The 55,695-nt window shown below is 35.9% G+C and overlaps 4 protein-coding genes across 5 annotated transcripts; all 4 read left to right on the top strand.

The window, feature by feature from the left end:
* The first annotated feature begins 7,500 nt into the window (after nucleotides 1–7,500).
* LOC137721700 (uncharacterized) lies at nucleotides 7,501–11,012 on the top strand. Its single transcript, XM_068460726.2, has 2 exons — nucleotides 7,501–10,219; nucleotides 10,418–11,012. The coding sequence occupies exons 1-2, from the start codon at nucleotides 7,504–7,506 to the stop codon at nucleotides 10,825–10,827; spliced, it is 3,126 nt and encodes a 1,041-aa protein (XP_068316827.1). The 5' UTR covers nucleotides 7,501–7,503; the 3' UTR covers nucleotides 10,828–11,012.
* Nucleotides 11,013–12,524: 1,512 nt separating this feature from the next.
* On the top strand, nucleotides 12,525–14,396 carry LOC137723421 (PHD finger-like domain-containing protein 5A). Its single transcript, XM_068462614.2, has 2 exons — nucleotides 12,525–12,657; nucleotides 13,733–14,396. The coding sequence occupies exon 2, from the start codon at nucleotides 13,737–13,739 to the stop codon at nucleotides 14,067–14,069; it is 333 nt and encodes a 110-aa protein (XP_068318715.1). The 5' UTR covers nucleotides 12,525–12,657; nucleotides 13,733–13,736; the 3' UTR covers nucleotides 14,070–14,396.
* Nucleotides 14,397–28,549: 14,153 nt separating this feature from the next.
* LOC137721826 (uncharacterized) lies at nucleotides 28,550–35,185 on the top strand. 2 transcript variants are annotated; one of them, XM_088692013.1, is made up of 10 exons: nucleotides 28,550–29,016; nucleotides 29,179–29,249; nucleotides 29,457–29,545; nucleotides 30,539–30,632; nucleotides 31,121–31,214; nucleotides 32,040–32,129; nucleotides 33,358–33,544; nucleotides 33,649–33,732; nucleotides 33,977–34,135; nucleotides 34,233–35,185. In XM_088692013.1, the coding sequence occupies exons 7-10, from the start codon at nucleotides 33,370–33,372 to the stop codon at nucleotides 35,183–35,185; spliced, it is 1,371 nt and encodes a 456-aa protein (XP_088548139.1). In that variant the 5' UTR covers nucleotides 28,550–29,016; nucleotides 29,179–29,249; nucleotides 29,457–29,545; nucleotides 30,539–30,632; nucleotides 31,121–31,214; nucleotides 32,040–32,129; nucleotides 33,358–33,369. The 2 variants fall into 2 exon arrangements, 1 of the variants encoding a protein (XP_088548139.1); XR_015961251.1 differs by lacking the exons at nucleotides 33,358–33,544; nucleotides 33,649–33,732; nucleotides 33,977–34,135; nucleotides 34,233–35,185 and having other exon boundaries at nucleotides 29,113–29,249; nucleotides 32,040–32,242.
* Nucleotides 35,186–35,587: 402 nt separating this feature from the next.
* LOC148697580 (uncharacterized) lies at nucleotides 35,588–38,572 on the top strand. Its single transcript, XM_088691956.1, has one exon. The coding sequence runs from the start codon at nucleotides 35,588–35,590 to the stop codon at nucleotides 38,570–38,572; it is 2,985 nt and encodes a 994-aa protein (XP_088548082.1).
* The last annotated feature ends 17,123 nt before the right edge of the window (nucleotides 38,573–55,695 follow it).

The raw sequence follows: 55,695 nt of genomic DNA, 5'->3' as shown, positions 1-55,695 counted from the left end.
AAACCCTGATCCACCCAAACTCAACTCCTCAGTGATTTGAAATTTTTGTTCACATGTGCCACCTCTAACCCCGACGATATCGGTCCCGTCATCACTAAATCAAAATCATTAATTTAGTTCTTGGATGTCAAACTTATGAAGATCCTTATATACAAAACTGTCGTTGAACTCAATCTCGCAGTAGTAGTTTTCTTACATTTATCGCGAAGAAAATCAAGTGGCAGATTGTTTGGCAAACTATGGTGTTGATCATGTTGGGGTTCATTGGTCGGATTCTTGTCCGCCTTATGCATTTGCAGCTTTTGCTCATAATCTTTTGAAGCTTCCAAATTTTCGTTTTTCTTTGAAGTTTTCTTAATTGATTTTTGTTTCTAATAATTCTTGCTTCTTTACCTTTTTTTTTTCTTCAGTATATATTCACAATAATATCTTTTTTCCATGATGGCAATGCTGGAACAGATGTATCATTATTGTTTTAATTAAAAATATATATTAATGGTAAAAAATAAAAAATAAAAAAAAAATCTCACGGTAGTTTCCAACGCCATAGCCTCCGGTTTTGAGTGGGTTTGGTAATGTGGAGGATCTGGAAGGAGACGACGATAGTTGGGGTTCTAAGTTTGTGGTGTGGAAGATCTCGAAGGAGGAGACGGATGTTCGTCGGTGCAGTGGTGGTGGGCGGTGTTGAGTGGGAGTGGCAGGACGGTTGGGCTTCTGGCTTTTCAAATTCCATTTTTGTTGTTTAGTTATTTTTTAATTATTTTTCAGAAAGTTAACAGCGTTTAAGCGTTGAGTTAGGGGTGGACAGGTGTCAAATTCCCTTTTCTTAGTTTCGCCACTTTCTTCCACTTTCCACTAGACAAAATGTAGCAGGGAAGAATTTAAGTCAACAAATCAATCCATAAATCAATCTCATAATTCCACAATGTGTCATTTGCTACACGTTATATGTTCATAAAACTCAAAGTACGTTGTAGGGAATAACTTTTCATTTTGAGGAGACTAAAAACAATAGCAAAGATTAATGTAAATAATATCATTTGTTTCAAAATAATTTTTTTTTTATCACTCTAGCCTCTAGACCCCATAAGTTGTGGATTAACATTGGTCTTGCTCTTCCATCATTCCTTAGTTATATTTACTTAAAAATGACTGAGGATTAAACATTTAAATTTTACTTTAAAATGTATTTATTTCTGCTTCCTAAATGTGGCCACTAAATTATTTGTAGCATATTTACTTCCTTAATGAGTTGGAATTTGTTTTGGAATTATTTTCATTCTTGATTGCTCTACCTTTGTTAACACATTCAAAGTTTAAATTATGTGGATCTCATGTTGCAATCCGTAATTCAATATATACCTAAAAATTCCAGATTAAATTGATTAGAAGAAAGAAGAGATCATGATCTCATTACCGACTTCACAAATTCCGGTGAGGAGTGAGGACACGACAATTTCTTGATAAGTAGGGCAAAGACTTCAAAGTCAACACGTCAACTAGTCAACCCAAAAAGAAATCACACAATTCCAATTTCCACAATGTGACATAAGCAAGGTTTTTAAATATTGGTTTCAACATATAGTTTCTCAAGCCAAAATGCTAAGGAGACTCTCTCAAGTGCGAAACTCTCCATTGACTCTCTGGTGCCTCATATTTTTAACACAATATTTTATAATGTTGGTAAGAAAATTGATATTAAACTGTGGGGTAGCAGAGAGTTCATAAAAAATACTACTTTGAAAAAGTCTCCTTAGCATTTCAAATTCTAGTCTATGAAAATGAAGGTCAATGTGGTACTTTCTTTAACAAGTCTTAAACTTGTTCTCGTTTTACTTTCAAATTTTCCTCAAAAAGGATTTTTTTTTTGTTTGTTTAGTAATTACTACTTCAACAGTCCTTTACATTATTCCCATTTTTCAAGTCATCACAAGAATTTAATTTGAGCAAAAATTACATGACAGAGCATTTATTAGATTGAAATACTGCACCCAGTCCCAAATCAAATAATTATATATATATATATATATATATATATATATATCATATGTATTAGGATGGAAAGGCACCCAAGAGCACTAAGGTATTGGCTTAGTGGGGTGTGAGTCAATGCGACCCTTGCTATGTTTTTCAAACCAAACCACAATTAACGGAGAAAAACATGAACAAGAATTTATAATCCATTTCCACTACTTCTCATGGAAATTTCCGAGTTGATGATTGCTTTATTCCAAGTCCACGGTCAACCCTCTTTTAATATGACTCGTTTAGTTCTAGACTTAGATTAGGTTGGTTAACTCATAAAACTCAAGGTATATTAAAGGAAAAGTCTTTTATCACTTAGTAATATTGTTTAGTGATATTTCTCTTACAAGAGGTCTTAGGTTCGAATCTCCAGAGTGACGAGTTCGTAGCCAATTTATTCTCCATCCTTTAGACCATCTTCAGCTATTGGATTAAACCTAAAATTCTTAACCCAGAAAATTTATGTTTTAGCCCACAAACAATTTTTATGCTCTAACCCTTCTAGATTAAATTTTTAACCCAAGATTATTAAAGAATGAATTTTAAAAAGAAATTATGTAAACTTTTTAAAGAAGGAATTTATGATAATTTTTTCCTTAAAGTAATTTTAAAAAAAATTATGTAAACTATCATAATCTAATTTTATGAACATTTGAACCTAAAAATATTTAAATTCCAATTAATATTGAAAAATTACTAAACCGACACCATGAAATTCGTGGAACACTAAAAAAGATATATGAAACACATAAAAATAATTATTTTAGCCATCAAATTTAAATTTGGACCGTTAGATATTTTTTTTACCGTTAGATTTAATCGTATTAGATCTTAACCGTTAAATTTAATAAAATTATAAATATGAAACTAAAAAAAATAAATATATATGAAACCTAAAATTTGAGTTTTTCTTCAAGGGTTGGAGTAGATCTTAGAGTGTGTGTGTGTGTGTATTTTTTTGTCAAATGATGAATTTTTTTATATTAGATATTAGATTAGCCACTAACAGGATTTGAACTCATGTTATGCAAGAACTTAATACATTTCCATCATTGTGATAAAGAGTCACTTGCTTAAAGTGTATATATATTGATGCTTTTGCTTCCTCTCCTTACTCTGCCCCCACACGTAAACCCCACCTCTCTGCATATTCTTTTGCTTCCCCTTTCCAATTAATAGTCCACAATCCACACACACCCTCCATTTCTAGCTTTTGCCTTCAAAGCCCTTTGTTCTTGCTTTTGCCTTCAAAGCCTTTTCGTCTCGTGACTGCACGGTGACTAAAGCGATTAGTCACAGAGTAGGCACCCAAAACGTCACTGTCGCGGTCAGAGGTTACGAAAACAAAAAGGTGACCACTGCTTGTTTTGTTTTTGTTTTAATTGTTTGATGTTTTTGTTTTGTATGTTTGATTTGGAAGAACTTATGAAGACAGGTTGAGTGCTCTTTCATGATATTGTTTGAACAATTTTCATGATGCCATTCAGCACGTAATCTGCCTCTCTTTCTCAAATATTAAGTTTCAACTTTATATGAATCCCTTTTTTTTTTTTTTGTAAGTATTTGAGTAAAATATAATTCATTATTTATTAAAATAAGTCCAATCTCTTGATTTTAAAATTATTTTATTATCAATAATTGTCTCTTTAATGATAAAATTTACTGTAAAAATTAAAATTATTTCTGTACATCTCTTTGATTATTTATTCTTACTTATTTATCTTTTTGTTATGCCTTCTTCTTCTTCTTCCTGCTGTAAACTCCATTTATAGATTTAATTTTTATAATCAACCTATATCACAAGTTAATTGTATTTATCTACTGTATGACATATTCTTTTTTATAATCAACCTGTATCACATATTATGTTTTGTACATTTTAGTTAAGTTTCAAATATAGCTTATAGGTATAATATACATTGATATATTTGTTACTTGACTTAGGTCGTATATTCTGTAGATCGGTTTATGTTATTATATTAGTTTTTTGTTAGAAGATATTAAGTAGATTTGTTGGAATTAGAAGATGAATGAAATTAGAAGATTTTCAATTCTCTAATATTTTAAAAAAATGTAAAAAATAGTATAAAAGAAAAAAAAAATGGAGAAAATTTAATACTGGACTTCACTAATAGCCATGTTGATTTTTTTTACCTAAATCTAAACGCCCCTACCAACATTAGTTGGAAATTTTGCAAATATTAGCACTATTAAATTAAAATTCATGCAGTTGTAACACCATATATGCAAATATATGGTTTATATAACTAGAATGGCAAGAGATTAACATGTAGAAGCTCCAGAAGATGATGCCATAGTAAAAAACTCCCAACAAAACTCAGTGAACCTTTCCTCTCTTGCAGAAAATAATATGCTCGGCTCATAATAGATTTAAGTCCAATAATGAGCTTAGTATCTGTGACAGTAGAGGCCACTATATATCAAACATAATCCTAGCCAAAACTAATGAGGAATCCCTGTCAAAATCCATATAGGAAACTGAATATGTTTCCTTGTCCAGTGGGAAATCAATTTCAATGTCATAATACAATGCTAATATAAGACTAGAATATCAACATTCACAAAGGGAATTAATTATGAATAAAATTTGATATAGAATTAAAGATATTGAGAAAAGAAAAAAGTGCAAGACCTTTGAGCTTGTTTCTAATTTCTTCACAAACATAAGAACAAAAAAAAAAAAATGAAAAAATTGAGTGCAGATAAAACCTTTTGAATTTCAATACAATTTTCTTTCATGATATTCATATTTTTCATACTTTCTGCATATCCCAAGAAAGCTTATAACTTCACTTCATTTTACTATAGTCTAAGCATGTTAAAAAAATTGGGAGGTGAAATGATTTCTTAACAAAAAAAGGTTAGATATAAAAAGAAAAGGAATAGTGCAGGCATTGGTTCAAGAGAAGCTAATGTTACCTTGAATTGACGACAAATAGTCCTTATCCTGACGTCAATCAAGGTAATATAAAAAGAAACTACACCTGTGCAATGGTCATAGATAACAAATAAAGGTAGACATAAAAAGAAAAGGAATAGTGCGTCAGACTTTTATGGACACGATATGTATCTCCTCTCAGAATTTTCAAGGGAAGTGTGTTTTATGTCTAGCATATAGATGAGTATAGTGGGTTGGGCCTTATAGCGTAGGACTTAGGGGTTTAACCACTTTCAAAGCCACTTATACGATCTCTCGAATCATTCATTGTGCATCTTGATGTCATTTTAATATCTAACCTTTTTGAAATCTAAGCTTATCATTTCGCATGATACAATAAAAAAGGTATAAACACACCAATGAAGCAACTTTTTATTCCCAAAGGTCAATTTTATAGGTTTTGCTTGCTTTTAGCAACTCAGCAACAAATAAAGAATCATTGTGAAATACAAAATATCCATTGCCAAAAACTCAGTAAAAAAACAAGGAATCAATAAACCATTAAGGAAAAACAACAAAGAAAACCATTAGGTTACTATAGTCAAGCGTTCCCATTTGCCTTGGAATGGGGGTACCACCTTAGACACATATCCAAAAGTAGTATAGTTATTTAAAACAATGACTCGGTCTTATCACTTGTAGCCATGTTTCCAATTGCTGCATTTCTTGTGTTTTATTTTATTTTTCTCTAATCCAACATAAATCACATACATAGTTCACAACAACAACAAAGTCATTTTCCATTAAGTGAGATTGGCTGTATGAATCCTAGAACGTCATTCCACTCGGTTCTGTGCCACGTCTTCCGTTAGATCCAAGTACTCTAAGTCTTTTCTTAGAGTCTTTTCCAAAATCTTCCTAGGTCTTCCTCTACCCCTTCGGCTCTAAACCCTTGTTCTGTAATCGCATCTTCTAACCAAAACATCAGTAGGGATTCGTTTCACATGTCCAAACCACCGTAACTGATTTTCTCTTATCTTGCCTTCAATTTCGACTACTCTTGCTTTACCTCCAATATCCTCATTCCTAATCTATCCTTTCTCGTGTACCTACACATCCAACAAAGCATTCTCATCTCTGCTACACCCATTTTATGTACGTGTTCATTCTTCACTGCCCAACATTCTGTGCCATAAAGCATTGCTGGCCTTATTGTCGTCCTATAAAAATTTCCCTTGAGCTTCAATGGTATACGACGGCCACACAACATGCCGGATGCACTCTTTCATTTGATCCATCCAGCTTATATTCTATGAGTAAGGTTTCCATCCAACTCTCCGTTCTTTTGCAAGATAGATCATAGGTAGTGAAGGCGGTCGCTCTTTGATACTTTCTGATCTCCAATCCTCATCCCTGACTCATTTGAGTCTCCGTTTGTACTGAACTTGCACTTCATATACTTTGTTTTGACCTACTTAGATGAAGACCTTTAGATTCCAAATCTAAAACCGGGTCTTAGAAAATCTTATTAATTTCTCAACTAACAACCTTTAGCTCCAAAGTAGTTCATTACTCTAATCTCAAAATTCCTCCACTCTTCTTTGTGAGTATAAAGACATTCAATTTTTGCCACATAAACAAAACAGGTATAATAATTTTTTTTTTTTTTTCAAACTTGAATTTGGCTTATCACTTCAGAAATTTAATCTAAGAATTCTACAAAACATACAAAAAATTATTAAATTCGAGATAAAATCACACAGAAAAAAAACCCAGAAATTTAACGAAACATTCTCCAAAACCCATAAAGTTAAGAGGAAAAAAAAAATCTACAAAATGATGAAAAATTTACTAAGACCCAATTATATTGATCATAAATTTGAAGTAGATCTTCATACCTGAGGTGCTGAGAAATCGTTTGAGACCAAGTCGACGCCAGCCTTCGCCGAAATCGTTGCAAAAACGTCGGAAAACTCATGAGTTTTAGGGATAAAATCACAACAAATGGTACATTCAAGGGATAAATCTGACCTAGGGAGTGAGATTGGGTATGGACTTCAGTTTGTGAGGTCGAAAGGATGAGAATGGTGGTTGTTTGAGGTGTTTCTGGGTTCGTGGGTAGGGGGATGTCGAGAGAAAGAGAGAAAGAGAACGACGATCAGAGGCGTGGTAACATAAACTAAGCGAGGGCCAAAATTTGAAAAACATTGCACTTATGAACAGTATTTCAATTTTAGTTTAAATTAAATTTTTTCTTCCAAGTCTAGTTAATAATCCAAATTTTCTTTAAACTTTTCCTTCTAAATGTTACTTGTGACTGACTCTTGTGTGGCCAAAAGATTAATTAAGAATTGACAAGGTTCCCCCCCCATTTGAAAAATCTCCTCCATTCCTCGTAAGATGTACGGCAGGGTGGAGCTCTATTATTCTTGCTTTGTCCTTACAGTTGCCATCTCATTTTTTTGTAAACATATTGAATCAAGCGTTTCTTCTATGCGATAGCATTTCTTTTCTTTTATGCATTTATGCAAATTCAACTTCGTTAATTAACTTGTTTTGCTCTCTGTCTTAGAACAACGATGGACCATTCATGTACCAACTGTAAGCTGGTTTTGTTCAAATTCCTGCATGCGTTCTTTCTTTTATGGATGAGCACCTGCCTCGAATCTACAGCACTTCGTAGCCTTACTCTGCTTGGAAATGAATGTGATCGCTTGGCTCTGCTAGACTTCAAGAAAAGAATAACTTCAGATCCTTTGGATGTCATGAGCTCGTGGAATCATTCCATCCATTTCTGCAGCTGGGTTGGGGTTTCTTGCCACCGTTCCACCAAAAGAGTCTTGATGTTGAACCTGGAATCTCAAAAGTTGGTAGGCTCCATTCCACCTTCCGTTGGAAATCTTACTTATCTTACTGGAATCAATTTGGGTGCCAACAACTTTCATGGGGAAATTCCTCCAGAAATGGGTCGTCTACAAAGCCTACAATATCTCAACCTTTCTTATAATTCCTTCCGTGGGGTAATTCCAACTAATTTGTCACAATGCACACAATTAAAAGTGCTTGATCTACAAGACAATCGGATTATGGGGTCCATCCCCAACCAACTTAGTTCATTGTTGAATTTAAAATGTCTGTTGCTTTATGGTAACAGTCTCATTGAAACCATCCCACCGTGGATAGGAAACTTTTCTTCTTTGCGGTTCCTTTATCTTGGGAGCAACAATTTGCAAGGAAGCATACCAAATGAGCTGGGGCATATAACAGGCTTGGTGGAATTCATAGTTGAGCTGAATAATTTGTCTGGTATGGTCCCTTCTTCAATCTATAATGTTTCTTCCATACAAATTTTCAGTGTTGCTGTCAACCAGTTGCATGGAGAGCTACCACCAAATCTCGGCACTATGCTTCCTGATCTCGCAGAATTTTACTGCAATGAGAACAAATTCACAGGAAATATTCCTATATCATTGTCAAATGCTTCTAGACTTCAGATTCTTGAATTTTCTGGAAATGGCCTATCTGGGACAGTCCCTGGTGAAAGTGTAGGAAGCTTGCAAAGCTTATTGAAGCTAACCATGGAATTCAATCAATTAGGAAATAGAAAAGTTGGTGACTTGAGTTTTCTCAGTTTCTTGGCTAATTGCACTAGTTTGGAGGTTTTGGCACTTAGCGGTAATAATTTTGGAGGAGCAATCCCGGGATCCATAGCCAACCTTTCGACCCAACTTAAGTATCTCACACTGGGGGGAAATTTTATACATGGAAGCCTCCCTAACGGCATTGGAAACCTTATAAACTTGACCGCTCTAAACTTAGAAAATAACCATTTGGACGGTAGTGTCCCGCATGAAATTGGGAAGCTAGAGAAGTTAGAGAAACTGTCTTTGGGTAGTAACGAATTTTCTGGGTCAATCCCGTCTTCCCTTGGTAACATGACTTCATTGTTAAACCTCCACATGGAGTTCAACAGGTTTGAGGGTAACATACCTCCAAGTCTAGGAAACTACCGAAACATTTTAGATCTTAACATTTCAAGTAACAACCTTACGGGCACCATACCTAAAACCCTTATGGAGCTTTCAACCCTTTCAGTTTCTTTAGACCTGTCTGACAATTATTTAACTGGTTCGCTGCCCTTTCAAGTGGGTGATTTAGTGCATCTCACAGAGCTATATGTATTAAGAAACAATTTATCAGGTGAAATCCCGAGCAACCTTGGCAGTTGTACTAGTTTGGAGCGCTTGTATTTGCAAGGTAATAAGTTTGAAGGAACAATTTCTCAATCTCTTAAAGATTTAAAAGGCTTGGAAAGACTTGATATTTCAAGCAACAACTTGTCTGGGCAGATTCCTGAGTTCATAGGCGAGCTTGGTGCTCTCAAGTATCTCAATCTTTCGTATAATGATTTTGAGGGTGAGTTGCCTAAAAAAGGTATTTTTGCAAAAACCAGTGGTGTCTTTGTTGTTGGAAATCATAGGCTTTGTGGTGGCATCCCACAATTCTATTTACCTTCATGCCACCCAAAAAAGCACCATTCATCTCGAGGACTATTTTCCCCAAAAGTAGTCATCCCTATAGCCTGTGCACTTGCAATCATAATTGCTCTATCATGCCTCTTTGGTGCTTGTTCAATGCTGAAAAAGTCAAGAGATAGACTCATAACTTCACGTTCTTATAAGGATTGGAAATCAGGTGTCTCCTACTCACAACTCTTTGAATCAACTAATGGATTCTCTGTAGATAATCTGATTGGTTCAGGAAGTTTTGGTTCTGTTTATAAAGGGATAATTCCTAGTGATGGAACAGCAGTTGCTGTTAAGGTATTCAACCTTCAACAACAAGGAGCCTCCAAGAGTTTCATAGATGAATGCAAAGTTTTAAGGAGTATAAGGCATCGTAATCTTCTCAAGATCATAACTACATGCTCAAGCATTGATAATCAGGGCCAGGACTTCAAAAGTCTAGTTTTCGAGTTCATGAAAAATGGAAGTCTAGACTCAATGTTGTATCCAAGATATGAGGAGGAATCTGTAAGTAAAAGAATGAGTTTTATGCAAAGATTGAACATTGCCATTGATGTTGCTTCTGCGTTAGATTGTCTCCACCACCATTGGGAAACAGCCATTGTTCATTGTGATCTAAAGCCGAGCAACGTACTTCTTGATAAAGATATGGTAGCCCATGTTGGGGATTTTGGTTTAGCAAGGTTCCTATACGAAACATCAAATGATCCCTCATTTAGTCAAACAATGTCATCTCAGCTAAAGGGTTCTATAGGCTACATTCCTCCAGGTATGAGTTTCTATCATTCTAATTTCCTTTTTATGTTTTTAGTAAATTATTACTAAAAACCAACTAATTAATCTCTATTTATGAAAAATACATTACTGCTTCTTGTTTTTTCTTGGTAAATAAGTAACATATAAATCCAAAGAAGATATTGTTCTAATAGTCCATTGCATTTGACATATTGTATGTATGTCCTGGTAGAGTACGGCACAGGAGGCCAAGTTTCCATACTTGGAGATGTTTACAGCTATGGGATACTATTGTTGGAAATGTTCATAGGTAAAAGACCTACCGATGACATGTTCAAAGACGGAGGCATTTACCAATTCGTAGCCATGGCTTTGCCTGGCCATGTCATGGACATTGTTGACCATTCAATTATCCTCGACCTCGAAGCAGATGGTGATGACAGCGATGACACAGTGCGAGAACAAACTCCATCTAGACGTAACAATTGTGGCCCGGTGAAAGCAAAGAAATTAAAGGAATGCTTGGTTTCAATGATGCATATAGGACTCTCTTGCTGTGCAATGTCACCGAGGGAGCGGATGCCAATGGACGATGTTGTTAGAAAAATGAGCGCAATCAGAGACTCGTACCTCAATGTTTAAAAAGACTTGAGAAGGACAAAGTATGCTGCTCAAAGGAGAAAGGACATGATCATTCATTAATTATATTTTCCACTCTCTACTCACCAAAATTTTCTTTCTATTTTTGCTTTCTTTCTCTTGCTATCGCTTTGAATTTTGTCTCGTTGATGTTTGTGGTGTGTTTACTTATATGACTTGAAGCTTTCGGATTTTAATTTGTGTGGTGCTTTTCAGAATTTTAATGATTAGCGATTTTTGTTGGATAATTTTTTTTATGTTCTTTGTTGAATGGCTAACTTCTGCAAAAAGTATGCAAAAAGTAGAAATTGCAAATGGTCTTAGTAGTGTGAGAGAGAAGGTGGATAGTAACAAAATTGCTAGTTCCATTTTACTTTAATCTCGAGATTTGTTGTTATTGGTGATCTAAAAATGTTATTTTGCCATATTTATAAGTGAAAAGATAAAACAAATTTTCACTTGTAAAAGAGAAGCAGAAAGTTGAGTGATGGTGTGAGCTGAACGTTAAGGTTTAGTGCAAAGGGTTTGGAGTGAATGGGGCATAAGTTAGGAGCATTTTTCCGTTATAGGTGAAATCCTAGGATCGATTATCCACTCCATAAAATTGCTTGTATAAAACAAAACAAAACATTAAATTTAATATGAAAATTGCTAACATTTCTTACAATATGTTTTATTAGAAAAGAACGAATTCTCAAAATTTTTATCAGTCACTTAACTTCACAGTTTGTAAATTTGCGCATAATATCTTTATTATATATGTACGTATGTATTTTAACAAGTTTTGTTTTCCGTACACGTATTAATGATTTGTTAAATTGTATGTTTTTTAAAACTCCAACGTACGATACCTATTTTTCAAGTTTAAAACATGTTATTTTCACATGTTTTTTAATAATACATATAAATTCACACATTTTACCCACATTATTGATTAAATAAATATTAAAATTTTTAAAAATGCCCAAAATTTCCAAGTTTTATTTTAGTAAGGTTATACACATGCGTATTTTTTACATTCTATACCGCTTAACTTTTGACCTTCTTTCTATTTTTACAACTTTCATTTTAGTTTTTGAGTCCGACCGAAACGTTTAGTTTTTGAGTCCTATCGAAACGTGCCAATTTACCCTCCTACCATAAAAATAAATTTTTTTTAAGACTAGTGAAAAAAGCCTCACAAACTTATTTTTATCCAAAATTATCTAATGAACTTTTTTTTAATCATAAGGACAGTTACAAATTTTATGAAGAAATGATTGTCGATAACATTAAACTTTAACTTATTTACGATACATTTACTGCAACCAAACTAAAGTCATGTATGACACTATCACCACCGCTCTCATGTTTTTGTCATTATTATTTATATTTATTCATTATGTGTTTTTATTAAATTACATAAAACCATTTTGATAAAAATGAAGTTATGAACATGAACACTTCTTAATTTTTGTTTGATTTATAAATTTGGCTGTCAAAATTAAAAAGAGTGAAAACTCAAGCTAGGCGAAAATCATCTACCCAATAATAAGTAAGAAAAAAATTGAAATTGTTGTATGAATTTTTAATTGAAACTTAAAATAGTAGGTGAGGTATAAAAGTGAAATATTTAAAGATATTCTATGAGGTTGTAATAGACCTCAAACATGAGGGGTTATTATGTAATTACCCAATTTTTAATTGAAACTTAAAAGAAAGGAAAACATTAGCCCTATTCGATTCTCTCCGTCGGCAGAGCCTTACTTCCCCAATCGCGCCAGTCCCCCCATTTGTGCTCTCATCTCTCATACAGTAGCAGCCCTTGATCTGAGTTCTCTCCAGCTATCTTCGGTAAGCATTGGTCCTTTAGCTACTCGTTCTTCTTATCTAGCTTTCGCGTATGTAGAAACTGCTGCTTACTTTTGAATTTTTTCCATCTGAAATTCAAATTTCTAGCGGAATGCGCATTCGATTACCTGTTTTAGGGTTCCTTTTCTGTGCAATTCATAAATCGTTTCATCTATTTACACAGCCTTTTTAAATCCCAAAATTTGTTTTCTGTGATTGGAATCAGGCAATATCGCTAGCGCCCAGAAGTTGAAAGAGTAATTAGAAATTAAAAAAGGAAAAAAAAAAGTTGGATTTTTGTGGGTTTTTCTGTTTTTGTACTTATGGTTCAATGAACTGCTTTTCATTGAAGATGAAATTACACATTTTCTTGAATTTACATTCTTTGTTAGTTCGTACTCTTGATGAATTGTTAAAAAAGTAAACCACTTTTATTATTTTTGTGCGTAGTAGTAAATGAGTTTGCAAATACTCGTAGCTGATCGATTTGGCGTAAGTTTCATGATTTGTGAATATAAACACCCTGCAATTTGGCATGAAAGTGTTGAAATTATGCAGATTTGCATATTGGGTTAGTCTTGAAATTTTTGAATTTGTAGTAGTGTTATCAATTGATGCAGGAACATTTAAGGGGCTCTCGAAAGCTAAGTGAGTCTGATAACTACATAGCTGGCTAGGGTTCTTGTTAATTTGGGAGTATTTCATGTTTCCTTTATGTTTTGTGTAGCCTATATTTATAGGATTAGGATTTATTAAGTAGTAGGAATAGGATTAATTTGGTAGTTCCTAGTAGAATAAGGATTTCTTAGAAACAAGGATTGGGAATTCTAGGTTGCTGTCCACTAGTCTAAATAGGCTAAGAATGTATTCAGATTTTATCAATATATTCTCAGATATCAGAGTTTCCTCTTGGGTTTCTTGCCATAGGACTCAATTATCTTCGCTCCAAGTTTCCAACTTCAATTAGATTGCTCTTTTATCTCTTCTTTCTGTTTTTTATTGTTTGGATTCTGTTTGTACTGCAATTTGGCGCTATTCTATCTGTTGGACAGCATCTTACTTTACCCTGTTGTTGCAGGAACATGGCGAAGCATCATCCTGACCTGATTATGTGCCGGAAGCAACCTGGAATAGCTATTGGAAGGTTGTGTGAGAAGTGTGACGGTAAGTGTGTAATTTGTGACTCTTATGTGCGTCCTTGCACGCTTGTTCGGGTTTGCGATGAGTGCAACTATGGATCTTTCCAGGGAAGGTGTGTTATCTGTGGAGGGGTTGGAATTTCTGATGCTTATTACTGCAAAGAGTGTACTCAGCAGGAGAAAGATAGAGATGGCTGTCCGAAAATTGTGAATCTGGGAAGTGCCAAAACGGATCTGTTCTATGAACGGAAAAAGTATGGTTTCAAGAAAAGATGATCTTAGTAGGTCAAGTTTCGATTAGCTTCCGGAAATCATTTTGTTGTGTTCATCATTGAGGCTTAGGCTATATTACAATCAGGTGTTTTTCTTAGAAAGCTTGCTTATTCGATATGTTTTGACTGTTGTATTTTCTTGTTCGATATGTTTCCAACCAACTCTAATTCTGTGGCTAGTCTAGCAGAGTAATTTATGACTTCAGTAATTCTCCCTCGTAATCTTTGTAGTTTGTCTGTGGCATCCATCTATGGATGTTTGAAGTCCTCATTGTACTTGGAGCTTTGTTAATCCAATTTTAAATATGCGATTATATGTTCATTATCTCAACTTGGCATTTCCTTTTATCTTCTACTGACATTGCCAAGGGATTCTGCTAAAGATTGCTTGTTGGTTAATGGTTCAGTATGTCAATGCCATACTCTTTCAAAATCCTTCAAAATCTCAATTGAATTCGTTCGGTGTAGTGATTTTGGCCAGATATTGTCTTGTCCGACCATTTGCTTCAGAATTCGATCCCCTTCCCATAGGTTATGGTTGTCAAAAGAAAAAAACCTCGGTATACAATGCGATCCGAAACTTATGCTCTGCAGGTGAACACCTTTGGTAGATGATCCAACCATACAGATTTCGATACCAACCATTCAGATTTCGATCAAGCTTTATACGGTTATTGATAAACCGTGTATTTCAATATGTACGTATATGTATATTACGTTTATGGTAAAATACGAATCATTCTGATGTGTACAGTAAATTGATGCACTCGTAAATTTACAAAGGAGGATAAATAATGAAGAAATAGTTGTATTGTTGGTCGTGATATCAAACATCATTGGTTTTCACGTTTTATGTAAAATAAAATAAAATAAAAAATAAAAAAATTAGAGAGACTTGTTGAGGTGATAAGGACAACCAAATTTTATGTCCCATGCTACGTAGCAGTCCCCTGTACAATCATTGGCTGATCAAAATTGCCAATTGGCAACACCAGCATCCCAAAAGATCATCACTTCCACAACTGGAACAAGTCATGAACCAATTTTAACAAAAATGTCAATTCAGCAGCAGCTTGTTGCTGAATATATCTCATGGCAGCCAAATTCTGTCATCAGTAAAAGTCGAGGAAAATTTGTCATCTTCCCTTCAACTTCACTGCAATTCACAATCACTTGGAACTGTGGTTTAGTTTGATACCTAGTAAGTGACTGATCTATTGAATGACCTAACTCAGCCTTTCATCTTAGAGTAGATTATCCCCTCTGCTTAGACGTAAACTATCGTGGTACCAAAAAATTTTTCATGCAACATAAATGCTACCTCAAATTCGTATACTGTCATGTCGAAGAGATAAGACACATAAAGATGTGTGATTGTTTCATCATAACATCATATGTGCATCTCGCTGTGGATAAGTTTCTCTCCTCTATACAAGACTTGAAGACAGAATATGGAACACCGAAAGTTCCTCTCCCTCTATACATGCCCTAAATTACAACAACCAGAACACTAGTTCCCTTTTTAGTCGAAATAGTCATGTATAAGCCGATCTACCAAACCGACCTTCGCTCATTTTTGTACTCGCCACCCACTTGCCACCAACCTCCTATGCATTATGAGTTTAAGACTTTGTCTACTCATTATTGTAATAGTTTCGAACTTTCTCGCCCTCTTTAATCATTTAAATAAAAAACTGCCCCGTTTAATCAATGTAAAACATTGCCTATTGAGACAGACACTCTCCCCCGAGGGTTTAACCCTCCCCACTCCCCAAACCCAAAACGATGACTTGGCAATAACTATGACTTGGTTTCGCACAATCCCTCCACTTTGCCGCCTTGAGACGTATTGCCCCGTCATCCGGGCAGCCCCGCCTCAAGAATCTAATTGTGTTGATAGATTCACGAGACGGAGATGGCATAAAGGTATCCTTAAATCTCAAGGAAGAAGACCTGGCCATATCTGAAAGCAACAAGGAGCTGCTTGAGTATGCATCTTTAAATCCAACTGTAATTTAGTTTAGTGTTGCTGAACCTTCTATGATCTTTCATTGTTTTGTTTCTTGCTTATGTTTTTCTTAGGTGTGTACTAAATTGGATGTTGGTTTGGTTTTCCACATGACTTTCGATACCCAATGGAGAATATGAAGAACCCAACTTTAGTTTTGTAAATTTTTTGTTCTAAATGAAGGTAACATGGGGATTTGTTCTGAATGATGTTCAAACTCAACTTTGTCCTGAATGATGTTCTGTTCTCTGGATGTCTGATATCAGTTTTTGATCTGCACACAGAGTCATTTGATTTACATCTTTTGCTAGGGTGATAATGTGCCTCTACCATTCACTTCATTTGAATCTACTGTCATCTGTAATTTTTGTCGCAGGTGCGATATTCGTATGCTGTGCTGCCCTCTTTGTGGGGGTTTGCAATTAATTTGGAGCGCCATTTTGCGTGGACCAATTTTTGGAAAGAGCTTTCCAGATCACCCAAGTTTGTGGCTTGGCCTGCGGTTGGTGATTCAGTCTGCCACTCGGCTCTGTAGAAAACGTATTTGGCCAGAATAATCCTTTCATTGATAGAATACAAAATATATACAATAGCTTTCCTTGTACAACAAGAATACATCAATGGAAAGTATCAAATACAAATCAATCATACAATTCCTTCCTATCTAATTACATTCACTTTCTAACACTCCCCCTCAAGTTGGAGAGTGAATGTCAAGAACTCCCAAATTGCACAACATTGATGAGAATTTTTCCTTGCCTAAGGCCTTTGTAATTATGTCCGCCAGTTGTTGAGAAGAACTGACATACTGAGTAGCTATAGAACCGTCTAAAATCTTGTCCCAAAAGAAATGACAATCCATCTCTATATGAAGTGTTCTCTCATGAAAGACAGGGTTGGCAGCAATGTGCAATGCTGCCTGATTATCACAGAACATAATGGCAGGCCCTGAAATGGGTATATGAAAATCTGTTAACAAATACCGTAACCAAATGAGCTTGCAACATGTCCCAGCCATGGCCCTATTCTCGGCTTCAGCACTAGAGAGCAAAACCGTTTTCTGCCTCTTAGTCCTCATGAAATCAATGAATTCCCCAAGAATACACAATACCCAGTTGTAGAACGACGAGTTATCGGACAACCGGCCCAATCCGAATAAGAAAAAGCTTTCAAAGTTTACTTACTATCTGACCAGAAATATAAGCCCTGACCTGGTGTGGACTTCAAATATTGCATAATTCGAAGTGCTGCATCCATATGTGGTTGACGCGGTTGATGCATAAAACGGCTGAGTACATGCACGGAGTATGTGATGTCCGGTCTAGTAACGGTAAGATAAATCAAGCGTCCAACCAATCTTCGATACATAGATGGGTCTTTGAGTAATTCGCCTTTATCCGAAAGTTTGCTTTCCTCCATTGGAAATCCCACGAGTTTTGCACCCAAAAGACCGCAAGCCTTGATTATTTCAAGGGCATACTTTCTTTATGAAATATACAATCCTTTTTTTGAACGAGAAACTTCAATACCCAGAAAATATTTCAAATTGCCAAGGTCCTTAATAAGAAAGCAGGTATGAAGAAACCTTTTGAGGGCATTAATGGCATCTAACTTGTTGCCTGTAATAATAATATCACCAATGTAAATCAACAAAGCTATGAAGGATGTACCGTTCTTTTGGGTGAAGAGTGAATAATCCGCTTTAGACTGAATAAAGCCAGCAGCAAGTATAGCTTCTGTAAATTTTGCAAACCATTGTCGAGAGGCTTGCTTGAGGCCATATAAGGACTTGTTGAGGCCACATACAAGGTTCTCCCCCTAGCGCCAAAGACCAGGAGGAGGAGACATGTAAATTTCTTCCTGAAGATCACCATGAAGAAATGCATTATGAAAGTCGAATTGTTGGAGAGACCACGCTTGGCCAGCGGCAATGGCAAGAAGGGAGCGGACAATGATCATTTTGGCGGTGGGAGAGAAAGTGTCATGATAATCAATCCCCTCTGCCTGGGTGAATCCTTTGGCCACTAAATGAGCTTTGTAACGCTCGATAGAACCGTAAGCATTATGCTTGATTTTGTAGACCTACTTGCAATCAATTGGACGCTTGTCGGGAGGAAGCGGAGTAAGGGTCCAGGTATTGTTGGAAAAGAGTGCATCAAGTTCTGGATCCATGGCTTTGCGCCAATTAGGGTCTTGAATAGCCTCTACAAAAGAGGAAGGTTCTACACTTCGACTAAGGTGAGCAACAGAAGAAAGATGCAATGGTGAATATCTATGATATGAAATAGAAGTACAAATGGGATAACAAGTACCTCTGGTGGAATCGGATGATGAAGGCGATGAAGATTGGAGTGGGGGCAGCATCACCTGCGAGCAAACGTAGTCCTAGAGACGGACATTGGGCTCCTTGTGGCGCTTGGAAAAACGGGTTGGTTAAGCAATGAGTTAAGGTTCAGGTATGGGTTCCGTAGTGTGGATGGGTCAAGGGGTGATGGTGTGTCGGTAGGGTGTGAAATACATGTGGAAGGTGATGTATTATGAGAAAGTGGGATGGTATTGGATGAAGTGTGTGGTGGGGGGGGGGGTGTGTGGGGAAGGGACATTATTTGGTAGTGTGGTGAAATTAGATGATGGGATGTCAGGGGTTGCTGTGGCAAATGGGAGCGGTAAAGGTGTTGAGTGATTCAAATCATGTACGTTGGGAGATGGTGCAGCGGTGGTGGATGGATCAAAAGGAAAATTGTCTTCAAGGACAATGACATCCCTGTTGGTGAAAATCTTATGTGTCTCAAGATCATAAAGTTTATAAGCTTTAGCCAGGGGTGAGAACTTGGAGGGAGGGTGGACTAAGGTGGCATAAACAAGACAACCGAATACACGCGTATGGAATAAGAGGGTGGTTTGTTGTATAGTATCTCAAATGGTGATTTTTTTGGAAAGTAATGGTGTAGGGAGACGGTTGATGAGATAGGCGGCGGTGAGAACACACTCCCAGCAAAACTTAATCGGTAAATGAGATTGAAAACGCAAATCTCGGGCAGTTTCTAGTATATGGTGATGCTTTCATTCTACAACACCATTTTGTTGTGCTGTGTAAACACAAGAGTGTTGATAAATGATCCCATTTTCAGAGAAGAAATCCGGCATGAAATAAAATTCACCCACATTATCTACTCTAATTTGTTGGATTTTGGTGTGAAATTGAGTTTCAACGTAAGCAAAAAAGGTTTTGAGGGCATTTTGTGTTTCGTGTTTGTGTTGCATTAAGAAAACCCATGTGAAACGAGAAAAATCATCAACTATAGTTAAGAAATAATGATCACCAGTAAGGGAGGCAGTCTTACAAGGACCCCAAATGTCACAATGCAAAAGACTAAAACACGTAGAAGTTGAAATGGAACTATGACTAAAATGTTGGCGAGTTTGTTTCGGCAACGGACAAACATTGCAACTATGACTCGAATCAAAATGGAAATTTAAGGTTTTATTGGCTAAATATTGCAGACGCCCAAAAGAAAGGTGCCCCAGACGGCGGTGCCAAAGATTAGCGGAAATGGTGATGTGGTGGCATGAGGGTCGGCTTTGCGGAGAGGAAGTGGAAGCCAACGCCAAAAGGTAATATAGATTGCCCTGTCGCTTAGCAACACCAATCATCACCTTCGAAATCAGGTCCTGTAAAATGCACCAAGAGGGAAAAAAAGTCACGGAACAAAGTAACCCATCTGTAACTTTTCCAACAGATAACAAATCAACTTGGAAAGAAGACACGCATATAACATCTTTCAATTGCAGTAAATCACTTAATTGAATATTGCCAATCGAAGTAATAGAAGCCTTCTCTCTGCTAGGCAGTGAGACATGCGGCAAAAAGGTATTTTTGATTGAGTTTGTCAATAAACTAGATGAGCAAGTGATGTGATCCGTTGCTCCGTTGTAGATGATCCATCGACCGGGAACAAGCGGTGACAAACCTAAAGGTTGTTGAAGGTGAAAGCTGCAGCGTGGGCTTGTGGTCCATCATTCTTAGGATTCAATACAGAAAAAATTTCTTCATATTGTTTTTCGGACAGCTTGGAGTTCTTGATGGTGGGCGTAGAATTAACGTGATTAGCAGAAGAATCTCCATGAGAGAAGTCGCTACCACCACCACTTTGTTTGGAGTTGCGAGTCTTGTTGCGATTGTGACGAGGATGATCCGGTGGGTAACCATTTTTCTTCCAACAAGTCTCGACTGTGTGATATTTAGTATCGCAGTAAGAGCAGTGAAAAAGAGGTTGACTGTTGCTGCTGTTCTGGCTTGTCGCTACTGCAATGGTGAACTGCCATGGCTGTTGGTTCAGTCAGGTTACAGCTAGTAGTGCCTAACTCCCTCTGTTTTTCTTCTTGAATGATTGAGGAATACACTTGTCGGACAGAAGGAAGCGGATTCATCAACAAGATTTGTCCACGAACAGCACTGTAAGACTCATTCAATCCCATGAGGAATTGCATAAGTCTATTGGTTTCATTTTCTGCTCCACAAGTGCAGGTTGTTGAAGAACTATAGGATGCCAACTCATCCCAAGGCCCCTTCAATTTGGTGTAACAAGCAGCCATAGATAGTTGTCATTGGTTGAGAGAGGCAATCTCTCTTTGAAGCTAAAAAATTCATGGGGCATTGCTTTAAGAAAATCTTTCCCGAAGATCTTCCCAAACTTCATAGGCTGTCTTCAAGTAAAGAATCGAATCCAAAATGTCAGATTCGATGGAGTTGATGATCCAAGCAAGAAGCATGTTATTGCATCTCTGCCATGCAGCGTGATCATCGGGTTTCTTTGTTTCAGATGGCATTTTCACCTTGCCGTTAATAAAACCAATTTTGTTCTTGGCACTCAAGGAGATTTTCATAGCTTGGCACCAAGTATTGTAGTTGTCCCTATACAATTTTTTTTTAGACGAGAATCAAACCAGGATGGTCTGAAGGATGAAGAATATAATTAAGGGTTAGCAAAATTCTCGCCATCGCCCTTCTTGGTAGTGGTGTTGTCGATGTCACCCATGGAGAGGGAAGACAACGAAAAGGAGAAAAAAGGTCAGCTGCTTCTGGTTACGGCAGAGGAGAGAGATAAGGTTTGAAACTTGCTCTTTATACAATAGCTTTCCTTGTACAACAAGAATACCTACAATCTAGGAATACATCAATGGAAAGTATCAAATACAAATCAGTCATATAATTCCTTCCTATCTAATTACATTGACTTTCTAACAGGCTCAAATGAAAGAAGAGGCCTCCTCCTGCTCCAGATTGCTGTTGCAATCTTTGGTTGCCGGCAATGGGTGTGCTTTGTTCATCCGCTGACACGCCTGAACTTATATCAAACTTGAAGTAAAAGGTAACAAAAAAGTTGCCATGTAATGTCAACAACACTTCTAAACATATGAGTGTAATATATGTATATAGAAACCAGTCTTAAATGGCACATATACTTTTCGGGATTTTCTACATCTTCAACAATGTTTCAAATCCCGCATCAACGCGCAGTGTACACTTGCTAGTTTTCCTCAAAAAATAAATTTCTTTTGTTTAGAAATTACTAATTCAACAATGTTCATCCCCTTAGTACTATGGTCTCGTAACATTCCTCGTCACTTGTAAGTGTAAGATCTTAGGTTTGATTTTCGCCAAAGATGAATTTGAACCACTTTATTTTTAGCTCGTTATGAGGCTTAGCCTACCTCCTATCCCTTAGTGTAAAATTATAGATAATATCGTGTGTTCAAAAATAAAAAAAACATTCAGCAGTGTCCTTTACACAATTCCCATTTTCTGAACAACGAATGATAAGAATTTAAACTTTTGCACATATTTTTATTTGAGCAAAAATTTACATGACAAAGCATTATTAACTTGAAATACTGCACACAGTAACGTCTCAAATCAACTATTACATATCTCATAGGTATTAGGATGGGAAAGGCACCCATAAGCACTAAGGTAGTGGCCTAGTAGGGTGTGAGTGAATGCGACCCATCGTCTCCGCTTTCTTCCACTTCGCCATGTTTTTCCACTTGCCCCTGCCGAAAGTGTTGCATATAAAACCACACTTAACCGAGAAAACACATGAACATGAATTCATAATTAATGGAGAACAAGTGACTAATTTTATTATGCATCTACTTCCACTACTTCTCATGAAAAATTCCGAGTTCGGCCACCCCTCTTTGAATCTGGCTCGCTTTGTGCCTAGACTTAGATTGGGTTGATTAACTCGTAAACTAAAGGTATATTAAAGGAAAAGTCTTTTGTTACTTGATAGGATTTTTACCACCTGCAAAAGTAAGGATAAAAACACTTTAAATACTTGCAAGAGTACAAGATAATTGTAGTATAGTCGGCTCTAGCAAAGTCGTTCTGCATAAGGATTGAATGGATAATTTATGTTAAATCAAATCCTAATTAATTACTTAAAACAAAGTTTTGGAAAAAGGTGATTTTGTGATTTCAAATAATAAAAACGAATTTTAAATTAAAAACAATTAAATAAATTGCAAAGTAAAGAAAACAAAAGAAAATAGTTTTGAAAATCTATTTAAGTACTAGGCTTCCGCCGTCACCTGAACAATCCTACATAGTTCTTCCAATTACTTATGAATTACACATGCATATTTTGAAGGTTAGGTTTTCCTAATATATATCCTACTTGGAACCTCCAACATAGAACGTATATTTAACATGCAACCCGTTTGTAGCATCCAAATCGAATGTGAACATAAACATGCAAGACTCATTAGATTTTGTGAAAACCTTTTGAAAAACCATACTGTTACGATCTTACTCGACGTCGTCTTCTTGCACAGAGAGAAGTAACAGGAAAAGGTAACAACAATATTCCATTAATTACCTTCCTTCGTTTACAATCTCACTATTTATAGAAGTTGTACTAATTTCTAACTAACCAACCCTCCTTTCACCCAATTCCCAACTAATTCCCACTAATTCTCAACTAATCTGGCCACCTCTCAGAGATTCCTAACAATACCCCCCCTGAAACCAAGCTTACATTTCACAACTCTAAAAGAAAAAAAAAATTTCAGCAAGGAATTCAAAGATGAACTATTTCTGGAAACTTCAATTTCAACTCATGATAATTCTCCCAAGTTGCATCATCCCTTGAGTGGTTCTGCCATTAGACCAATGCTTCTGTCATTGCAGTATTGCCCTTCTTCACCATTCTCCTAGCTAGGATTGCACCAGGTACATCTTGTAATATTCCAGTGTCTGTGAGAATAGGTAAAGCAACTGGGTTTGCACATTTTCTCCCAAATGCTTCTTCAAGCATTTGATCTTGTAAGCCACATTGCCCACCTTGGCTAATACCTGAAATGGCCCATAAAACCGAGGCTGCAGCTTGTGGAAAGGGTGTGCAACCAACGACTTATGTTGGTAAGGCACTAATCTGAGATAAACCTAATCTCCAACCTCGAAGACCCTCTCAGTTCTTTTCTTATCCGCCTGAACTTTCATCCTCTCTTGAGCTGCTGCCAAGTTATTCTTAAGTAAAGATAGGATGTTGTCCCTCTCCTTCAATGATTGTTCGACTGAGTCCACTTTGGTTGTGCCTGACTCATAAGCAGGTACAAGAAGAGGAACATACCCATACACTGCCTCAAATGGTGTCATTTTAATGGCTGAATGGAAGCTGGTGTTGTTACTCCACTCAACCCAAGATAGCCATAACACCCATTTTTTTGGTTGTAATGTGCAAAAACATCGCAAGTAGGTTTCCAAGAACCTATTAAGAACCTCAGTTTGCCCATCCGTTTGTGGGTGATACCCCGAACTGGAACAAAGCTCAGAACCTTGCAACTTAAAAAATTCTTTCCAAAACTTGCTCATGAACACCGGGTCTCGATCACTCACTATAGACTGTGGCATCCCATACAACTTGAATATGTTGAGCCACTGAGGAAGCTGTATAAGGATGACTCAATGCAGTAAAATGGGCATATTTCGATAATCTGTCCACCACTACCCAAATTACCGTTTTACCCTTGCAAGGGGGAAGATTTGTGATGAAATCCATAAAGATATCAAATCATACCTTTCCTGAAATTGGTAATGGCTGCAGGAGACCAGGGGGTGACAAGTTCTCATACTTTTGCTGTTGACAAATAGCACAGCTTGCCACTTTACTCTTGATGTTTTTCTTCATCTTTTCCCAACAGAACGCTCGAGAAATCCTTTTGTAAGTCTTTAGAAATCCTTCATGACCAGCTGCACAAGGACTAAGTGGACTCAAAAAAATTCGACGCTTGTACTTTAAGAACCCATTGTCAATGTGGAATCTCAACATTCCAATTGGAGCATCTACACCCTGAAATTGTAAGATTTACTGTGATTTGGCCATAATCCAGGAGTCCTTCTCAGTATGCTGTCGTAATTCATCTAACCAAAAAGAGTAAGGACAAGAAATAGCACAGATGGAACCCGTGGCCTGCAAGCTATCCACTCCAAGAGTTACCCTTGATAATGCATCTGCAGCTTGATTATCACAGCCTTTTTTATATTGTATTTCATAATCGAACCCTAGTTACTTGGTGACCCATTTATATTGAAAAGGGGTATGGGCCCTACCTTCCAAGAAGTACTTCAAAATGTGGTGACCAGTTTGAATGATGAAATGATTTCCCACCAAGTACGACTGCCATTTCTATACTGCATGTATGATTGCCAACATCTCCCTTTCTTAAGCTGAGAAAGCTTGGTTCCTCGGGCAAAAGGCTTTACTGGTAAATGTTAGTGGTCTTCCTCCTTGTTGTAACACTGCTCCAATACCGTACCCGGATGCATCACTTTCGATTACAAAGGATTTGGTAAAATCTGGTAGAGCCAAAACTTGTGGTGAAAACATTGCTTGTTTGAGATTATTAAAGGCTGCAGTAGCCTCACTTAACCATTTGAATCCATATTTCTTCGTGAGGGCAGTAAGGGGGCTCACTATTTTTCCAAACTGAGGTATAAACTTTCGATAGTAGCCTGTCAATCCAAGGAATCCCCTTAGTGCTTTGACCGATGTAGGTGTAGGCCACCAAGCTATTGCTTCCAACTTCGTGGGATTTGCAGATACACCATACTTGGACGCTATATGTCCCAAGTAGATCCTTGCCAAATGCACATTTCGACATTTTCACAAATAAGGAGTGTTGCTGCAGTGTCTCTAGAACCACTCTCAAATGCTGCAAATATGAAGACCAAGAGGTGCTATAGACCAAAATATCATCAAAGAATACTAGAATGAATTTCCTTAGGTACGGTCAGAATATGTCATTCATGAGACATTGGAATGTGGTTGGAGTGTTTGTAAGACCAAAAGGCATGACCACAAAATTCATAATGGCCATCATGTGTTCTAAAGGCTGTTTTCTCCACATCTTGAGGGTGCATTCTTATTTGGTGATAACATACCCTTAAATCTAACTTTGAGAAAAATTGTGCACCAAATAACTCATCAAGCATTTCATCAATAAGAGGAATAGGGAACTTCTCTTTGACTGTGATATTTATTAAGCCCCCTTTAATCCATGCACATCCTCCATGTCCCCTTCTTCTTTCGAACTAGGATCACAGGAGAAGAATAAGGGATGTTGTCTACCCTTATGAACCCAGCTGCTAAAAGCTCCCTCACACACTTTTCAATTTCAGTTTTCTGCACAGGACCATACCTATAGGGCCTGCTATTTGGTGGAACACTGCGCTCTACAAAAAGAATTCTGTGGTATTGACTTCGATGAGGAGGAGGAGCACTTGGTTTTAGAAATATGCCTTCAAACTTGGCTAACAATTCCTTCAATTCCAACTGCTGTTGATCTATGAGATTCTCAGAAATAAAGTTGGTAGTACGTGATTCCATGTGCTGCACCTTGGGTTCAGTTTCCAATTGATAAAGTACTACACCTACGGTGGTTTCTTGTTGTAACAATTTCTGCATTTGTAAAGCTGAGATATCCTCAAAGCTGTTACTAACATTAGCATTACTTGTGATGCAAAATGTTCTGGAATCCCTGGAAAATTGCATGGATAACTTATCAAAGTCCCAAAGAACAGGACTAAGCGTTCCCAGCCATTGGATCCCTAATACAATGTCACACACCACACACCCCACCGCCCCCCCACCCCCCCCCCCCCACCCCCCCCCCCCCCCACAAATGGAATAGCATACAAATCTGTGATGAACTAGAAGTCCAGAATCTTAATATAAGCATGAGCTAAAGTGCCTTTAGTAGCTACCTTCCCTCCATTGGCAATCTTCACATTAAACAAGTGTTTAGGATCCAATTGTTGAGCAAAAGCAATAGCTTCCAGCACATCTAGAGGCCTTAAAATCTTCACATCATGTCGCAGCTCTGGTTTCAAGCCTCCCACAAAGCATGATTTGAACAGTGCAGGATTGATGTCCCTCGTCCGATTGGCCAGTCGTCAGAATTCTATCACATAATCCCTCAAAGTCTCTTTCCGCTTCAAATTAACCAAACTTTTTGCAGAATCGTCCAACTCTGAAAGACCAAATTCTTGGCATAAGACCTGTGTGAAATCATGCCAATCTGAGTAATTTTCCAAACACCTCGCCCATTTGAACCACTGCAGTGTATCTTCTTCCATGTGAAAGGATGCCATCTTGACTTTCTTGGATTCTTCGATATTGAAAAAGTCAAAGTAGTGCTCCACCTTGTAAACCCACTCCATTCGATCATCAGACTCATTGAATCTTGGAAAATCCATCTTAAAAAATGGAGGGCGAGAGAGATGATTGAAGTTCTGCCCTGTATCTTGATAATTGGGGTCAAGGTGCAACCTTTCTTGAATCTGGGGATCGCTGTGTGTTGCCTTGGACGAATCGCCCACAATCCCACAATTTAATCGCGTTATGATCGATTGCAGCTGTAACATCATTCGGTCCTGGTTCGTCTTGAAATCCGTCTGAATCGATTGAAACTCCACATTCGATTTCTTGAATTCGTCGAACTTATCTTCCAAGCTTGATACTCTGGACTCCATAGATTTCCTCGAAGCTTGCCGCGTTATGCAACAAAGAAGGATTGAGAGAGTGGAACGACTGGCTCGATACCAATTGTTACGATCTTACTCGACGTCTTCTTCTTGCACAGAGAGAAGTAACAGGAAAGGGTAACAACAATATTCCATTAACTGCCTTCCTTCATTTACAATCTCACTATTTATAGAAGTTGTACTAATATCTAACTAACCAACCCTCCTTTCACCCAATTCCCAACTAATTCCCAACTAATCTTGCCACCTGTCAGAGATTCCTAACACATACAACGTTTAAGACGTGTCGTTCTAAGAAGTTACACATATTAACCACAAGAAGCCTTAGTTAAATTTAGGGACAACCCTCTGCCAAAATTGCTTCAAATTACTTTTCTAAATATCCTAATGGTGGCCAATCATCAAGACAATTAGATAGTATAAACACAGTGATTAATAATTCAAAACCTGCATGCATAATATCATAAGTAAATTGAAAAGAAACTACATATTCTTGCTAAGACTCAAGGCATCGCCCTAGCAAATAGAAATTAGTTACGAACAATCACAAACAAAAATATTATTAAAAACATGGATAGAAAACACCTTGTAAATAAACTCGAATTGTCAAAAACCTCTAAGTTAATGCGTCTCTTCTCCCTAATGGCTAAAAAGCCTTATTTATACTACTACAAAATAAAATCCTACCTAGAAAAGGTCTTCTAAAAATTAGGAAACATAATAGAATAAGATAATTTGAAAATAAAATGTTTCCTATTCCAACTAAAATTCAGACTTCTCAAAAAATCAGAATTTTGACCGACCAAATCAACTATGATTTAGTCCCAAAAGATCTCTTTTTAAATCTTGATATGTCCCCAACAAATCCTCAGAAGGAATCTTCCTCAACATATGCCATCTTGACCTTTAAAATACCCAAAATGTCCAAAAACGTCAATATGGGAAAGCTGCATGCTGGGCCTTCTTTTCTTCGTCACGGTCAAACTGCTTGGTAGAAAAATCTGGAATTTTGATACAATCATCTTGAAAGACTCATGAACATCCTCCAATAAGAATCACTCCAAAATTCATCTGTTTGATAACTTTATGCTCAAGAGGAAGTCAAATGTCCTACATTGAAAATACAATTCAAAGTATCAAAACTTCACCAAAATAACCAATAAAATATAACTAAGATTAGGGTAAAATATATAGTATAATATCGACTCATCATTACTTAGTAAATATTGTTTAGAAATATTTCTCTTACAAGAGGTCTTATGTTTGAATCTCATGAGTGACTTAGCTAGTAAAAAAATATGCCGCGCTCATTTGAAAAATTTATGGTGAACCACTAAAAAGGTACATTAGGCTCACTAACATAGAATTTAACTAATTACAAGCTTTGAGAATTCAATGTGGTCTATCATCTATATATATAAAGTGAGAGCCCCAGTTTGGTGAAGCTTTCTAAACTCCTAAAATACCCTTACTTAATGACAGTGCGCAAATCAAGGATTTGATACCAAAAGAGGGACAAAAAGGTAAAAACATTAACTATTTGAAACCTAATGGAAAGTGAAAAGGAAGAGACAGTTGCCAGTTCAGTTATTAGTCGTACTCCAACTTCCCACGATCGAAACCAAAGAACAGTTTGACGATTCCCACGACGAAACCAAAGAGCAGTTCAACGATTCCCATGATCTGAGTTTAGTTGAAGGTTCAACAACAACTGCCCACATACCACCGCTATATACAGATGAATTTCGAAAAGATCCCAATTTTCGAAACCAGACTTTGGGACGTCGTCTTGGAGCCCATACTCTTCACACCTTCGATCCCGGACGCCCACTTTCAAGAGCCCAATCTCCTGGCTGTTGCTCATCTTCCCTTCTCTCTTCCGATCGCCATATTTAAGTAAGTTTTCCATTTTGTACAAATCTCTAACCCCAACTTTCCTTTCCATTTAGCTTTCGATTTCAACCTTTGATTCAAGATTTTTTCCAATTGCAGTTTTTTTATTTGGTCCCATCATCTGCACACTTTTTTTTTTTTCCATCTTTCCTTATGTGTCCTTAGTAGCTTCCATCACTCTTGCTCTCTCAAAGATTGCATTGAGGCAGAACACGTACTCACTCAAAGACAATCTGGTAAGCATTTTCTTTTTATGTGATACAGTCTTAGATTTTTTTGTATTTTCCTTGGTTCTTCGGGGGTTTGTTCAAGTTCTCGAGGGATTTCAAGTTTTTGGGTTGATGATTGAATTTGGAGCTTAATGTGTTTTTTTGTGGTATTTTTTATAGAGGTAATTTCTTGGTGGGTTTTGTGTTTACTGTAGTCAATTTTGGGTTTTGTAGATTGAGACAGCAAGACTGAAACTCGAAGACGAACAAGCAGAGGAGGAGGTCGGTGAAGAAAAGAGAAGCAAAAGTAAAAGGAAAAAAACGTGAGTTATTTTTTATTATTCTCCCTTTTGAAGAGCAATTTTTGGATTTTCTTTAATTTGTGTCAATCTCCACCTCTGTTCTTCCACTTCCTTTCCACCTCTGTTTGGTACTTTTTAATTTAAAAATGTATCTGTAAATTTTTTTCTGAATTGCATTTGCTTTCTGTAGTGTTTCGAATCTTCTGATTGCATGCTGGCTTTTTCTGGAAATGGGTTTTATTCATGAACATTCTCATTGCTGCAAATTTGATTAATTGTTTTTTGAACCTTTGGATGTTACCAAGATTTGATTTTTGCTAAAGGATCTGTCTAATTACATTGGTTTGTGTTTTTTTTGGGTTGATCTTTCTTTTAATTTAATCATCTTGAAATAAAATTGGAATAACTGCATGTTTTCATTTCACAGTTTACTTTTTAAGTTTTTGGATAGATTGACTTGACCTTCACATTTCTGTGAATTTTTGCGTTGGTTGGTATCCTTTCTTCCTTATCATACTAGACAAAGGGTGATGAACAAAAAGATGGTTGCATTCCGAACAAATGGGGGGAAGTTGTGTCTAAAATTACCTCTCAATGTTATATGTTTCCTTATTATTGAAGTCATGGTATTATATAGCTGCAGTTGGTTAGGTGCTTACGATCTTTTGCAGGAAACATGATAATAACTTAACTGATTTACTTCAAATGTATAAATTGTCTGTACCAATACTTGATGTGTGATAAAGTAAATATTGTTATGGAGGCTTTATATTTTGACTTTTAAGTTCTTTTGTGTTTTGGTACCAATACTTGATGTTTCAGTTGGCACCTCAGTCCTCCCCCTGAATTATTTCAGTTGACACCTCAGTCCTCCCCCTTTTTTTTATCCTACAACTTACTGTGTCGTCATGCTTTCTTTTTTCAGGCTCTTTCAATTTTTATAAAACTGATTCAAGTTATTAAAACAAATACAATTCATGTTTTGTTATGGTTTTACATACTCATTGGTTGCAGACCTATTCGTCGGAGATCGAATAAAAGGAAAGGTGGGAAAGTCCATTCTTGCCGTAGAGCTCATGTTGGCAGTGAACCTTGAAGAAAACGAAAGGTGAGAATAGCAGAACAGTTGGCTTTTTTCTTTTAGCACCGACTTATTTCCAAAAATTCCCCTAACCTTAATTAGCATTGGCACTTTCAACACTTTCGGAATGTGTTTGCATTTTTTTAATGGCCTCCTATGTTATAGTTATCAGGAAACATGATAATAACTTAACTGATTTACTTCAAATGTATAAATTGTCTGTACCAATACTTGATGTGTGATAAAGTAAATATTGTTATGGAGGCCTTATATTTTGACTTTTAAGTTCTTTTGTGTTTTGGTACCAATACTTGATGTTTCAGTTGGCACCTCAGTCCTCCCCCTGAATTATTTCAGTTGACACCTCAGTCCTCCCCCTTTTTTAAATCCTACAACTTACTGTGTCGTCATGTTTTCTTTTTTCAGGCTCTTTCAATTTTTATAAAACTGATTCAAGTTATTAAAACAAATACAATTCATGTTTTGTTATGGTTTTACATACTCATTGGTTGCAGACCTATTCGTCGGAGATCGAAGAAAAGGAAAGGTGGGAAAGTCCATTCTTGCCGTAGAGCTCATGTTGGCAGTGAACCTTGAAGAAAACGAAAGGTGAGAATAGCAGAACAGTTGGCTTTTTTCTTTTAGCACCGACTTATTTCCAAAAATTCCCCTAACCTTAATTAGCATTGGCACTTTCAACACTTTCGGAATGTGTTTGCATTTTTTTAATGGCCTCCTATGTTATACATGCAAATAGTTATAGTTATCAGAACATCTATCTGATGTTTTACCTCATCCAACAGCTTAATTACACTCCCACTGTTTTGGTTAGAAGTTAATTAGGAGAGTCTTCATTCCATCGACATCCTTTCCTTCACAATTTATGCTGAAAATTCATCGCACAATGTAATATGAAACGTTTAGTTGGCATGTTAACTTTCAGAAGCATGAGATGATCAACAATGAATGTGCATGATACCTTTTTTTTATCCTACTGGGTTGTCTTCATCTTCGGTCTCAAAAGCCTTCCTTAACTTTTCTTCATCTAATCTCAAAAGCCCTCCTTGCATGTTTCAGCTTTTTAGTACAGCTTTTATGTTTTGGATTTTTTTTTTTTGGCGGTTTACCACATATTTGGCTGAGTGGAAAAAAAAGTTAGTAATCATTTATGACTTCAGATTCCTTGAATGCTCAATATTTTAGTTGGTGGTGTGCTCTGTGATTTGTGTGATTCAGAGATAGTTGGAATTGATTCCTTGAATATTTTTCACTCTCTTTTTTCCAATTTTGTAATAAAGTGGTGTGCTGTGTGCCTTCTTAGTTCGATAATTAAGCTAAGTACCATTTGGAATCATGCTAAATAATTGATAGAAGCATAAACTAGATCTCATTTGGAATATATTATGAAGATTTATGCATCAATTTTGTTTGCAGACCTATTCGTCAGGCCTCGAAGAAAAGGGAAGGTGGGGAAAGTGTATTCCTGGTAATGAAAAGATAAGGGAGAGCCAGTGACAGATATTGGTTAGGATCCGATCTTTCAATTGTGTATGAATTGTTGCCTTCACTTGGTTTCTTTGAGGACTCAAAATTGTAATATGTACCTGTGTTGTTTTATACATGCGTTAAGTTCCAAATCCAAGTTCAGATGCATCTCTAGGTTCATTTCTTTCATTTTTAGAATCCTCAACTCCAAAGGTTACTGATAGGGAGCAAATAAACACTGATACACGAGTATAACTAGAAGAGGCATGAATGTAACGAAACTCCCAATGTCATATTTACCAGCCTTCTAGAAAACTCCCAATCAAGCTATCTTAGTATCACACACTCCATTATAAATGCTTACAATCACAGAGTTTCATCACATACCCTATTGATATGTTTACACCTTTACGTTTGTAAATGAATATAAATTTCCATTTTCTATTCGCATTTGAAACTGATGCTCAAAACGCTACCCAGTATCGAACTCTATCCCATATTTCATCTATTCCCACTCCCTTATAATCATAAAAAAAAATAAAAATTAAACGAATTATGCTCCAACCAAATGCTTGACTTTTAAATATTTGACAATCATATAATGTCCATATATAAATTAGAGGTATTCACATTTCCAAGTTTTTAAGTAAATCACTTCCATTAATAGGAGAGGGAAACAGCTGCAACTTGGACATTTGTTTAACGTCAAATAGGTGAAGCATCCTATACATTGTTTAAGTAATACCCCTTGACGTTAAACAATTAGAGGCATTCACATTTCCAAATTATTCATTGCAGTTTGAATTTGTCATAATTAAAATCAAGTTCATTATTACCTGGTGCGTGTCCTATAACTTTGACTGAAAACTTATGAATCTGAAAATTTTGATTTAAGGACATTAAATTTTTTCAACATGTATTCAGAAATGAAATTACATGTCATATTTTCAGATTTTTTTAATCATTTATGTTTTCCCATTTTATCTTCATTGTTGTTTTAAAGGAAAAATAGTAAAAATTGTATGAGAGATTACTCACATTTGTGCAAATTGGATGGAATATATGCTGCTAAATTCTTCAACGAACATGGCAATATGACAATAAGGCATGCATAACGATAACACCATTATCATAGTAAACGAAAATGATGTGTAGATAAATGTTTTTTCTTCTTCTGTTCATAGGCATCTACGTAGACTTTTTCGTATTTATGGAATGTAACAGAATTTGTATTCAATTTAGGTTCATTTATTTTTTAATTTTTTAGATAAATTTTTCCATGGAGCGTGGCCAAAGTCGTGCAAGACAATGGCGTCAATCATTGAGTCCTGAAGAACATCAAAGATATCTAGCTCGACGACGTTTAATAGCACAAGAAAAAAGACAACAAATTCCAACTCTATATGATGATCATACTATGACATCCCCCAGTAACATACAACAAGAAATTCCTGGTATTTATTTCATATTCCTTTTCCTTTAACTCATACTAATGCAAAAAAAAAAAAAAAAAAAAAAATCTAATTTCTAATTTTTCTTTTAACTATGCAACAAGTAGGTCCCAATAATATACAAGAACGGGTTCAGTTGGCTAACTATGATGTTGAGGTCGACCCCAGTAATATAGAACAACAAATTCCTGGTATTTATTTCAATTTCTTTATTTGTATTTGTTTCACACTTAAAAAATTAGGTTATTTTTTAAGAACAAAATTTAGGGAATTGAAATCTCATTGTATTCTTTTCTTCGATACTTTCATATTGATCTCAATGTTGTAGTTATTTTTAGTGGTAGTCTTACGAAATATTAAACTCACAACTAAATATATTAAATATTAAAGACAAAATTTTTAACTAATCGTATTATAATGTGGTCTATTTATTAGAACAAATTGAGCATGAAAGCGCGAATTCAAGGGTTTTGTCAGATATCACAAATCATGATGACCAAACTTCTACTAGAATGCGTACTCATATGGGACAGTTAGCACATTCAAATAGGTCACAAATATCTTATGGGATGCTCTCAATTCCTCCCCACAATGGTGAGCTTAGTATATAATTTTATCTGTATATAGATATGTGATTAGTTACAAAGAAAATTCTTATACTGAATGTTGGATATTCATGTAAAAATATCAGAAGAAGAACATGCAAATAGAACCAATTGTCATGTGCGCCAAACCAGAGGAAGAAGAAACCACAATTGTGCTAGAAATTATAATGAGAATCGGGGTATCCTAGGTTGCCAATTATCTGCTCCAACTACATGTCCGTACTGCTATGCACGATTGTTTGCTCGAGAAACTTTGAACATGTGTTGCTTGAAAGGAAGAATTGTTTTACCCCCAATACAATCCCCACCAGAAATGGTTGCTCTTTTCTCTGACCAAACAAATGAGGGTAGACACTTCAGGCAAAATATTCGAGCTTACAATCATGCATTTGCATTCACTTCAATGGGAGTACACGTGGATGAAAGAATTAATATTGGTGGTCGTGGGATTTACACATTTCGTGCTCAAGGTGCATTATATCATAAGATTGGTGGACTTTTACCAAATGAAGGGAACAGACCGCGATTTTTACAAGCTTATATATATGACACTGAGCATGAAGTTGAAAACCGAATGTGTGAAAGTGAAGTTTTAGATAGACGTGTGGTTGAAAAGATACAACATATGTTGAACAACCATAATCCTTTTGTTCATACATTGCGAAGCCTCGGACAACGCCAAGATTTGCCGAATTGCAAGTTGATCCTAAAAGAGCAACCAATAGATCGGCGTCAATATACTCTACCATCAGCATCACAAGTTGCGGCAATTATAATAGATGGAGATAATGCCACAATTGCAAATGGAAGGGATATCGTGGTGGAGACAATTAGTGGAAGACTTTCTCACGTTCGAGACTTTGTTGGATTTTATGATCCCTTACAATATCCACTATTGCTGCCTTACGGTACATATGGATGGGATGTTAACAGTCGTGATGATGGTGGAAGAGCAATAACATGTTGCGACTATTATGCTTATATGTTACAGGTTTGTACTGATAACATAATTTACTTCCCGGTATATATAGATGAATGATGATTCCTATATTAAAAGCAATATATGAAATTTGCTTTTGTAGATACGCCATAATGGATCATCACTTTTGCTTCGAGGTGGACGTCTCTTGCAACAATATGTTGTAGATAACTACATTAAAATTGAATCACAAAAACTTAGATGGTTGCGTTCTAATCAAGCCACAGTTAGAGCGGATCTCTACAAAGGACTTGAAGACTCTCTAAATGCAGGTCAACACAATGCAGGTATATATATCGTTTCAGTCATCGTTATTTAGAAATATAACTTTGTTTAAAGTGTGTACAATATATATAGCTAATTGAAAATAAAATATTATTAGGTAGCATCGGGCGTAGAATTATTTTACCATCATCATTTGTTGGAAGCCCACGTGACATGTACCAACGATATCAAGACGCAATGACTTTGGTTCAAAGATTCGGAAAGCCAGATCTTTTTATTACCATGACATGTAACCCAAGTTGGGAAGAAATCAAAAGCGAATTACTCGCTGGACAAACTCCACAAGATCGCCCTGACTTACTCACTAGAGTATTTCGTGCAAAACTTGAGCAACTAAAAGAAGACATCATTGAAAATGGGGTATTGGGCAGTGTTGTTGCTTACGCATACGTTATTGAGTTTCAGAAACGTGGTCTTCCACATGTGCATATGCTGGTTGTGTTAGATGAAAATGATAAGATCAATAACCCAGATGAGTATGACCGAATTGTTAGAGCTGAAATACCAAATGAAGATGTAGAGCCTCAACTTTATAATGTGGTGTTAAAGCATATGATTCATGGCCCATGTGGGATTCAGAATCCTCTATCTCCATGTATGAAAAATGGGAGTTGTAAGAGAAAGTTTCCCAAACCATTTGCACCAGTCACCGTTCAAGGGAATGATTCGTATCCAATTTATCAAAGGCGAGGAAATCGATTGCTCGTCTCACGTAATCGACAAGGAAACATAATGGTTGATAATAGTTGGGTCATTCCATATAATCCATGGTTGCTGTTAAGGTATGATTGTCACATCAATGTTGAAATTTGTGCAAGCATAAAAAGTGTCAAGTACTTATATAAGTATGTTTACAAAGGCCCAGACAGAGTGACAGTTGAAGTGCAATCAGACCCTCAATACGATGAAATAAAGCAGTTTCAGGATGCAAGATGGGTTTGCGCACCAGAGGCATTATGGAAAATATTCAAGTTCATTATTAATCGAATTTATCCATCTGTTGAGCGAATGCAAATACATCTTCCTAATATGCACCAAGTTCAGTTTCGTGCCGATGAAAGCATAACAAATATTCTACATGATGAGAGTACAAGAAAGACAATGTTGACTGAATTTTTTACACTTAATCATGTGGATGCAGAAGCGCGACATTATTTATACATGGAGATACCATCACATTACAGATGGATTCAAGCTCAAAGAAAGTGGTCTAAAAGAAAGAATCGTAACAAGGTTATTGGGCGAATATATGCAGTTTCACCTGCTGAAGGCGAAAAATTTTACCTTCGGATTCTTCTTAATCATGTTAGAGGACCAACATCCTTCACAAACTTGAGAACAGTTAATGGGGTTTTGCATCCAACATTTAAGCAGGCAGCAGAACAACGAGGTTTGTTAGAAAGAGATGACAGTATTCGACAATGTTTGTTAGAGGCCTCCACAATTCAGATGCCGTCGGCTTTAAGAAGATTATTCGTCACCATATTGGTATATTGTGCACCAATTGGTGTTCGAGGGTTATGGGATGAGTTCTGTCCATTCATGATGGAAGATTATGTTTCCATGACTAACATAACTCCCACACTTGCTACCAACATACTCTTGCGTGAGTTGAACATACTTTTGGTTCAATTTAACAAGAGTATAAACGAGTTTGATTTGCCCCAAATGACAAGAGGAAATGAATCAAGTTCAGGAATGACGGGATGTATTGAAGATGAAATATCCATATGTATTCCACAACAAGATCTTGATGCAATTGAACGCTTAAATGATGACCAAAAAAGTGTGTTTAACATAATAATGGGTGCAGTTCAACGATCGGATAATGCAACTTTTTTTGTGGATGGTCCCGGTGGAACTGGAAAAACTTACTTATATCGCGCATTGTTAGCAAGCTTGAGAAGGTTGGGGCACATAGTATTAGCAACAGCATCATCTGGAATAGCAGCTACGATATTGCCTGGTGGGAGGACAGCACATTCTAAATTCAAGATACCACTTAGTCTGGATGCATCATCGATGTGTTCGATCGGTAAACAATCTGATTTAGCAAAGCTAATACAAAAGGCAAAGGCAATTATTTGGGATGAAGCAACAATGACGCATCGTCATGCATTTGAAGCACTCGATCGAACGTTCAGAGACTTAACAGATATTGACTTACCATTTGGGGGGAAGATAATGATATTTGGAGGAGATTTTCGACAAGTTCTTCCTGTTATCCGGAAAGGAACCAAGTCCGAACTAATCCAAGCAAGTGTTGTTAAGGCATCATTTTGGTCACAAGTAAAGATTTTAAAACTCAAACAAAACATGAGATCCATAAATGATTGTGAATTTTCAGAATTTTTACTTCGTGTTGGTGATGGGAATGAAGATGTTATTATGGATGATATGGTAAAACTACCTGAATGCATGGTGATACCATGGGAGAGTGAGCATTCCATTAATCAATTAATTGCCAAAATCTTCCCTGACTTAGAGGATCATATAAATGATGCAACCTACATGGTGGAAAGGGCAGTGGTAACTCCTACAAATGAAGACGTTGATATGTTGAATGAAAAGATAATCAATATGTTTCCGGGTTTAGAAGAGACAATGTATTCATTTGATTCAGTTGAGGATGACGCAAGGAATTTGTATCAGCCAGAGTTCTTGAATTCAATCTCACTTGGTGGTTTGCCTCCGCACAAGTTAACTCTGAAAAGAGGTGCTCCAATCATGCTTTTAAGAAATATTGATCCGAAATTGGGATTGTGTAATGGTACAAGATTATTGTGTCGTGGTTCTTACCGAAATCTTATTGATGCTGAAATTCTAACTGGACAATTTGCCGGATCCAGAGTTTTCTTACCAAGAATCCCTCTCAAAAGTACTGATACTGCTGGGCTTCCATTTGAACTTACAAGAAAGCAATTTCCAGTGAAACTAAGTTTCTCTATCACTATAAACAAATCTCAAGGTCAGACAATACCACATGTAGGCGTTTACCTTCCAGATCATGTCTTCAGCCATGGACAATTATATGTGGCTTTATCGAGGGGGGTCTCAAAGTCAACCACAACCGTGTTAGTAAAAAGTGGCTCCATAGTAGGCCAACAAGGTGTATTTACACGGAATGTAGTATACAAAGAAGTCTTGCTTCATTCCAGCTAATTATGGTGATTCCTAATAGGTAACAGCTTTATTAACGATAACCTTTCAGTATGCATTTCTCACTTATCAATTAACTATTTTTATTTGATTTTTAATTTTCTCACTATCGTTTGTAGATTGGCAATGAAAATTTGAAGCATCAATCATGAACAAATGGGTGGAAATTGCAGCATTGATGTCAATATGTAAACTTTCTTTTCAAAAGAAACAATGACATATAGATTCTATGAGTATTGTGAATAATGTACATATTGTTATGTAGGATTTATATTTTGACATTTAAATTGTTTTGTATTTTGCTACGAGTACTTACTGTTTTCATCTACTATTTTTTATTTATTTACATATACTTGCTATTGTTCATAGGCTTTAGGTAGGAACTTGCATCTAAAATCGTATGTTGTTTGATAAGTGCATGAATAACATTTAAATCATTACTTTACACAAAGTAAAAACGAAAAACATGATAACTTTTTAGGACGTGCATGATAAAAAAAAAAAGTTCCTCTTTGCACAATACATTTAAAGTATATCTTGACAATTACAATAGGAAAAACTAACACAATACACCTTTAGGGGCGCGTAGCGCCCGTGATGCAAAAATGCCTCTCGCACGCACGTTAGTGCGTGCAGAGAGGCTAGTATCCATTAAAAGAAGGGTTGAAATGTCTGAAATAACCTTAAAATGTCCAAAAGAATCTTGAAGGGGATCAAGTGGGAAGTTGAAATATTTGAATGGAAAACTTAACGAAGTTAAGATGAGATGACAAATTAATGATTTTCAAAACTTAATAGAGTAATGCTACACTTATCACATTTTGCATACCACATTTGTATCATCTCTCTAATATTGGTAGGTCCCACCAATCATGTGTTAGGATTTTGGCTCGTCAAAGTTAATGTCCTATTTTGTTCGGGGCTGTATTAGGGAAATTAAAGGTGCACCCATTCTTCTCTTAAAAGGACTAGGAAAGATTCAAAGTTTCCTTGTACAATTAGATTGAGAATCCTAAAAGATATCTTGGAAAATGAAAGGAAGTGTACCTTCCTATTCCATATAGGACAGGAAACTTAATCAGAAAATAGGCATGTAAATCACACCCTATATTTAAAAAATAGGATGCAGCAAGGCTAGGTAAAGCCGTTGGAAAACCAAAAAACAACCGCTGGTAGGGAGAGAAAAGCTAGAAATAGCCGCTAGCAAGGGAGAGAAAAGTTAGAAATAGCCGATGGCAAGGGAGAGAAAAGTTAGAAATAGCCGATGGCAAGGGAAAGAAAAGCTAGAAACAGCATTGGAAAGAGAGACAACGATGGGAAAGAGAGGGATTAGTTATAAGTCTCGTTTGGTAGGTCGGACTCTACTGATTATTTCTGTTGGATAGGATAAATAACCACCGGATAGTACTGACTAAATTAGTCGGGTGTTTGGTGCAGTATCGGACTAGTGACCATATTATTTATACTGTGTTTAATATTATACTAGATAGGAGGAATCAAACTTAAAAAAAAAAAATTAAAAAAAAGTGAAATCATTTTTTTGTTCCCAGATCTCTCCGCACCCCCCAAACACCCTCCCTCTCTCTCCCTTCTTCTTCCCCGACTACAGAAGAATCCCAAATAATTGTTCCCCAGCTCTCTCCGCCACACCCCCCAAACTCCCTCCCTTTCTCTCCCATATTCTTCTTCCCCGACTAAATAATCCGGGCGTTTTGGTTGGTTTTATTAAGCGGGTGTATACCGTGTTATCCTATCCAACCGGTTAAATTAATCTGACGCTTATTTAGTACGAGTGACGCCAAACACCCGAGTCCGTATAACTAATCCTATCCAATCCTTTATCTGATCTGCCAAACAGGGCCATAGGGTTTGCAAAAGCACTGTATACTCTATTGTTAATCAAAGAAGCCATGATTTCTCTACCTAGAAAAATCACAATTGGATATAGTAAAAATTCTGCCAAATCAATATAAATCATGTGTGTTTCTAGTTTTCTCTATTTTGCTGAGTTTTAGTCTATTGTCGGATACATCAAAGAGCAAGATCCATAGGGAGTCATAATTTTAACATCATGTGGGTCTCATCTCTATTAGAGAGGTAGTACAAATATGGTATGATAAATATTGTAAGAGTAACATTTTTAAATTTAATTTACAACATGCAAATCGCTTAAACTAAATACAACAAATCGCTTAAAATTTTAATTCATGTACCAAATTAAAAAGAAGTATAAGTTTTTATCACATTTAAAAAAAAAAAAAAGTTCTTATTTATTTGAGATACTATACATAGTTACATTTTAGATATCGCCAAGTGCTGCTCTTTGGCAGGCAACAATCTTATCCTTTTTCTTATTTTCAAATTCAACAATTTAGTGGGTTGCGAATTTGACCCGTCGTCATCTGATTTCATCTACAATGTAAAGGTAAGACTTCCAGTCAACAATTCAATTCATAAACCAACCTCATAATTCCAAAGTGTTAACTTATCTCAAATGCCACAAGTTTAATGGATTGTTAGTGGGTTTTAACTCTCTGCCATTTTTTTACAGATTACATATATATTGCTGGTTTGGTGTCTGGAATTTATTGAATTATGTACTTATTATAAAATTTAAGGTACATTGAAAAGAAAAGTTTTGTATTTTAAAAGGACAAGGAGCAGTATTGGAGAAAAATTGGGTGCAGCTTGTGTATTAGTACCAAACAATGTCATTTTTATCTCCATTAAAGCATCTTCAAAGAAGATGTTAAAATTGTCACGTAGGCATACAACAGTAAAAAATGGCAGCAAACTCTCTCCAACCGAGCCTTCAATTTCTTAGGTGGCGTTGGGTCATTTGAAGGCAAAGCCTTTTGCTGTCAAATTTGAAAGCAGATGTCAAATTTATTAAATGATATTTTAATAGATTAATATAATATATAATAAATGTTGTTATGTTTTTGAAATATTTGATTGGTTGTCTTAATCATTGGACTCCACAAAAAGATAAAAAGTTTATTAAATGACATTATTATTTAACATATTGGGTGGAGCAAAATATTGTACAAAATATCAAATTGTCACATAAGCTATCAACTATCATTTTGATGTTTAAAATTTGACATCTTCTTTGGAGATACTCTTAATTATCACACTAGACCCAATAAGTTGTGGATTATGTTGGTCTGACTCTTCCATTTTTTCTTAAATATAAGATAGGCGGAGGAAAAGATGTTTGCCACTTAGTAATATTGTTTAGTGATATTTCTCTTACAAAAGTTTTTTAAGTTCGAATCACAAAAGTGACAAGTTCACAATCAATTATTCTCCCCTCCGTAGTGTGTAAATATATTGTTATATAATTTTGTTTTTTTTAGAGAAACGATAACCAATTATTCTCTCTTCCTTAGTGTGCAAATATATTGTTGTATAATTTTTTTTTTTTAGAGAAACGATAGTTTTAATGAGTAAAATTGTTCAATATTAGAGGGAAAGGAAAATCGAACCAGCATCAAGGTGTATAAGTATTATTACTTTCTGCCAGTGAAATTAAGAGAAAATGTGAATGCATTTGACCCCAACAATGACATTTTTCTCTTCATTAATTACCATTGATTGATGCTCTTGCTTTTTCCTACTGCCCTCACATTTAAACCCCATCTCTCTCTCTCTCTCTCTCTCTCTCTCTCTCTCTCTCTCTCTCTCTCTCTCTCTCTCTCTCTCTCTCTCTCTCTCTCTCTCTCTCTCTCTCTCTCTCTCTCTCTCTCTCTCCATATTATTTTGCTTTCCACTTGCCCCTCCCTCAAGAACTCCAAGGTGTTAAAAGGGAAGAGGATCCGCTCCGGACCTTAGTGTCCAGAGCATCCTCATCAAATAATTTGGCCCACACAAATTAAATTCAATTTTTTCTATTAATTCATTTTTCTGGCCCACCACACACAATCAACGGCTATGATATGACTTGCACACTAATCAATGGCCCAAATTGCTTGATGAGGAGGCTCCCGACATTAAGGTTTGGAATGGATCCTCTTCCGGTTAAAAGGACTAGAAACAGTAGTGGAGAAAAAATGAGAGCATTTGGTGTATTAGTACCAAACAATGTCATTTTCGTCTCCACTAATTATCACTCTAGATCCCGTATATTGTGGACATTTGATGGCCTAAGTTTTTTTCCAAGAGGTCTTAGGTTCGAATTTTAGAAGTGACGAGTTCGCAAAAAAATTATTCGCTCCCATTTAGCGTGCAAATATATTGTTGAAGAGAATCGGTGGAGATCGAAACCATACTATGATGCATAGACTTTATTATTTTCTACGACTAAAATTAAGAGAAAATGTTAGTGCATTTGACCCCAACAATGATATTTTTCACTCCACTAATTACCATTGATTACGAGTCTTGTTTTTGCTTCCTCTCCTTACTCTGCCCTCATATTTAAACTCCATCTCTCTGTGTCTCTCTGTCTCTGCGTATTCTTTTGCTTTCCCTTTCCAGTTGATAGTTCACAGTCCACACACACCTCCATTTCTAGCTTTTGCCTTCAAAGCTTTTTCTTCTCCTTCAAAATTTCTCGATATCTTTTTTTTCTGTATGTAACGAACTGCAATTAATCGTGACAAGGACGCAACAGTTATGTCACCATCCCCTTACTCCTAACTGCACGGTGACTAAAGCAATTAGTGATGAAGTAGTCACCCAAAAAGGTTACTGCAGCGGCTAAAGGTTGCGAAAACAAAAAGGTAACTAAATAGGTTGAGTGCTCTGAAGATAGGTTTCTTCGATATTTTTGTTTTGTATGTATGATTTGGAAGAACTTCTGAAGATAGGTTGAGTGCTCTTTCATGATATTGTTTGAACGATTTTCATGATGTCATTCAACACGTAATCTGACTCTCTCTTTCTCATACATTAAGCTTCAATTCTTTATATGAATCTGTTTTGTAAGTAATTAAATAAAATTTGATTTTTTTCTGAGAAAATTAAGTCCCCAAATCAAATGGATAGTACCAAATATGAATACTTGATATAAGTTTAAAATAAAAGGTATTCATTGAGTTCTACAAATATAACCAATACATGCGTCATCCAACAGTTGATTAAGATTGTCATAACAAAGTTTATCCAGTATATTAAGACAAAAACAAAACTCAAACAGATACCTTCTACCATAATATTCATGTAGAGAAAAATTTACCGAAAGGCCAATTTTATAGGTTTTGCTTGCTTTTAACAACCCAATAATCAATAAAGAATCATTGTGAAACGCAAAATATCCAAAGCCAAAAACTCATTAAAAACTCAGTAAGAAAGCCATTAGGTTACCCATTAGGTTTTGCTTGCATACACTACAGAAGTAGTATAGTTATTTAAAACAATTGGCAGCCATGTTTCCAATTGCTGCATTTCTTGTGTTTTATTAATTTTTTTCTCTAATCAAACACAAATCACATACACTCCAAAAATAAAAATAAAAATGCTGCAAAAGGGAAATTAGAAAATCATATTGAAAACCCTACCGAAGCACATTAATAAAATAACTAATGATGTGATTCAAGAAACAAACCGTGTTCGAGTGCGACTGATCATATCTCGTCCTTGCATTGCTGGTTCCAACACATCACTCTGTACACAAGATTCCCCCAAAAAATTTAATAAGTTACCTACTTAATAGATTAATGTAGACAGATGTGAATTTGGTTAGTACTTAGTAATCTTTGTTTAACCGGTATTTTTATTCCTACTTAACAAACCAATTTGAATGGCTTAAAACTCAAAAAATGCGAAATTTTATAGAAAAGTTTTGGTCAGACCTTATTTCAAACACATTACTCTGTTCTTCTTGAGGCGGAACAACACCTCCACCAACATTGATTTATAGAATCTGTTTCAATTAGTGTCCAAACATTTGATAAACTTTTATATAAAAATACTTTGATTACGTTAAATAACTAAAATTAGTATGATTTAATCAAATATAATTTTTAATTTGTAACCTTTTCATTTATAAATTTTTTATTACGCTCTCCTAGGGATGAAAACCTAGAGAGCCACTCATTATTTATAACTTTTATTATAACCTTTTTTATTTATAACTCTTTATTATAACTTTTTTATTTAGAATCCTTCTAGAATTTCTAGAGTCATCGATCAAACTCTATTTCCTTTCCGTCTAACATATCTTCCCCTTGTTTTGTCCGTCTAACCTTGCATCTTCCTCACTGGATTTTTCTTTGTCGTTTCTCCGCCTTACCTCTCATATTTTTCACTGGGTTTGTGGGTTTTGAAGTGTTTTTCAGGGAGGGAGAGAGAGGAGTAAACCTACAATTTTAAGGGTGGGGGATTCTAGAAGAAAATAAAGATTAGATTAGTCACCTGGCTCTCCTAATTTTCAGAAATACGAAGAAGCAGGGCATTTTATGAGGATCCAGATGTCCGAAGCTTCGAATTTGGGGGTAGAATCGGATTTACAGAAGAGCGCATGATGCAGTGCGATCTGGGCAAGTCCACGATGCAAATATCAAATCCGAATCCTAATCTTGTCTTGCCAGAAAAGGTGGTGGTGTTTTTTCTGTGGGTTTTTCGGCGTGGGAGTGTACAGACGAGATATGGGAGGAAGGACGTCCTTCTAGACTTCCAGTTGGTAGATGTGTAAATTATTTAATTGTTTAAGGTCATTTTGGATGCTTGAAGCAACTCCAGCGTTGGAGCCATATTCAATTCATATGATGAACAGTAACTGTCCTTAATAAACAGTAATCGCATTTTTCATCCTCACCGTTACACTTCAATAGCCCTAGTAATAGGTAATAAAATATTAGTATTTTTTTATTTATAAAATAATACAAAATAATTTTAATTGTAATTTCGGATAAGATTTTTAATCGTTCTCGTTGCATAACGTGTCATTATCTAAAATAATGTGGGAGAAGAAATAATTATAATGAAAATAGGTAACAAATAAATAATACAAACAAATAATTATAATGTAAGTAGGTAACAAATAAATAATACAAACAAATAATTATAATGTAAATTTGGGTATAGTACAAACAAATAAATAATATATTGTTACCTGATCCGAGTAATTTTCTCCACTTTGAATATTACTACTAGCTTGTGCCAAAGCGTCTCTCCACGTACTAAACGATTGGCTAAGTAATTTTCAACGACTGGACATCGATTCTTTGGTTCTTTTCCCACCAATTTTCTCAAGATAATTGGTATGAATAAGACTCCACATTTCTCGCAACTGCATCTTATTATCCGTAAGCGAACTATGAGTAACTTTAACCCAGCTAGTACACAACGCAACATCTTCAAGAAGCGACCAATTCGTACCTGCATCAGTAGTCATTTTGTTGAAAAAAAATGGATTGAAACTTTGAGAGAAAGAAAGGAATGTGATTGAAAGTAGTTGAGAAAATATGAAATTGTGGTGTAAGGTAGATGATAATAAGAAGGTATTTATAGAAAAGTAAAAACAATTTTTTTTAAATATTTCAGATTTTTTTTGAATTTTTTACAATTTTTTTTTAAATTTTTATTCAACTAATTAATCTCTGCTGTTGGATATAAAAAAATTTGAATTCCAACACTCCAGATTGTGCCACGTGTCACAACGATAACTTTTCTTAATTTTAAAACTATTTTTTCTTTTATTTATTTATTTATAAAGCATATTAATATCGACCGTTGATCTTAGATCGAACGGTGGTTATTAAATAAGATTTTTTTTTATTTTTTTTACCATTGAGATCGAACGGTCCAAGTTAAAGAGCCGTTGAGATTGAACGGACCGTGGGAAGCCAAGCGGCTTCCCAACGGTAATTGAAAAAGTGACTGATTTTTCTGAAATTGTGTCGGCGACACGCCCCCACGCGCGAGTGGGGTGCACGCGCCTGACAGAAAAAAAATAAAAAAAGGCCTGACGCCAGGCTGACGTCAGCCCTAGCGTCACATCCACTCGGGCTGACAATTCTTCACGGGCCCAAAGCTCGGGCCTCCACCTCTACTCGAGCTCCTTCACGCTGGAGCCAGTCCATAGGGCCTCGAGCCCCTTTTCTTTGGCCTGTCCCCCGAGCATCCACCTACGGTGGAGTTTCTCTAAAGGACTTGGAGAAATTAGGATTGCGCAGAAGCTGTGGGAACACCAAAAGCCGGTTTTCCAAAGCTAGCTTTTGCAGCTTTGGCTTTTCAGCTTTTTTCAAAATTGTGAAAAAAAACTGATTTTAGATGTTTACCAAATGCAAAAATGTAGGGAGCTTTTTTTGATACCTTTTTTTTTTTTTCAAAAGTTAAGCTGTACCAAATTGGTACTTCATCAAGGGTGTATTCAATTGAAATTTTGAGAGATTTTAGTGGATTTATAAATTTATGGATTTTGATGGAGTTTAATTGATTTGTAGAACTTTCATGTAAAAATTTGATTCAATTCCCTAGAAATTATTGGGATTGAGGTGAGATTTATAAATACTTAAAATACACTATGAAATCTCTCAACAAATCAAATCAAATCAAAGGTGTAATATATATATATATATATATATAATTTTTTTTTAAATTCGAATTTGGCTTACCACTTCAGAAATTTAATTTAAGAATTGTACAAAACATATAAAGAATTACTAATTTCCAGATAAAATCACACAAATAAAAACCCAGAAATTTAATGAAACATTCTCCAAAATCCCAGAAAGTAAGGAAAAAGTCTACAAAATGGTGAAAAGTGTAAAACATAAATTATGCAAGGACAAAAAGGGAAAATCACAGTGCGAGGGCAAAACGAAACATTCTCGAGATGTCGAGAGAAAGAACGACCGATGATCAGCAGCAAAAGGAGACTTAAACCGAAAAGGCGTGGCAGAGGCGTAATAACATAAATTATGCGAGGGCAAAAAGGGAAAATCACTGTTCATATCAAAAGTGTTTCATTCTTTTTTCAGTTTAAGTATGGATTATATATTTTGTTGAAAAAATTAAAATTAGATGCTTCATTTTAAATTTTTGTAGGCTAAACATTTATGTTTTTTGAAATTTTTATTAAGCTTTTGAAACATTTGATTAAGATACTCAGACTTGAACTATTTCAGATTAATTGAAATTAATTTACATTTAAATATCTTCTATATATTTAAATAATTAACTATATTTAAGTTTAAAAATTTAAACTTTTCAAATCTAAATGTACACCCACGCCAAATGGAAACGTACCAACATTAAATGAGAACGTACCAACGTCAAACGAAAACATACCAACCCCGAATTAAAACGTACCCAATTATAAACTATATTAAAATGAATATTCATCTTTTTGGAATGTTAAAAAATATGTTTGATTCATACACAATGCTCTAGATAGTCTTGTTTTTTGGTAGATAAGTTTCTGGAATAACTTTTAGTTGATCGGAGATAAATCCTTATTATTGTAGATAATGCTAAATAATAACGATAAATCATATAATTTTGAATTAACAAAAAGATTATTATCCGTTGATTAATGACTCTTTCTAGAAAGAAAAAATAATTAATTAAAGTAATTTAAACTTTTAAATTGTTAACGACTCTTTCTATAAAAAATAATAATTAATTAAAGTAATTCCTCATTATTAGAACAAAAAGTAATAAAACTTATGTTTTTAAAACAAACGTACCAAAAATTCAAATGTATAAAAACTAATTGTACCAAAAATTCAAATGTACCAAGTAATTAAATGTACCATTATAATCAATGTACCTAACAACAAGTTTTGTTATATTCTATTTAATTTACTAAAATAAATATTTTAATAAAAAATAAAAAAAATCTTAAATCATTATAATAAGATGCATAAAAATGAAAAAAAAAAAAAAAATGCTAACGTGAATAGACTTCTAATGAAATAAAAATAAATAAAATTAAAGTACAAAAATTGTAAGTAAAATATTTAATCAAATTTGCGCCCTAATTCAAAACGAGGCGCCCTAATTCAAAACGTCTCATATTACTTATGAGCTATCACATCGATAAGACTGTTGCGTGGCAAAAACATTAATTAAGAATGGACAAGGTTCCCTCCAATTTGAAAAATCTCCACTATTCCTGACAGAGCTCTATTATTTTTATTTTTCCTTGCAGGTGCCATCTCACTTTTCGTAAGCATATTGAATCTTCTATGTGATAAAATTTCTTCTCTTTTATGCATTTGTACACATTCAACTTCGTTAACCTGTATTGCTCTCTGTCTTAGAACAGTGATGGAGCATTCATGTTCCAATAGTAAGCTGGTTTTGTTCAAATTCCTGCATGGGTTCATTCTTTTATGCATGAGCACATGCCTTGAATTTGCAGCACATCGCTTGGCTCTGCTAGACTTCAAGAAAAGAATAACCACAGATCCTTTCGATGTCATGAGCTCGTGGAATCATTCCATCCATTTATGCAGTTGGATTGGGGTTTCTTGCCACCGTTCCACCAAAAGAGTCTTGATGTTGAACCTAAAATCTCGAAAGTTGGTAGGCTCCATTCCACCTTCCGTTGGAAATCTTACTTATCTTACTGGAATCAATTTGATAGACAACAACTTTCATGGGAAAATTCCTCTAGAAATGGGTCGTCTACAAAGCCTACAATATCTCACCCTTTCTCATAATTCCTTCCGTGGGGTAATTCCAACTAATTTGTCACAATGCACACAATTAAGATTGCTTAATCCGGAAAGCAATCGAATTAAGGGGCCCATTCTGAACCAACTCAGTTCATTGTTGAATTTAAAAGATCTATCGCTTTATGATAACAATCTTACTGGAACCATCTCACCATGGATAGGAAACTTTTCTTTGTTGAGCTATCTTTATATTGGCGACAACAATTTTCAAGGAAGCATACCCAATGAGCTGGGGCATGTTAGTATGTAAGTTGTTGAGCTGATTAGAAAATGTTATAAGATTGTTATGTGTGTTATGTCTCAGCTCATAGGCTAAGCTATTGTGTAAAACTGTGGTGTGTTGATTAAGTCTCATAGGGCTTATCATTTGACAAGTGTCTTGATCTTAAGATAGGTTGTAATGGTTGGTTGAGATTGAATTGAGGATATGTCTCTCTCTCTCCCTCTCCTATCAGTTAAGTGACTCTTCGAGCTATTGTGCTCTGCAAGAAATACAATGATAGTTGTTCAAGAACTGTGCTCTGCGTGTTTCTTCTCTCTCTGATTTCATCTTCAAATCTTTCAAAATATTTCTTTCAAATCTTGTTAGACTTGGTTGTGTAGTGATATAGCTCGGATTCTAACATGGCCTCAGAGCCGAGTTTGATCTAAAACTTCTGGGCGTTGTTTCTACGAGTGGGTAAGCTCGGAATCACAGCAAAAGCTTATTGCAGTGATTTGAGTGTCTAGTATGGTTGGATCTGGAGGAGGAGAGCTTCGGGCTCCAATTTTTTAATGGCGAGAATTTTGATTTCTGGCAAATCAAAATGAAGACCATCTTTCGATCGTATGAACTGTGGAATATGGTTGAGAGTGGGTACAGAGCTCCGGCAAAGGAGGAGGAACTCACAGAGGTGGAGAGGAAGCTGCTGCGTGAGAATGTCGTTAAGGATGCTAAAGCACTCGGTATTATTCAAGGTGCGGTTTCAGATCAAATTTTCCCAAGGATTGCAACTCAGGAGAGTGCGAAGGCTGCGTGGGACATTCTGAAACAAGAGTTCGTTGGTGATAAACAAGTAAGATCTGTGAAACTTCAAGGTCTTAGGCGAGATTTTGAATATACTCGCATGAATGATAGTGAATCTCTTTCTGTGTATATTGCTAAATTGTTTGATCTGATTATTCAAATGAAGAGCTATGGTGAGGATCTGAGTAATCAAAGAGTTGTTCAGAAATTATTAATCAGTTTACCCAAGTCCTATGATAGTATTGCAGCTGTAATAGAGAATACTAAGGATTTAGACACCATAAATAGCACAGGCTACTTGGTTGAGATTTGTTCTAGAGGATTTTGGTGAAATGCAAACAGTTGCAACACCAATGAATTGTGACAATACATCAGCTATAGCCATCACCAAGAATCTCATCTTTCATCAGAAGACCAAACATATAAACAGAAGATATCATTTTATAAAGGAAGCATTGCAGAAAGGAGTAATTGATTTGATTTACTATCCTACTAAGGAGCAAATAGCAGATATCTTTACAAAAGCATTGGCAAAGGAACAGTTCACTTACTTGAGAAATCTTCTTGGGGTGAAATCAGTTCACAACTTACAGGGGAGTGTTAGTATGTAAGTTGTTGAGCTGATTAGAAAATGTTATAAGATTGTTATGTGTGTTATGTCTCAGCTCATAGGCTAAGCTATTGTGTAAAACTGTGGTGTGTTGATTAAGTCTCATAGGACTTATCATTTGACAAGTGTCTTGATCTTAAGATAGGTTGTAATGGTTGGTTGAGATTGAATTGAGGATATGTCTCTCTCTCTCTCTCCTATCAGTTAAGTGACTCTTCGAGCTATTGTGCTCTGCAAGAAATACAATGATAGTTGTTCAAGAACTGTGCTTTGCGTGTTTCTTCTCTCTCTGATTTCATCTTCAAATCTTTCAAAATATTTCTTTCAAATCTTGTTAGACTTGGTTGTGTAGTGATATAGCTCGGATTCTAACAGGGCATATAACAGGCTTGGAGGAGTTTTTAGTTGAGCTGAATAATCTATCTGGTATGGCCCCTTCTTCAATCTATAATATTTCCTCCACAAATATTTTCAGTGTTGCTGGCAACCAGTTGCATGGAGAGCTACCACCAAATCTCGGCACTAGGCTTCCTAATCTCGTACATTTTTACTGCCGTGCGAACAAATTCGAAGGAAATGTTGCTTGACTTCAGGCGCTTGAACTTTCTGCAAATGGCCTCTCTGGGACAGTCCCTAGTGAAAGTCTAGGAAGTTTGCGAAGCTTATTTATGCTAAACATTGAAGCCAATCAATTAGGAAATAGAAAAGTTGGTGACTTGAATTTTCTCAGTTTCTTAGCTAATTGCACTAGTTTGGAGACTTTGTCTTTTAGCTATAATAATTTTGGAGGAGGAATCCCGGGATCCATAGCCAACTTTTCGACCCAACTTAATTATCTTACACTGGGGGAAAATTTTATACATGGAAACCTCCCCAACGGAATTGGAAACCTTATAAACTTGACCACCCTTGGATTAGGAAATAACCATTTGGGTGGTAGTGTCCCGCATGATATTGGGAAGCTAGAGAAGTTAGAGAAACTGTTTTTGAATGGTAACATATTTCTGGGTCAATCCTGTCTTCCCTTGGTAACATGACATCATTGTTAAACCTCTACACGGAGGAAAACAGGTTTGAGGGTAGTATACCTCCAAGTCTTGGAAATTGCCAAAACCTATTTAGATCTTTCCCTTTCCAGTAACAACCTTACGGGCACCATACCTAAAATGCTTATGGAGCTTTCCACCCTTTCAATTTCTTTAGACCTGTCTAACAATTATTTGACTGGTCTGCTGCCCTTTGAAATGGATAATTTAGTGCATCTCACGAAGCTAAATGTATTAAGAAACAATTTATCAAGTGAAATCCTGAGCACCCTTGGCAGTTGTGCTAGTTTGGAGCGTTTGTACTTGCAAGGTAATAAATTTGAAGGAACAATTCCTCAATCTCTTAAAGATTTAAAAGGCTTGGAAAAACTTGATATTTCAAGCAACAACTTGTCTAGGCAGATTCCTGAATTTGTAGGCAAGTTTGGTGCTCTCAATTATCTCAATCTTTCTTATAATGATTTTGAGGGCGAGTTGCCTAACGAAGGTATTTTTGCAAATGTTAGTGGAGTCTTTGTTCATGGAAATCATAGGCTCTGTGGTGGCGTCCCACAATTACATCTACCTCCATGCCTCCTAAAAAAACACCATTCATCTCGAGGACTACATTCCCTAAAAGTTGTCACCCCCATAGCATGTGTACTTGGAATCATAATTGTTCTAGCATGCTTCTTTATTGCTTCTTCAATGCTGAAAAAGTCAAGAGATAGACTTACAACTTCACGTTCTTATAAGGATCGGAAATTAGGTGTCTCCTACTCACAACTCGTTGAATCAACTAATGGTTTCTCTGTGGATAATCTTATTGGTTCGGGAAGTTTTGGTTCGGTTTATGAAGGGGTAATTCCTATTGATGGAACGATAGTTGCTGTTAAGGTATTAAACCTACATCAACAAGGAGCTTCCAAGAGTTTCATTGATGAATGCAAAGCTTTAAGGAGTATAAGGCACCGTAATCTTCTCAAGATCGTAACTACGTGCTCGAGCATTGATAATTAGGGTAAAGACTTCAAAAGTCTAGTTTTCTAGTTCATGGCAAATGGAAGTCTTGACTCAATGTTGTATTCAAGGGAAGAGGAGCAATCCTAAGCAAGAGATTGAGTTTTATGCGAAGATTGAATATTGCCATTGATGTTGCTTCTGCGTGACCACCATTGTGAAATGGCCATTGTTCATTGTGATCTAAAGTCGAGCAACGTACTTCTTGATGAAGATATGGTAGCCCATGTTGGGGACTTTGGTTAAGCAATGTTCATCTTCGAAACATCAAATGATCCCTCCTTCAGTTAAACAATGTCATCTCAGCTAAAGGGTTCTATAGGCTACATTTCTCCAGGTATGAGTTTCTATCATTCTAACTTCCTTTTTGCGATCTTAGTAAATTATTACTCAAATTAACTAATTAATCTCTATTTATGAAAAATACATTACTGCCTTTTTTTTCTTGGTAAATAAGTAACATATAAATCCAAAGAAGATATTGTGCTAATAGTCCATTGCATATGACATATTGTATGTATGTCCTGGTAGAGTACGGCACAAGAGGCCAAGTTTCCATACTTGGAGATGTTTACAGCTATGGGGTATTATTGCTGAAAATATTCACAGGAAAAAGACCTACAGATGACATGTTCAAAGGCGGTCTAAGCATTTACCAATTCGTAGCCATGGCTTTGCCTGACCATGTCATGGACATTGTTGACCATTCAATTATCCTCGACCTCAAAGCAGATGGTGATGTCAACGATGACATAGTGCGAGAACAAACTTCATCTAGATGTAACAATCACGGCCCAATGAAAGCAAAGAAATTAAAGGAATGCTTGGTTTCAGTGATGCATATAGGACTTTCTTGCTGTGCAATGTCACCGAGGGAGCAAATGCTGATGGACGTAGTTGTTAGAAAAATAAGCGCAATCAGAGACTCGTACCTCAATGTTTATGAAGACTAAAGAAGGACAAAGCATGCGGCTCAAAGGAGAAATGACATGATCACTCATCAATAATATTTTTCACTCTCGAAAGCTAAGTGGGTTAGTCTTGAAATAACACCTTGCAATTTGGCATGAAATTGTTGAAATTATGCAGATTTGAAAATTGGGTTAGTCTTGAAATTTTGAATTTGGAGAAGATGCAGAGCATATTCTGAGGGGCTCCCGAAAGCTAAGTGAGTCCGCTAGCTACATAGCTGGCTAGGGTTCTAGTTAATTTGCGAGTTTTTCATGTTTTCCTTTATGTTTTGTGTAGTCTTTATTTATAGGATTAGGATTTATTTAGTAGGAATAGGATTAAATTTTAATTTGGTAGTTCCTAGTAGAATAACGATTTCTTAGAAACAAGGATTGGGAATTCTAGGCTGCTGTCCTCTAGTAAATAGGCTATGAATGTATTCAGATTTTATCAATATATTCTCAGAATCAGAGTTTCCTCTTGGGTTTCTTGCCATAGGACTCGATTATCTTCGTTCCAACTTCGATTATATTGCTTTTTTATCTCTTTTTTCTGATTTTTATTGTTTGGATTCTGTTTGTACTGCGATTTGGCTCTATTCTATCTGTTGGACAGCATCTTACTTTACCCTGTTGTTGCAGGAGCATGGCGAAGCATCATCCTGACCTGATAGCCATGCAACTGCACGTTCTTATTAGGATTGGAAATCAGGTGTTTCCTACTTTGAACTCGTTGAATCGATCAATGGTTTCTCTGTGGATAATCTGATTGGTTTGGAAGTTTTGGTTCTGTTTATAAAGGACTAATTCCTAGTGATGGAACGACAGTCGTTGTTAACTTTAACAAGGAGCTTTTAGAAGTTTCATTGATGAATGCAAAGCTTTAAGTAGTATAGGGCACGTAATCTTCTCACGATCATAACTGCACGCTCAAACATTGATAATTTGGGTAAAGACTTCAAAAGTTTCGAGTTCATGGTAAATGAAAGTCTAGACACATGGTTGTATTTAAGGGATGAGGACCAATCTCCAACTAAGAGATTGAGTTTTAAGCAAAGATTGAATATTGCCCTTGATGTTGCTTTTGCGTTAGATTATCTCCACCACCATTGTGAAGCGTCCATTGTTCATTGTGATCTAATACTGAGCAATGTACGTCTTGATGATGATATGGTCGCCCAGGTTGGGGAATTTGGTTTAGCTATTCCTCTTGGAAGCATCAAGTGACTCCTTCCACAGTCAAACCGTGTCATCTCAGCTAAAGGGTCCTGTAAACTACATTCCTCTAGGTACGAGTCTTTATATATCATTCTCATATAGATAAATATGCCTTTTATGCAAAGGGATTCCCATTTTTTAACTCTAAAAATGGGGACTAGGTGTGGGTGCCACTCCACATCGAACTTCAACGATCAGAACAGTCTAGTTTGTAAGTCTCGATTTATAGATCATCTTTGCAAAAATTTAATTCAATCCAAAATCATTTGCCTGCTTAATTATTAAGATAAAATTTCATAGTTTTTTATATAACAAAGTATTAGTAAATTTTTTTGAACCCAATTAGATGTCTTAGATATTTCTGAATTGACTAATATTTTGCAATGATGATCTATGAGATGCAACTTGAAAAATAGACGGTTCGGATCGTTAAAATTCAATGTCGTGTGGACCCCATAACTAATTCCCTTTTTTATAAATAAAAAAAAATGGGAATCCCTTCCCTTAAAGGCTTCATATATATATATGGGACAGATCAAGGGACACACGCTTTTTTTGTACACATTCTGACACACTCTCTTAGGACTCACTCTACAACTTTTTTTTAAGATCCAAACTGTCTCTCTATTTCAAATCATCATTCACATGGCACGGGAGGCCAAGTTTCCA

This window comes from Pyrus communis, chromosome 4 (assembly GCF_041283825.1).
Source record: "Pyrus communis isolate YQ-2024b chromosome 4, ASM4128382v1, whole genome shotgun sequence".
Classification (NCBI taxonomy): domain Eukaryota; kingdom Viridiplantae; phylum Streptophyta; class Magnoliopsida; order Rosales; family Rosaceae; genus Pyrus; species Pyrus communis.
Note: the sequence above shows the minus strand (reverse complement) of the source record. Positions and strands in the feature narration are given on the sequence as shown.

Excerpts from the sequence above, each read along its gene's own strand:
- LOC137721700 (XM_068460726.2), top strand. The coding sequence starts at position 7,504 with ATGGACCATTCATGTACCAACTGTAAGCTGGTTTTGTTCAAATTCCTG. Across the intron at positions 10,220-10,417 it reads TATAGGCTACATTCCTCCAG|AGTACGGCACAGGAGGCCAA; the intron begins GTATGAGTTTCT and ends ATGTCCTGGTAG.
- LOC137723421 (XM_068462614.2), top strand. The coding sequence starts at position 13,737 with ATGGCGAAGCATCATCCTGACCTGATTATGTGCCGGAAGCAACCTGGA.
- LOC137721826 (XM_088692013.1), top strand. The coding sequence starts at position 33,370 with ATGGAGCGTGGCCAAAGTCGTGCAAGACAATGGCGTCAATCATTGAGT. Across the intron at positions 33,545-33,648 it reads CATACAACAAGAAATTCCTG|GTCCCAATAATATACAAGAA; the intron begins GTATTTATTTCA and ends TGCAACAAGTAG. Across the intron at positions 33,733-33,976 it reads TATAGAACAACAAATTCCTG|AACAAATTGAGCATGAAAGC; the intron begins GTATTTATTTCA and ends TCTATTTATTAG.
- LOC148697580 (XM_088691956.1), top strand. The coding sequence starts at position 35,588 with ATGACTTTGGTTCAAAGATTCGGAAAGCCAGATCTTTTTATTACCATG.